The 72,089-nt window shown below is 24.6% G+C and overlaps 6 protein-coding genes across 12 annotated transcripts in view; 5 read left to right on the top strand and 1 right to left on the bottom strand.

The window, feature by feature from the left end:
* LOC126896695 (uncharacterized) overlaps positions 1-2,507 on the bottom strand; it is a 17,213-nt gene extending 14,706 nt beyond the window's left edge. Inside the window, exon 1 of the mRNA XM_050669668.1 lies at positions 2,223-2,507. The gene's annotated coding sequence lies outside the window, so the exon portion shown is untranslated. The remainder of the gene's footprint in view (positions 1-2,222) is intronic.
* LOC126896694 (retinol-binding protein pinta-like) lies at positions 1,248-11,832 on the top strand. 3 transcript variants are annotated; one of them, XM_050669667.1, is made up of 7 exons: positions 1,248-1,381; positions 2,878-3,064; positions 4,748-4,907; positions 7,064-7,316; positions 7,894-8,004; positions 8,098-8,200; positions 11,650-11,832. In XM_050669667.1, the coding sequence occupies exons 2-7, from the start codon at positions 2,932-2,934 to the stop codon at positions 11,802-11,804; spliced, it is 915 nt and encodes a 304-aa protein (XP_050525624.1). In that variant the 5' UTR covers positions 1,248-1,381; positions 2,878-2,931; the 3' UTR covers positions 11,805-11,832. The 3 variants fall into 3 exon arrangements, with proteins under 3 accessions (XP_050525624.1, XP_050525621.1, XP_050525623.1); XM_050669664.1 differs by having other exon boundaries at positions 1,331-1,450; XM_050669666.1 differs by having other exon boundaries at positions 1,376-1,445.
* A 4,658-nt stretch (positions 11,833-16,490) lies between these two features.
* On the top strand, positions 16,491-21,100 carry LOC126896689 (alpha-tocopherol transfer protein-like). Of its 2 annotated transcripts, none has more exons than XM_050669659.1 (7): positions 16,491-16,561; positions 16,968-17,112; positions 17,325-17,484; positions 18,042-18,309; positions 18,592-18,702; positions 18,852-18,954; positions 19,025-21,099. In XM_050669659.1, exons 2-7 carry the CDS (start codon positions 16,977-16,979, stop codon positions 19,174-19,176), a joined length of 930 nt encoding a protein of 309 aa, XP_050525616.1. In that variant the 5' UTR covers positions 16,491-16,561; positions 16,968-16,976; the 3' UTR covers positions 19,177-21,099. The 2 variants fall into 2 exon arrangements, with proteins under 2 accessions (XP_050525616.1, XP_050525615.1); XM_050669658.1 differs by lacking the exon at positions 16,491-16,561 and adding an exon at positions 16,592-16,705 and having other exon boundaries at positions 19,025-21,100.
* A 6,510-nt stretch (positions 21,101-27,610) lies between these two features.
* LOC126896693 (alpha-tocopherol transfer protein-like) lies at positions 27,611-35,768 on the top strand. Its single transcript, XM_050669663.1, has 7 exons — positions 27,611-27,772; positions 32,054-32,214; positions 32,677-32,836; positions 32,900-33,167; positions 34,234-34,344; positions 34,579-34,681; positions 35,225-35,768. Exons 2-7 carry the CDS (start codon positions 32,076-32,078, stop codon positions 35,374-35,376), a joined length of 933 nt encoding a protein of 310 aa, XP_050525620.1. The 5' UTR covers positions 27,611-27,772; positions 32,054-32,075; the 3' UTR covers positions 35,377-35,768.
* Positions 35,769-38,822: 3,054 nt separating this feature from the next.
* Positions 38,823-52,865, top strand: LOC126910585 (endoglucanase A-like). Of its 2 annotated transcripts, none has more exons than XM_050693253.1 (9): positions 38,823-39,175; positions 48,307-48,520; positions 48,795-48,890; positions 48,957-49,139; positions 49,202-49,379; positions 49,455-49,617; positions 49,855-50,019; positions 50,086-50,225; positions 52,178-52,862. In XM_050693253.1, the coding sequence occupies exons 2-9, from the start codon at positions 48,307-48,309 to the stop codon at positions 52,461-52,463; spliced, it is 1,425 nt and encodes a 474-aa protein (XP_050549210.1). In that variant the 5' UTR covers positions 38,823-39,175; the 3' UTR covers positions 52,464-52,862. The 2 variants fall into 2 exon arrangements, with proteins under 2 accessions (XP_050549210.1, XP_050549211.1); XM_050693254.1 differs by lacking the exon at positions 38,823-39,175 and adding an exon at positions 42,929-43,053 and having other exon boundaries at positions 52,178-52,865.
* A 5,560-nt stretch (positions 52,866-58,425) lies between these two features.
* LOC126904589 (glucose dehydrogenase [FAD, quinone]) overlaps positions 58,426-72,089 on the top strand; it is a 16,154-nt gene continuing 2,490 nt past the window's right edge. Inside the window, exons 1-3 of one of the 3 annotated variants that reach the window (XM_050683742.1) lie at positions 58,426-58,591; positions 69,165-69,407; positions 69,533-69,712. In XM_050683742.1, the coding sequence (XP_050539699.1) occupies positions 69,174-69,407; positions 69,533-69,712 (414 nt within the window). In that variant the 5' untranslated portion in view covers positions 58,426-58,591; positions 69,165-69,173. Of the gene's footprint in view, positions 58,592-60,692; positions 60,806-63,787; positions 63,916-69,164; positions 69,408-69,532; positions 69,713-72,089 lie in introns of those variants that run through there. The other 2 variants (XM_050683733.1, XM_050683750.1) reach the window with 2 other exon arrangements.

Here is a 72,089-nt window from a genome sequence, read left to right on the forward strand (position 1 = left end):
ATAATAAAGAAATGAAACAAGTGTTCCGTTTGCGAAATATAATAACACATGATGAAACTATTACTTATACGTTAAGATAGTTTCACACCTGATTGATTCCTAAAACAATGGTTATATATGTAAGTATGTAGTAAAATATTCTATAAATATATTAAACTGTTTTATTTACTTAAGTTTTCATAGTATTGCCTGTGATTGTGTTTTGTTATGCACATTATTAAAAATTAGTTGATCGTTTTCATTTGCGGTATACTATAAGATTTTTTTTTGTTAGAAATTTTAAACTAAAATATATGCTTATACATGTATATGTATATTAAAAAAGCTTGTAAACTAATGTAAACAGTCTTATAAATTTAATCTGCTGAGATTTTTTGATAGTAAAATGTTTTTTTTTCATTACGTCTACTACGTTTCTGTTCAAATGCATTGTTGAAAAACCAATTATAATGGACTTATAAAGGTTATAAACAATTTCATTGGCAATATTTTCTAAATTTTTGGACGACCTCATTGACTGTTCGAATATGTATAAAATGGAATTTGTTGAAAAATAGTAATACTTTCAAATTTGAAACCTAATTCAAAAACGCCTAAACTCAAACGAGTTTTATAAATTAAATATTAAAATTATTATATAGTATCTCAAATTATAACCTCAGACTATGGAAAAAACCCCTTGATAAAATGTTTTATTACTCTTAAAATTATTAAATTTTTAATTTGAAACTGCGTCTGTGTAAATTTTGATAATCTATTTTGGGGGGTACAAATTTCTAAATGTTGACATTGTTATAATAGATAAAATATTTTGGCAACTTTTTTGTAAGTGGGGATTTTTTTTTTGTTGAAATTGATTTAAAATTTTAGCTTTACTTATGGGAATCTATTTTTAATTTTTAATTAGTAATTTAACAATGGGTTCTAGCAGAAACTAGTAGTTATCTGTTTTTTTATTAAATGCAAGGTTACGTTGTGTAGTTGTTTACTAATAAGTAAATATTCATAGATAATTAATGTTCATAAAATTATAATAAAACTGTATACAGTTTTATTAAAGAAAGTTTTTTGTCAAAACAATTTCAAAGATGTTTAATCTTCAACATTTAGATATAAAGTTTAAAAAAAGTTTGATATCATTAAAGATTTTTTTAATATATTTTTCCATTAATAATAAAAACATTTAATAGTTATATTTATTAACATGAATTATTAGTGTTTTCGTAAAAGATCTTACATATATTAATGTAGACGTTTATCTCGATTTTAAAAGTCATAAAACAACCTTAGTATGGTTCAATTTAATCAACTGCCCACAATAGTATTTTATAGAGGGGCATTCTAGTAGAAGCAGAAATATTACCTTAAATATCTTCTTATGGTGAGTCAGTAATATTATTTATGTCATTACAACAATAACCAGAGTGAGCTCTCCTTGATCATAAGTAAGGTTTGTATTTTTAAATTAAACGGATATTTTTATTTTCATGTAATAAAACATACTTTTTTATAATTAAAAAATTCATTTTAGAGATATTTGTTTATTTATAATAAACTATTTTTACATTATTAGTTGATTTTTTAGATACGTGTGTTTCAATATTCAATAGAAATTAACTTACATCGAGTTATTTTGTTTAGTGATTACTTTTATTTTCTAAATCTTAGTTTTGTGAAACAAATTACTTTTAAAATAATTTACTGTCAAAAACTTTTAAAATGGTAAAATTCCAAAAGATTATTGTATAAAAATTCAGATATTTAAATGCTGTTTTTTTAAGATAATTGGTGAAAATAAAAATTTTATTGTTTTATTTTAAATGCTTTAAAAATTGGTGACACAATTTTTTTATTATTTTATTTATATTAATTTTTAATATTGATATAGTTTAATTGAAAGTCTTTTGCTGAATTTAAATTATTAATGATTTTGAATTTATCTGGATTATTAGATGTAGTCAGCAACGTAGTTGTACATTTTCAATAGAGAATAGAAAAATATTAAAAATAATTTAAAGGTTGCTAACTCCATTTGTTAAAGTACGAAATCTTTTTAATCGAAAACATATATATAGTATCTATTAGAAGTTATTTACTTTTTTAATTATTAGAATAATTTTTTTTTTAAGTTACTAGTCACTTTATTAATATTCATTGAGATTAAACTGAGAAAAGTTAAATATCACTAATATTTCAAAACTTTTCAAATAATGAATACTTACCAGTGTTAAAAAACATCTATTATGCAGTCATTTCTAACAATTCATTGTTTACATCTGGTATCAAAACAAGGCTCTATCTTCTTTAATAAAATGACTACACAGCAATAAAATATTTATTAATATATAGCATTATTTTAATAACAATTACTCACAATAACAAAAAATATATATCAAATGTTCAACCTTCAGTTTTATGGTACATATTTTTTGTACGATAATACATAATTAAATATCTAAGAAGATAATCCTCATTATGGTTATAAACGGGAATGATTAAATATAATTGAGTAGGAAAAATGTTCTTATTATAAAATTATACTATTTTGTTGTCGATGGAATAATGTTAAATGTTAATATAAATATACATTGTTAATTAAGGACAAGTTTAAAGAAAAGTTAAAAATAATATCTAAAAAAAAATTAACAATATAATACGATAAAGTTGTCGATATTAATATGAACGCAACTAGGAGGACTAAGCCGCTCAAATTTTTTTTTAGTTGCGCTCAGAGATAATATACTTGGTAAAATTAGGTTTGGTATACTTAATGTTACTTTTATCGAAGTTATTAAAATTATGATTCATAATATAACTTATATTATATATATATATATATGTATTATGTAAAATTAATAAATATAAATACATTTATAGACTGATTGTATTGAACTTACCATTGGTTAAAATAAGATTTTATAACATTCCAAAATGATCGTCCCTCTTAGTAATGAACAGTTAGATGCTATGCGTAATATTTTCCCGAGAACAATATTAGAAATCGATCAAGACTTGGCAATCATTAGACATTGGTTAGATAAACAACCTCACTTGCCGAAAATCAGTAAGTAAAATTAATAATAAAACAGCAGTACAATTGGTTCGTGGCATAGTTAGGACAAGTATAGATGATATCTGGCAGTTGATATCACTCTCATAAATAATACCATTATCAAATATAACGTTTCAATAAAAATCTGTTCAAATTTTTGCTTTTTTAAAATTTTCAATTTAAAACATAATACATGTGAAAGCATATTTTCTATTATTTATCACCAATAAGAAAAATGTATATATATATATATATATATATATATATATTAGGGTGTACCTCAAAAATCGAATAATTTTTTTTTTATGCTACCCCTTAGTTTTTTTAATGGTCAAAAAAATTAGCTGTGCAAAATTTGGGACCGATCCGTTAAGGTTAACCAGTGCCGCCGGACTTATTAAGTTGAGTGGAAGATGCAAATTTAATAGAAATAACTGATCTATGTCTCATAACTTTATTTTTGTGCTTAATTTAGAATTATAAAAGTAAAACTCAAGTAAACTAAATTTTACAATAAATTAAAAAATAATAACTTCAATGTTGTTTTCTTAATAAATAGCCCATAAAAACGTTATTTATTTATTTTCATTTTATTATTAGGAAAACGCTTATTCATTTAAAAAAAGATTCTAAAAGTTTAATTTTTTATGCCAAGTACGATAATTATACTAGATTTATTATATTATGGACAGTTGATTAATTATTAATTACAAATCTAACAAAATTTATTGTATTATTACATTTTGCCGTATCAATGTATCAATTTTGGTTTACTGAATTACTTTAAGATAGTACCAATTATATTATTATTTGTGTTATTTTCGTCCGACTGATATAAATTGTACGGTATAAATGCAGCAGTCAATTTGTGAACACGTTTAATCATATTTTACCTGTTTATTGTTATGTATTAAATAATACGTTTTAGTCACAAATGTACACTATTTTTGTTCTTAAAGATGTCTTTTATAGTATTACGAACTAATATTTATCTTATTGGTAATTATTCCCACGAAATAACTGGTAGTAAATTACCACAAAATTTACAAATGTTGAAAACATTGTTTTTTAATTTATAAGTAGTAAAATTAAGTGATTAAATTAATTAATTAAAATTAAGCCAGGTACTATTCATCATGCTCGATGAATGGCCAAGGTCATTTATAGCCTTAAAATATATATATTTAGAGAAGAATTTAAACTTACTAGCAGAGAAACACGAGGATTGCGCGATGTTTGTTTGTTTTTGGTGCTAATTTATGTTGAATCGCAGTTTACAGCAACATCGGCGGTTGTAGCACCATATAATGATTTGAATTTGTTAAAAAATTGTACAACTATAGATTAATAAGAGTGAAATATACCGAGTTGCGCTTTCTAAATTTGTAAATCACTTATAATACTTAAGTCCATAATCCATGGGACTAGCATTTTTTGATAATAAAATAGATGTTAATATTAAAAGAAAAATGGTCGGTCAACTTAATTCAACTTAATTAATCAGACTACAAAACGTCTGAAATTCTATTAAATTTGCATCTTTGACTCAACTTAATAGGCCCGGGGACATGGGTTAACCTTAACGGATCTGTCCCAAATTTTGCACAGCTCATTTTTTTAACCATTAAAAAAAAATTAATTAAAGAAATTATTCTTAACCTTATAAAATATTTATATATTTTATAAATTATTTAGGTGATGATGTGTTGAAAAAATTTATGTTTAGTTTAAAATATCGTATGGATAAAATAAAGATTGTAATTGATAACTTCTACACAGTGAAAGAATCATATCCTCAATATTACCATCAACTAGATCCTTGCACGGATTCGTTTCGGAAAATAGTTAATGCTGTGTGAGTATATTTTCTCATAAATAATAACATATCTAGGCAATCAAAAGTGTCCTTCGCCTATTGGTCAAATTAAACCATTATTAAAGTAAAAGAATTATTTGGTATGAATCTTTATCGTTATAAACTTTAAAATTAAGCACTTTATATATACACATAAATAAGTTGAAATGAAATGTAATAACTATATTGATTATTATATCAATAATAAATTCAATTTACAAAAAAAGAAAAATAAATGTAAATTTTAATTGTGAAGTGTGTAGATTTCTCTCATATTTAATATAATTATTCTTGAATATTTCATTTTAATATTTACAAATAGAGACGTATTTAGAGTTTTAACCTCGCCTAGGTAAAGTTTTACTGCCACCTCTACAAACCTCCATATTTTAGCTTCGATGCTAAGCTGAGAAGGTATTGGTTTTACTAAGATGTGTTTTTTTTTTTTTGTGTCTGTTATCACTTTTTCTCAGCTCTCACCGAACCGATTTCTTTCAATGATACGTCAAAAGATCACAAATCGTATCTAGTTGAAGACATTACCCTTAAAAATTGAAAAAAATTCCCTCGTTCCCCGTAAATGGGGGAAACCTCCAAAAAAATTACAAATTTAAAAATCGCTAATTTTCGAAATTTTTTCAATTTTTTTTACTTAAAAGTGCCATAACTTTTTCAAAAATGAACATATCAATATAATTGACAGTTAGAGATATGATTTAAACGCATTGGAACGATGTTATAGCTATATGATTAGTGGTATCAGGTTTTTAAGAAGCTAAAATATGTATTTTTTGTTGATGTGTGATTAAATTACTGTCCTTGGTGAATAATAATAATAATAATTTTTTTCCATTATTTACGTATCAATATGTAAAAAATCAATTTAATTAGTAAAAAAAAAAATATGTAATTTAATTAAAGTTGTAAATTGCATCAATAAAATAAGATATTTAAATTTCTCTGTTAAAATTTTTTATTGATTCAATAAAATTTTTCTTATTATTAATATAATTTATGTATAATTACATAAAAGTAAACACATTTAATTTTAATGGATTGTATACATAAATATGAAAATCAGAACTATTATCGAAGTTCATTAAACTAAAAACATAATTTAATACATTAATTAATGAGTATTATTTTATTTAGTTTATAAATTGTTTCGAAATTACTCATAAGTAGGTTTGAAACAAATTGTCGGAAAACGTATGATTGTTTTCCGAAAATTTTAATTAGGTATGTAGATGATACTTTTGTAGTTATAAACAAAGATTTTAATATAGAGGTCTTCATATAACATTTAAATTATTTTTACTTATCAATTAAATTTACATGTGAACAGGAAATAGAGAAAACATTAAAAATCAAGAAGTTGATGAATCTCATGTGACTGATCATTTATTAATACATAATCACTTTATTAAAACTATAAAAGTAATTAAAAATGTAAATAATTACAAAGAATATAATATAAGGGAACAGAAATGTTTAAAAATAATAATAATTTAATTAATTGAAATCTACAGAAAATTCAATAATTCATTTTTGTAAACTGGCAAAATATGACAATCGTAGGTGACACTGATGTTAATGTCACTAATTGTATATAAAACAGTATTGAATACTCCTGACCGAAAAATCTTACGTTTGCAGCGTTAGTATGTGTTTAGTACTAATGATGGTAACATTGTTCCTAAAGTATGTAAACGCGAGTTTTTTGTTTTTTTTATGGCTTTTCGAGTTAAATGTTTTTTAGTTTTAAATTAATATTTTTAGTAAAATTTTTGAATTGAATAATATTAACCACAAGCGATCAACTTTAATGTATAGATTGATATATGTTTATTGTTTTTACTCGTTCAATTTGCATCCATTCTTGAATGAATTAATTAATGATGCAAATAGCAGAGTGCTTTTGCTACTTAGGACCCACGAAAATGTTAATAAAACCCCCAAGATTTTTGAAAAATTACATTTATTGTTATATAAAAATATTTTTAAGTAGGGGAAATTACAATTATGATTATAACTTTATTTTACCAATTACACCTATAGTATTAATGCAATATCCTAATTCAAGATTGAAAAAAATATTTGAATTCCACAAATCAGTTTTGAAAAAAACTTTTTATCGATTTTATTTAAATTTACAGATACATATGTCCTTTACCTAAACTCACGCCAGATTTGAGTAGAGTATACTGCTACCGAATGGCTTCGTTAAACAGTGAACTAGAAGTAGAAAAACAGATAAAACGTCATGAAATGATGTGGAGCTGGTTGTTTAACAAAGACCCACTAACACTAAGAAATGTGTGGATATTTGATACAAGTTACATGACTTCAATGGCACAATGGGGACAGTTTAATTTGGCTTTTTTGAAAAATATCTTAAAAATTTGTATGGTAATTTAATGAAATTTTTAAATAAAACTATTGTATTGAAAGTTGAATTACTTATTAAACAAAAGATCAATTCGTATAATTATTTTATTCTAATTTCTTTATGACAATTTTTTATCATTAAAATTATAAATTAATAAAATATTAAATTTTAGTTTAAAAATGTTGATTTAAATCATTTAAATTAACATTTTATAATTAATAAAAAGAATAAATTTTACAAATTTAAAAATGTTCACTAAAAAATTTAGTTATAAATATTAGATTTCATATTAAGTCTGTGATAGAAATAGCAATGTTTTATTGATCGTATTATTTTTCGGAGCTAAGCCTCTACTAAATTACGATGGCACTATTAAAACTAAATCAATATTAGGCGTATTAATTCAAACAAATATCATTTAGTTTTTAATATAAATAAATATATATATATATACATGTATTATCATAAAAAAAATTGTCAAAAAAACCATAGCAGGCTTTTGTTATTAAAAGTAATTTAATTTTTACTAATTATTTAATAGATGTATTGTAACATTAAAGTTTGAATATTTGCTCACCAATTATCTTGTTTATTTAGGACGCCAAACCAGTTAGAATAAAAAAGATTTATATAATTAATGTTTCCTCTATTGCCGACACTACACTCAATTTAATAAAACATTTTTTCCCTCAAAAATTTAGAGACAGAGTAAGTAGTGTTATATTATTTGTTAATAATAAAATTTAATTTCATGAACTTTTTATTAAAAAATAATTCATAATTAAATTTTATTTATTTTAGTTTGTAATTAGCTCTAATGTTCAGTGTTTACAAGAAGACATTCCATTAGATATGTTACCAAATGAGTGGGGTGGTCAAGCTGGTAGTTTAGAAACTTTAAGCAGTGAGTTAATTTATAGAATTAATATTTGAATCAATACTTATATTAAAATTATGTAAAAAATCGTAGATACTTTAAAAAAAAGTTTTATTATATAAATATTTTCAGTTGTATCCAGGTGTTCAGTTGAATCTAAACGTCCGTGTCCAACTGAACACATGAATATATCTGAAAATAATTTGAATAATACAGCATTCCATGAAAGCTTTAACATATTCATGTAACTGTATAATTATAGTATAATATATCATATAATAACATTAAACATATTTGTGCGCTATTCATTTTATAATTGATAACTAATGTTAGATACATAGTTAAAAATTAAGAAAATATCATAATTATTTGAATTAATGTTGCTATTAGTTTCAATAATTGTTTTATTACATTAAAAACAAATAATTTACACGTAAATAACTATTCGAGTATAGATTATGATCTATTGCTTTTAGAATTTAACTTGAAATTGATTACATTTTATTATTCTTAACTGTACGGCGACGATAAAATTTTACTAACTGCTTTGAATCAAAACAAAATATAGAAGCTATTATTTTCAAGACTAATAGGAATTAGTGTAATGTTTTACTTTTTAATATGTTTATTTTGAAAATATCTATTGTAATTTTATTTTAATAATAAAATATATAACTAAAATATGTCCATTATTTAGCTAACTATTATTTTAAAGAATAATTTAAAATGGTCTAACAGTTATGTATAAATATAAATATTTAGTTAAAATTAAAAAAAAAAAAATTGATTACTGTAATAATATTAAATTATTGGTTATTTTCTGTAATGACATAATAATGTTCTGTCCAACTTAAAATGAATAAATTTTATTTATAACTCTCATAAGTAAAAAGTAAGATCAGGATATTGGAAAATAATTATTAATGTATAACACTGCCGTGCTAAGCGAAAACAGGATAACTCCATTCAACATGATTTTTCAGGAACACAAAAAAACATTTTTAACAGTAAATCAAGATACCCTTTTTTCCCAATGTATGAACATAAGTCAAATATGGTAACTCCATTATTTTTTATGTGATATACCAAGTTTTTGCTTAGTATTTGGATTTACCGTGTTTTCGCTTACAAAACATGAAATATATTGAACTTACCGTATATTTTCTTATTTTATATTTCAATTTTAGATGGGTTTTAATGGAAAATATGCTACTTTTACATCAAAAATCGGTGTAAAACCACTAAATTTACCTATAGAAACAAAAAAAAAATTTTTTTTTAATTTTGGAGTTATCCTGTTTTTGCTTAGCACGGCAGAACAAGTGTTAAATATACAATTAAAAGTTTGTTAAATTTTAAATTTTTTACAATTTTTCTATGGTACAAACGTCTGTCCACGTGTGTAAAGGACGGAAGTAAAAATTATCTTCTTACGTTATTTATTGGTAACAGTACGCAATTTCTTTTCCATGAAAAATAGTAACACTTAAACGCGCCTTTACAGAAATTATTTATATCTTAACAATTAATTATTTTTCTCATTAGAGACAAATCTGTACCTCAAATTTAGACTAACGCAAGTCCGAAAATTATGATTTCAGATTATTACATTTTTGTATGCAAAATTAAAATTTACATTGATCTTAATCAATATAATTTTGTTAAGATGTTATTATCTTTCCATGTTGTATCATTCTTCATCAACATGACATATACAATTACATAATCAAAACGATAATCATCTTAATGTATAACATAATTACAAACTATCGATGTTAGTAGCACCATTAAAATACCACAATTAGTTTTTACAAGAATATTCAAATACATAATAAAGTTTATAACCATATAAATTGTAAGGGATGATCCTAAAAAGTAATTAGTAGCTGATAAATCAAGAAATATATGTAACTTATAGAACTATAATATTTTTTTTAATATTGTTTTTATTTCGAGATTAATTGAGTGACTTTTTATAAACCGATCATTTTATATATAGAATTGTTATATATAAATATATATATATAACATATTATATATTGTTATATTTATATACAGGGTGTAAATCTTTCGAACCATAGTAATGTATGGGCGAGTATCCTGGTAAAGTGTAAAATAGGACCTCGTTTTTTTTTTTTTTTCCAAAATTGGAGAAATTTTGGAATAACCCCCCCGAATTTCTCTAAAATTAAAAATAAATCATACCACAATATTCCCCGCAAAATTCTCATACAAATTGAGTGGTCACTCGATTTTTTGTAACTTTTGCGCCCTCCCCTGAACTTTGGGTTCAAAGTTGGAAAAAAATTTCACATTAGTGTGACCCATCAATTTGTATTGAAATTTCAATGGGAGTCCTGTGATGTAGTTTATTTTTAGTTTAATCGATTAAATAATAAGAAATACCGAAAAACCCACAAATAATGTGATATTTTTTTAATTTCATGAGTTTATTTCGTCTTTTATTATTTATTCAAACCGATTATAATTTTTATCATTGAAACTGTTATAAAATTATAAATTTTTTTCTTTTTAGGTCGGGAAAATAAAACAATTATAATATTGAAATGAATATTTTTAACTTTATTACAATAGGATAATTAGAAATAATTATTTTAATGTAATCAGCCACTACTCTTTTCCGAAATTAATCAATAATGAAAATATGGTACATCACTGAGCTTGTTAATGTTTATTTAAATGTTCGAAAAATACTATTCACTATTGAATAGTCACTAATTAAGTTGCACATAATATTAGATAACCTTTAAAATATATCTTCTTTTTTTATGCAATAAAAATGCATAAATATTACATTATTTGTAGGTTTTTTCGGTTTTTCTTGTTATTTAATCGTTTATACTAAAAATAAACTACATCACAAGACTCCCAGTGAAATTTCAATACAAATTGATGGGTCACACTAATGTGAAATTTTTTTCCAACTTTGAACCCAAAGTTCAGGGGAGGGCGCAAAAATTACAAAAAATCAAGTGACCATTCAATTTGTATGAGAATTTTGCGGGAAATATTGTGGTATGATTTATTTTTAATTTTAGAGAAATTCGGGGGGGTTATTCCAAAATTTCTCCAATTTTGGGAAAAAAAAACAAAAAAAACGAGGTTTTATTTTACACTTTACCAGGATACTCGCCCATATATTACTATGGTTCGAAAGATTTACACCCTGTATATATTGTTCTCATTGTTAATAACAACTGACTTATTTCCATACTTACTAAGCACTCTGTATATATATATATATATATACTATATTTTTATAATAGATTTTATAATAGAATTGTTTTTCGTTAACTAAATTTTTTTAAATTTTATAACAAAAACTCATATTCACAAATTTTAGATTTTTTATCTTCTATTCTAGTACTAAAGTATTTAATTGCTATTTATATACACCAAATTCTACTATATTCATATCTATAGCGTAAAAAATAAATACATAATTTATTTTACAGATGAAATGTATTTAGAAATGGTCAAGTCTAGAGACTGGTATATAGAAATGGAACATGTCAAAGCTGATTCTCGAAAACGTATCATACAAAAGGAAAATGGAGATGAATCAATTTTAGGAGTAGAAGGCAATTTTAAAAAATTAAATGTTGATTAATTTTCTCACTTGAAGTTTTAAAATACTTGTAAGTATAGACATAATAAAAACATGTATATATTACGGTAAAATTGAAAAATGTTCATAATTACTTTAATTAATTAACTTAAATTATTGAAAAAAATGATACATTTAGACGTATAAGTCCAAGGGAGTTTTATAATATTTGCTTTTAATTAAATATTTTCCATTTTACCGTATTCTATAGAACACTATCATTTTATATTCTGGCAGTTTTAATTTTATTCTTTTTTATCAATTTTTTAGAAATAAATAAAAACCAAAGGAATTTAATAAACAAATCAATATAATTGATATGCCAGATGTCACTATTGAAGATATAATCAGCTTTACATCAGTCAAGATTTTGTAATAATTGACTTTTTAAATAACCACAAATTAAAAATAATGTATATATTAGTTTTTGGGAATGTAAAATTAGCTTAACTATTTGTGTAAAAATAAAAATTTTATAAATAAGAATAAACAATATAAGTTTATTAATTTTATTAATTTTAGTTTTAATGCGAAGTGAGAAGATATTATTTTTACCATGATGTAATTTTTTAGTCTGTCCATGAAAATTCTCAGCTCTCATTAGACTGATTTTACACAAGTAATACGTCAAAAGCACTTGATTTTAATCTAGTTGATCATATAAATGCTAAAAATTTAAATCTCTTTAATTATAGAATCAAAAAAAAAAAAAAAAAATACATATCACAGTATTACCATTAAATATAGAGTATCTCTATACTATCTTCAGTTAATTTACTACGTTTTACAGTATTACGTACTGTAAAAAGTAGTATTTTCAAAACATTTTTTCTGCATTTAAAAACTTTTAATTCGAAACTCATTAATTCGGGACAATAAACTTTTTTTGGTATACATTTTATAAAAATCCATTTAATAAATTTAAGCACAAGAAAATTTTGAAAGAGACTACCCATGTATGTAAAACTCGATTTTTGAAAGTTTAACAAAATTTATCCTACACTAAATTAAAGTTCTTGAAAGGTACTCTAATATTATCGAATCCATCTCACGATCGTTCAACTATGAACTATGAAATCAACCTACAAAGTATAAAAACTGGCAATTTTTACAAAAAATTTTTTACAATTTTTGTAGATGTTTCGGGACATACGACAACCAAATCCCAGATCAAATTAAATCTTTTTTAAAAAAATTCATAATGAAAAATAGTAAAATGTTTCCATGGTTTTTTTTATAAGTTATTTGACTTTAAAGCTAAAAATCGCAAATTTTTTTTTTTATTTTCTTATTAGTATATTACAAATACACTGATAATATTTAAAACACATTAAACTTGAGACAATATACTTTCTTTGGGTATGTTTCTTATAAAAACCTAATAAAATATATATGCTTTCAACGTAAAAAAATCGATATTAACCACTGTCAGATATCATCTATAATTGTTCTAACTCTGTTACCTCGCCATTATTCCGCGATTTTACTATGTTTCGAACGCACTGTACAGGTTTTTCTTCTGAATATAAGATTTTAATAAAAATAATTTGTTTAAGTTAAATGAATAAAAAAAAATTGTCAAAAATTAAAAATGTTCGATTGTTTTTCAATGAAAATTTTAAAACATACTTTTATTTAGCATAAACTTTAGTGTAAAATCGTTACTAGAGTGTCACAAAAGTGTTGTTGAACTAGCTGTGGCTTTACTTTTAATATAGCCAATTTCAATTTGAATATAAATTTTTTAAGAATAATTTTCTTTACAAATGACTAGTGTTAGTTAAATTGCTTATGAAAAATTAAAGAAAACCCAGTGCAGGCGGTTGCGGAACAGTTTAAACGAGTATTATTGATATTTGACAGTATTTAAAATTACTTCATTAAAAATTCTTCTAAGAAAATTTGTTAATTTCATAACTTTTATACTTGTACCTTTTGAATTTCTATGATTTAAAGTTTTATTTAAATATTAAATACTTGTTAAATTATTTGCTTAATTCAAAATAACGCAACTTTTTTGCTTTAACGGTTAAATTCGTATAGTAGAATAATCGTTATGATACATTTATTAAAATATTTTAGTGCCCTTAAAATCTTTAATTAGATATAGATTAAAAATTATCAGACCTTTCAAAAAGTTTTAAAATGATAGATAATTTTAGAAAATGCTATTTTTACGATAGTATAATTTCTGGTGCTGATAGATTAAAATTAGGTTTTCTTGACGTGTGAGTCATTGAAATCGATCCAGTGAGAGTTGAAGATTTTCATTGAAAAACACAAAAAGATATACACTATCATAAAGTTATAGCTGGACATATATGAAGCAAAATTTTTTTTAATTTTTAACTAATTATGTGAAATTTAAATATTCAATACATCAAAGAGAATATATTTTTTATTATATTTATGATATATTGTCACAATATTTGCTATGTGGGTATTTGGGTAGTATTCTTAATAAATAACTTATAGTGATTTATTACTAATAAATCGCTATATATAATTGATCTAGATGTAAAAGATATTCGGGGAAAATTATCTAGATAAAATAATTTGTCTTATATATATATATAAATTCCACAAATTAATTATATTTTAAATGTTTTTCCGTCTTACATTTCAAGCTAAATAAATTTCTATTATACTATCGAAATACTGTCAATGTTGTCAAAAGAATATTTTCTCTCGATATACTTCACTAAAGAATTTTTAATCTTTACTACTAATAGAAAAAAGATTTACAAAAAAATCAGCAAATGATATTCACAATTAATTAAATTTATGTAGAAAATCTTTCTTTATCTACAGTGTGATAAATTGTGAAACAATTATTTTATTCAGTAATAATTTTTTCAAATTTATATTTTTATTTTAATATTATTTACTTTTTATATTAATTTTTATTATTTCAATTTCAAGGTAGATATCTACGAAATTTTTTTCTTTACAATAAACTTGATATTATTAAGGTATTTCAAAAAAATAATCAACTTTAAATCTGTACATTTTAATGCAAAAAATCATTACTCAAACAAAAATGATAGAAATATTCCTAATAAATCATATTGTAAATCAAACAAACATCAAAATTAAAGAAACATAACTTCAAGAGTTGAATAATTTTTACCACAAATATTGTTAATAATATAATATAATAACTGCATATTGAAAGTTGCTATTATAACAGGACAAGTTATATTCAAAAATGCTTGAATTAAATAGTAATAAATAGTAATATTGTAACGAAATATCATCAAAGGTAAAAAATGAAGTAAGAGTGAATTTAAAGACAAAATTAGATAAAGTATCAGATGATTAAATTACAGCTTCCGATTCCTCTCTCCTCATAACATGACCATCTAAGTATATTTTCTCTTATCTTATCTACGATTGACGCTACACCTATACTCCCTCTTAAATGTTCGTTCCTTATCTTTTCTTCTCTAGTCACACCATTCATCCATCTAAGAATTCTTATCTCTGCTAAAATTATTTTCTGCTCTACTTTCTTGTCAATCACTCAACACTCTGAACCATTCATCATAGCTGGTATTATAGAACTTACCTTTCAGCTTCATTGGATTTCTTTTATCGCATAACACACCAGACACTTCTCTCCACTTCAATTATACGCACTTAATTCTGTGTATTACATCCTCGTCAATATCACCGATATTTTGTACAACTAATCCAAAATACTTAAAACTTTCCACCTCTCCTATCACGTCCTCGCTTATTGTCACTGATCTCCTCATTTCACCTACTTCTTGTTCTCCTTTTTCAAATTCGTACTCTACATACTATGAATTAAACCTTTTTCTATTTTTTCCTATTAACATTATATCATCAGCGAACAACATGCACCACGGGACTTCTCATTGTATTCTCTAATAATTTGTTCCATCACTATAGAAAATAAGTAAGGACTTAAAGCAGAACTTTGGTGCACTCCTATTCATACCCTAAAATCTTTTGTTACTCCTCCAACTTTTTTTACCATGGTACAAGTGCCATCATATAAATCCTTTATTATATTAATGTACCTTTTCGGGAATCCTTTTCTTATGAATGCCCACTTTAAAACCTTTTCTGGTACTCTATCATACGCTTTCTCCAAATTTATAAATACCATACACAGCTTTTTCTTTTTTTCCTAAACATTTCTATTAGTTACCTCACTTTATTACCTACCTTATTAGTAATGTGTCATTGCTTATTCTCTTATCTATTTTATTTTCCCAAATCTTTACTATGACTCATAAGCTTCATGCCTCTATAGTTCCACACTGTTGTATATCCTCTTTGCCTTTAAATATCGACACTACAATACTATACTTTTATTTTTTTTGGCATTTTCCCTTTTAATAAGATATTAATATGATAATATAATATTTTAAAAATTATAAAATTCTAAGCACTGTTAAGCTTCTCTTTACTTGTAAGTTAATAAAATATATGAATACTTGTTATTTAGTTAACAAAAAACTAATTTTAGTTGACGTTTAGATAACCCTTTATAAACTCATCGAGCTAATATAAAAAGTTTAGATAATTATCTAGAATTTCTTAGCATTGGTTATAGTACGTCCTTAGAATACCATAAAATATTTAAATAATATGTTGTATTAATACATTATATATTCTATTGTAAGCATATTAGCATAAAATTATTACATTAATAATTTTAAAGATTCGTTAACATATAACAACACAGTCGTTAGTTTCATTAGTTATTACTTCACAGTCTCATCAAAAAGGTAAGAGATTTAATTAAGTGATATACATATTTTTGTTTTTAAAAATATTAAAAATTATTTGAAGTGTTTAACTTTTTTTTTTAAACAATTTCTTTAATTTTTCTATTCTGAGTTTATAATTTAATGGCACTCAGTACAAGCCAAGTAATTCCTTTTTTTAGATTTACTTTTTATTTATTTCCATTTTTTGTAGGTAATAGTTATAATCTATATAATTATTTATCTATCTATATATATATATATATATATATATATTACTATTTAAAACTATTTTTAGTTTATTAAATTAATAATAATTGCGTAATAAGATTTTTCTGTATAATAAAAAAAGTAAAATGACTAGTATTCATTAGGTTCATTTATGACCTTGTGTTTATGTATTTTAATTTATTATTTTTATTGACAGCAAAATCAAATGTCGGTTGTTCAAAATAAAATTAAGTTGCAATTGCAAACCAACTCTGAAATAAATAATGTAACTGAAAAACAAGTGTCTGTAGAACATATTAAGGATTGGATTCGCAAACAACCACACTTACCTGACGTAGAAGGTAAAATGTGGTCGAATTGTAATAATAATATACTTTTTGAAAAACTAAAAAAATTCGATTTAATTTAATATAATTTTTAAAATATATCAGATTTTACTATTTTATTAAATAAACAGATTTTACATGATTCAAAAGAGATTAATATAATTGGATAACTTAATGTACAACAAAAACAATGTATATCATAATTTATGATATTAAAATGTTCTTAGATGATGTTTTCCTTATGTCGTTTCTTCGTGGGTGTAAGTATTCTCCTGAAAAAGCTAAAAAAAAACTAGATATGTACTTTACAATGAGAGGAGTAGCACCAGAATTTTTTAATAATCGAGATCCTTTATTATCAGACTTTAAGGATTTTTTCAAAGTTGCGTAAGTATAGAATTATTTTATTATATTATGAATACAATCGTTCTAACTCTTTTATCATAATAAAATATTTTTAAAATTAATACATTAAGATATCATTATTTATTATTTATTCACAGCGTTATTGTAATACAAACTGTATGTGATTTATTTGTATTCTTTGTAGCCTTTTGAAATAAGTATTTTTTATATTTTTTTGTTTTGAAATAATATTAGCCACAATTGATCAATTCTTAGTATATAAAATGTATGTATAAAACATTAAAACAAACAAAATACTATTAAATCATATACAGTATGTGTTTAAGGCTTAAAATTTAATACGTATTAATATGCACTTTTGGTGGCTTTTTAGTTAAGTATTTTAAATATGTTTTAGTTTTAAAAGTAAATTGTACATTTATTTATGTTGATAATTGAAAAANTTTAGTTTTAAAAGTAAATTGTACATTTATTTATGTTGATAATTGAAAAAAATAAAGTTGACCCCCTATAAGGTGTAAGGAATTATTTAATTAAATTTTTATTTTTTAATTAATTTAAATGTTTAATAATTTAAGAAATGTATTAACAATGCCGAGGCTAACACAAGAAGGATATAGGATCGTTATTTTTCATACAAAAAATATGGATGAAATGATATGGGATCCAGCTTTCAGCATGAAATTGCTATTTATGTTAGCAGATATTAGATTGAATGAAGAAAGAAATAATGAAACAGGAGATATTTATATATTTGACGGAGGTTCATTGAAATCAAATTTTTTATCGACTCAATTGCCTAGATATACTCCATCTTTATTAAAGAAATGTGCAACATGTTCAATAGTAAGATTCAACTTACAGTAGTAAACTTGATTTTGAGCGTTGTTTTATTTTTGATCAATAAAATATCAGATTTATTGAATTTTAAAATACTATTTAAACACAATAAAATGAATTTAAATATAATTAAAATAAGTATAAGAAACTAGTAACAAGTTATTGTTCATACAATAGTTTGAAGACATATAGTATAGGATAACATTACATTAATTTATGTGAGAATTTACATAAAAAATGATTTAAGAAAACACATGATATGTAACAAAACCTTTTGATTTTTTTTAGGAAGCGTACCCATTTATAATTAAAGGTGTCCATGTGATTAATATATCTCCTGTAGTTGAAACTACAACAAATTTTTTAAAAATTTTTTTGAAAGAAAAAATTAAAAGAAGAGTGAGTTATACTTCAAACATATTATGTTAAGTTATTTATTTTTTAAGTTAAATATAAAAGTTTAAAATTAAGCTAAAATTAATGCTAAATAATTATTGAATAACTTATAAATTTAATCATCTATAATATTAGAAGTTTATTTTTTATAGATTCATTTGCACTCATCATATAAATCTTTATATAACTATATACCAAAAGAATTTCTTCCTGAAGAATATGGTGGTCAACAAGGAACTATGGCTGAAATTAATAGTGAGTCATATTTTTTGTAATAAAAAAATACTACAAACAAGTAGTGTACTAAGATATCATTCATTTTTAGAATATTGGTATGGAAAATTAGTATCATATAGAGAATGGTTTTTAGAACAAGAAAATATTAAAACTGACGAATCAAGACGTCCGGAAAAGCCAAAAACATATGGAGATTTTTTTGGAATGGACGGTTCATTTAAAAAACTATCTGTTGATTAAATAAAAGTTTGCATATAATTTTTTAGAATTTCTATAAAATAAATGTCATTAAATTATTCGTAATTTATAATTTCGTACGTCTTTAATATTTGATATCAAGTAACAATATAATAAAAAATTATTTGTACGAATATTTGTGGTTCTTAAAAAAACGTTTAATGTAAAAGCCTTGAATTATTAATTTATACTTTCAAATTATAAAACATATGATTGGCAAATATTAATTAACGTCATCAATGCATAAATCTTAAAATTATTATTAAGCCCCAAAATATGTCCTTCGTAATAGTTGGGAAAATGTACCTAGTATAATGTTATTGTTATGTTTTTTAAAATTGTTCACCTTATTTTATTTGATGTCTTCATATATATATATTAATAATTAATTAATTAATCAGGGTCATAAGCACAATTTAATTGTTGTAAAACATGTGAATTTCTATGACTAATTATAATAATAAGTAAAATTCAAATTGTATTGTATAGAAATGCGTCATTGTTCTTAATAAAAAAAATTTAATTTCTCATTCATTATTTGCCTATGAAATTGTATTTTAATATTGTAGTACAATTGTACATCTGTTTATTTTTCAACCACTAGTTTAGCTAACGCTAATTTTTGAAAATTGCTCTAGTATATTAAGGAATTATTACGTACAATGGTTTCCCACTTGCCATCTCTACTAACGGGTCTTATGTTTATATAGTTAACGGAAATTTTTAACCTAGATTAAAACCTTATCCATTGCTATTAACAAAGATTTTTTTCAATAAATTTCTTTTGCTTAAAAAGGTCAAAAATTGGAATTGATTAGTTAGGTTATTTGAACCTAACCTTCAAATTTTACTTCTTATCAACATTTTTTAAATTTGGTTATTTTAAGTCATGGAGATATTTATTGGATATGATTTATATTTCAAATGAATAATCTAAATAAATAAGTGACATTTTTAAAATTAGTCATCTTATTAAGATTTATATTAAAATCTAGGTATGGGAGTGCTTTCTTCTTTTATTAATTTCCTTCTTTTAAAACCACTCAGTGTAATAGGAGTAATTTCATATGCTATCTAGATCCATAGTTACGAACATTTTAGGCTGAGGTTACATTTAGTTTAAACAGCCTAAAGCCTTTTTTTTATCATTTTGAATAATAAGTAAAAAAAATTAATTTTACCAGAGAGCATTTGTTTTCATTTCTGTCAGTGGCAGATCCAGGTGAGAGGCCAAGGGTGCGCGTCCCCTACTTGAACTATTGTCACCAACTGATAAAATAAAAAAAAGGCTTATAATGATTAAATTGATAAAAAATTAACTTTGACGTCTAAAGAATTTTTTGCACCTTTCCTTTAAAAAATTACTAGATTGACCCCTGTCTTTTGAGTAATTGATTAAATATGATCCTGGACATATAGGTAATCGAATACCGTTAAATAAAAATCATATCAATATACTATAATTTACTACTACGTTAAATCAAATAAATTAAATATGATTATAAATATATGTTTTATATTTTTATAAAATGTTAATAAGACTATAAAACAGAGGTATATCATTCTTTTTAAGTTTTATAGTGTACTTACCAACTAGCTCTTTAAAAATTTTGCGTGGGACGCATAATTAAATTTATCATGGAATATATTAAGGAAGAATAATTTCCTACTTATTATGCAGCCCAAAAAAAAAATTTTAAATTAATAAGCTAAAGTTCTAGTATTGAACTGACCACTGCTATTATGCATAAGTTGTTTGAAAGAGTTAATATAATGAACGCATTAAGATTAAAACTTTAAATAATATATATATTTTTTTTAAGTTCTCTTGTCTACAAATTATTTTATGAGTATTAAATAATCATATAATAATATTATTAACTTATATTAGGTGTAGATAAAAATAATCAATTTTAATTGCTGGTACAGTTTTCTTTTGATATATCCTAATTTTATTAAGTTTACAATAAAACAAAATTATGTGTTTACACCGATCTTAATGTATTTATCAATTTATCATGTACTCGTATGTTAGATTAATTGTAAACATTTATTAATATGTATGAATTCTTTGAATAAATAATTTTGTTTCATTTAATTTTTAATATAAATATGTTTATTTTTCACATTTTTTCATTATTATAAAATAAAATGTATGGAAAAAAAAATAACGATAGCACAGTGGGATTGTGGCACAATGTGGACGTGACATAGTTGGGACAAGTATAAATAATATCTGACAGTGATTAAAATCACTATCAAATAAACGATTCGATGCAAATCCATAGATAACGTTTAATTTTAAGAAATTGGTGAATTATTTCAAAAGCAAAATTAACTCCTATCTCATTCATTATTCCTAATTATCAGTTCTATGATTTTGAAGTATAATATATAAATAAATATCTATTATAGCAATTAATATCATAGTAAAACCAATACCTTCTCAGCTTCGCATCGAAGCTAAAAATTATGTCAGATGAAAGAAGTATATAAATAGTATTTATATAAAAAAATATTGATTCATATATTTTTCAAAAATTTATAGTATTATAAAATTAAAAATATAAAAAATTTTTTTTTACAAAAATCGTATTTTTTTTATTAACTTTGATGTTCGTTTTTACCATGAAATCAAAATAAAGTCCGAAATATTTTTTTTTAATATTAAAGTATATTACATAAGCTTTAATTTAAGATATATATAAAAGTGTCAGTATTTCCGGAACACTTTCAAAAATTAAGTTGAAAAAGTTCTACTTTCTATATGCATTTTTATGTTTTGAAGACCCACTGTATATAGGTATAGAGTCCGATTTTAAAAAAAAGTATGTCGAATGAAATAAGTATATATAAAGTATTTATCATTAAATAGTAGAATTGATTCATGTATTTTTTAAAAACTTATAGCAACATAATGTTTAAAAAATGTAAAATATGACATCAAGAATTTTTTCACAAAAATAGCATATTTTTACATACGGTAGTCATTTTTACATTTTTTATGTCCAGAGATAAAATTTTTTATTTTATTTTTGTTAGAGTTTCCGGAACGCATTCAAAATTTAAGTTGAAAAAGTTAATTTTATGTGAAAGAGTTCCATTTTGAAATCCTTCCTGTGGAAGGTGAAGGGTCAGATTTACAAAAAAAATATACCAAATGATAGGTAAATATTTAATGTATCTATAATGAGAAAATTGTTTCTATTCATTTATTTTTAAAAAAGTTATTGCAGTTTTAAGAAAAAAAAATTGAAAAAATATCGAAAATTACCGATTTTTAAAATTGAAATTTTTTGAGGGATTTACTCCCTTTACGGGGATAGAGATAATTTTTTTCAATTTATAAAGGTAGTATCTTCGACTAGATACGATTTGTGATCTTTTGACGTATTGTTCATCACAATCGGTGTAGCTGAGATTAAGTGTTCACATACACAAAAAAATAAAAATAAAAACCTATATCACATATATCTTCTCAGCTTTGCATCGAAGCTAAAAAAACACATCAAAGTAAAATTAATACCTTCTAAGCTTCGCATCGAAGCTAAAACGCATAAAACCAAAAAACAGTTAAATGATAATTACAAAAATCATCTTTCGAAACCTAATCTTAATGATTGTAGGTTGTGGATGTCACTAAAAAATTTTTTTAAACCAATTTTTATCTTAACACTGAAAAATACTTGACTTGAAAATAGACTTGCCAAATACGAAACTAATATAGAAAAATACATTGTTTTTACTTAACATTTTGAAAACTTTTTAAACAGAAGAAACAAACATGGTAAATACATTAGAAACTGATTGTAAATTAATGAATAATATAATTTTGAGTATGATAATTCTTTGCAACTTTAATGTAATACAAAATATAATTCAGAAACTAGAATACAAAAAAAATTCCTGGACATGACATCATCACTAACTAATTTTTTCAAAAAACTTACCTCAATTTCTATGTCATATATTAATTAATTTATTAATTAATTTTAAAATTTTGTAGGATATCTTCAATAAATTCGAGTTATTTTAATATATTGATCAGCAAAATTGGTCCAGCGAGAGCTCACAATTTTTATTGACAGACGAAAAAAAATGTGTCACGGTAGATACTTTTTCAGCTTTGTATCGAAGCTAAAATGATAAATAAATATGTTTCTACTAATATAATGTGTAATTAATGTTATTTAATGAATTAACTTGTTCGGGAATCCTCTGTTACTTAAAAAAGGTAAACATTTTTTTACTCTATAATTATTTTTAAAACCATTATTAACTGTTGTAAAATCCACACACTTTACTTCTTAATAATTCTTGAATAATTTATATGCACATAACAAAAGTCACTATGTTATAAAATTTGTGTTAAATGTCATACTGATAATAAAATAATATTATGTGACATTTTATACATATATGTTTTTGGTTAATAACTATCTAAATATTGATTATCATATAATAACTAATACACATGTTAATAATGAAACAGTCACATTGAACACTACAACATTGAGATTATTAAAAAGAGATAGCGACTATCTAATGTATAAAGAAAATAAAGGCTAAGACTCGTCAGTTCGCTCTCAATATTTCTTGCGGCATTTTTCTCTAGATTTACATTCTCCTCTGCTTACCAAAAATCAAGCTTCTTATCCCAAGCCCATAAATAATAGAACTTGGTGAATCTTTATCTCGATTGACATATGTCTAATGATACTTGCAATTGCTATTTCGATGTTCGTATTATTTCTATCTGATTGCAATTTATTTTATTAGTTTGGATAAATACTACTAATAAATACTACTATAAGTGAGCTAATTTTATTAACCCCCGTCGTAGATTTTAATTATTAGAACAGTATTGATCGTTTTTAAATAATAAGGTTATAAGTAGTTGAAATCATTAAAATAAATTTATAAGTTATTAATTTTATCGTACTGTAAAATAGATAGTGTATACATATTTTTAAAGTCCTAGGAGCGAGATGATTATGCTGTTGCCGGTGCCATTCGAGAAAGAAGTCTCTGGAGCAAGGCCGTGTTAACGCACATGGTACTTGGGGTTACATGATATACATAAACCATATTCTTACAATTTAACATATCAACAAAATTGTCTCATATCGTACATTTTTTAAATTAACTCATTATTTTTGAACCCTCGAACCACGACCCCGATGATATAATTAATTTTATATAGTAATTCACTTGTACTCTACCATATTTACCTATATACCATATTTCACATAAGCATATTATTTTTACATTTTAATATTGCAACAATAACAAAACTTCTGGACAATCCATTCTTATTTATATATATATATATATATTTATTATATTTTGAATTGCTACATAACAAAAACCCATACCTAAACCAAAATTTAAAAAAAATTAAAAACGATACTGTAATCTAAAAAAATCATTTTTTATAAAAAAATCAATAAATAAAAAAATAAAGTCAATAAATAATAAAACAAATTATATTACTAGATAAGAATTTTTTTTATTTTGGAAATATATTTAGCTACTTATTGTGCACATGATTTTTAAACTTGTACACGTATAACTCAATTTTGGGAGAAATTAAAAAAAGAAATACCGGATTCAACAATATTCATTGTTTGTTATAGTCTAATTATTATCATGTTTGTTGTACACACATTTGTGGTGATTTCTACTACATAGCGTTTCATAACTTTTATGATACTAAAAAATAACAATTCTGATATCACTGCGTCATCTCAAGTGTCTGCATGAAGATATAAATCTTTAATAAGCTCACAAGCTGTGACTAATTATGTTTACGTTATTCTTTTTTCATAATTTGTGGTTTTTGGAGTGTAAGTTAAAAAATTTTACTACAACAATTCGCAATAGATCTCGTAATCATTTCGTGACCACATAAATTTATTACGGTATAATTATTTTTATAGCAATAGTACACCAGCGCAACAGGTTTTTTTCCTACAAAGGTATTATGTTTTTATGATTGAGTGGATATGATATGATATCTAGTGGAAAAATAAGAATTTTAGTGTAAAAGTCTTTAGAAAATTAATCAGTTTATAATTTGTGAATAGGATTAATAGTATTTAATATTAAACGATTAACTAAATTCAATGAGCAAAATGTTGAGTTTGATTATCAGTTACTTAAAGGCTAGATTTATGTTGAATCATACGTTAAAAAACTATTTAACTTTAGGCTTTAACTAAGCCAAATCGTTTTTGATAAAGTGAAAAACAAAATTCTGTTTTGCAAACTTAAGTTGAAACTGAACATAAATAAGTGTGTGGTATATTACAATTTAACTATAAAATTCATTACTGGGCTGTATAATTTAATAGACTTTAGATTATAAATAAATATTAAAGATTGTTTAAAATTATTCAATGGTCAATTGATCTCATTTTATGAATTATAAATAAGTATTTTTATTATTATAATAAATGCTTAGACCTTGAATTTACGTTTATGTAGTATACATTAGCATTCAAATGTGTAACTAGGTAAACGTTCGATGTCATTACGTGGGTGGTTTCATTTTTATAAACAAATTTATTTACATGGATTAGTAAGTAAAAATTACTGTGCATTATTTAAGCACAAGGTTGCCATTTGGTAATAATTAAAAAAAATGATACAGAGATCATCGAAGGAACTGAATTAATAGTACAATATAGGATTTACAGTAATGTAATATGATACTCAACTATTTAGATATTGACAGTAAAATGTTAATTATTGAATATTAAATATTTAACTGTCATATAAGATGTTTTTCAAGCCTCAAAGCAGTACTTAAACATTTTTATACATTTCAAAAATTTTGATGCATATGTTGAAATGAAAATGTTTGATAACCTTTAGTTACTTAATTTTTTAGTAACAAAAAATATATACTGATATTTTTATAATAGCATAGATTTGCTGTTTAGCTCCATTCTATAATAAAACAATACATCTATTTATAAAACAAAAGTGTTGAATAATAAGTTTTTCATTAAAGGTGTACGTTTAAGATGTAATATATATATATATATTTATAGTTCAAGAGGAATGGAAAAAATTTAATTTAGGTGCCAAAAATAACAATTTTTATCATCAAATGTCTTTAAACTATGTTCATTTAAATTATTATTTAATTACTATAGTTTAATAGAATTTATATTATGACGTGAAAACCAGTAGTTTAACATAATTGGTTTTTGCTTATTAATAGGTATTTACTATAACCAGTCATTTTTATATTTAATGCAAATAGTTAACTTATCTATTTGTATCAACTAATGACATTAACTAATATGTAGTAAAATTTGAAATTTTTACCAATAAAATATAAAGACAACTTTGGTTGTGTTTTTAATTGATTATATTATATAAAGTTAATTAAAGAATAATCAACACAAAATAATTTCTATTTATCGCGATTTGTTTTTAATTATAAATGTATTTATACTTGAAAATAATTCTGATAATTGCTTTATTTATATTATAATTTTATAAAAACAAATGTTTTTTGTTATAATTAAAGGTTTCGATGCTATAAATGATTAAAATTAGGTGCTCAAATGTATCTTTGAAGCTTTAATTAAGTTTAAAGCCATCCACTTGAAACTAGTAAACAATTATAAAGTACGCCTAATTTAACAGTTTTATAAATAATACTCTAAAGAATGGTGTGTATTTATAAATATGTACAAACGGTTATATTACGTATAGCATTTTTCAATGCCACTTTTTTATTAAATTTAATACTTTTTTTATTTGACGTAATTTTCTGATGAATACATACAAAAAATTAATATTTCATTTGTTATTTAGTATTAACTTAAAACATCTAATGAATTAAATTTACCAATTTTTTTTCACTGTCTCTACTTTGCATCGCATATAAAATTGAAAGTAAAACTGAAATGGTTCATTTTCCAATAATTATATTGTTAAATTTTTTTCTTTATTTTACAGTTTAATTTTTATAATTTTATTTTAATGATAAATATCAATTAACTTAAAAATAATTGCATTTTAATATTTTATTTAACGAGGCATAATTTTAAAAAATCATTAAAGAAATAGTATGCATATGATTTACCCTCATCGTTTCCTTATATGTATTGATAAGTATAAGTCCAAATGAAAGCGTATTTGTGGTTTTTATTAAAATGTATTGTTATCGTGTATTGCTTATCATGTTAGAATGTTTATTAAACAGATCTATGTAGTTCTGTTTTAATGTGGGTCAAATAAAGTAGGTGTCAAGTTTATTGGCATTTAAATCCACCAGTTTTAATTTTGTTAAACACTTGTCAAGTTCTTGTTCCGTTGAATAATTTTTTGTACTAGACATAATTCAATTTTCGTTATTATATTTTGTAATTACCAAATCTTGTACTATTATACAACGAACAAATATCTACGATGACGTTTCTGTAGTCTACTCCTTAGAAAAGTGAAAGGCAGTCGTTCCCTCCTTTTGAACTGTCATCATCACATGCTGTAACGTTAGTCTTAACATCACATGGTGTACCCATAGCAATATCGTCTGCAGTCTAACACAGAAATTCGACCTACTAGTTTAAACGCATCGAAGGTAAATATATTCAATCATTTTATTTTTATATTATTATAATATCACTATATTTTTAAATATTTTACTCGAATAAAAGTTGTTTTTCTATTTTCTTTATCACGATTTAAAACTATATTTACTTATAATTGTTTAATATAAAAAATTATCATTATTGTACAAGTTATATGATAAAATTTACTTTGTCATTGTTTCAATTTTCATTCAATTATTAACAAATTTTTATAATTCACTAATTTAAACGATTAATTGAGTTTTTTTAAACTTTTTATAACAAGCGGATCATTTGAAACTCATTTTAAGTACAATACATGGATTATTTCATAATTTCATTGTGTTCCGTAATAGTGATTTTGTAAGACCAGAATAGTTAAATAGGACACCAGTGATACTTAAATATTACGTGTTACACTTCAAGATCAAGGTCCATAAACTTTTTTTTTATATTGTATATTTTGCTTTACAATGTTCCGTAATCAACTTAGTTTATCTTAATAAAAGTAAATAAATTTAAATAATACAAGTTTATAGTTAAACCCAAGTCAAAAGAAACCATTATAATACTTTAATATAAATACTTTAAAGTATTATTTATAACAATATTTAAAATACGAAAATAAAACAAATTAGTAATTTAAGTTTAAAAATTATACAGACTTATTTATCATAAACTACTCGCAAAATAAATACAAAACTAGAAAAATAATTTTTAATTTCTTTTAGTGACATATATTTCTGAAGTATAATTTATGATACTAATGTAAAAGAATTTTAAAATAATTTCTTACAAAGTACTCTTCCAGTAAGAGATAAGTATTTTATTAAAACATTTTTGCAGGAATAGAGCTATCATTATATTTCTTATGGCCCTGGTTCATTAAATATCTAAATTTTTCATATATTTTTACATAAACTGTTATAGACATGAAGTCGGTAACTCCACTTATTTTTACCTACAAAACAAAGTTTTACATTAAAGTAAAATTACTTGATAATACTCTCTTAAAAATAATTGTGGAACTTTATCATATACGCTTGGAAGTTTCTAACGATAATGTGTAATGGACATTATTAATATTATTGATAAAAATTTTATACTTGTATTTGGCACTCTTAAAATATCACTATCTATGTGTAAAGTTAGGGTGTATATTAAAAATATCATACTTCTGTATGGGAATTTTAAAATCATTTCTTACAATAAAATACTCAAATTGACCCTGATTAAATAGGGTTTAAATGTACTTTTTAATTGTAAAAATATTTTTAACCCACGACCCTCAACCTTAAAAATTACAAGAAAAATGAATTTATTTTGAACTTAACCTGACAGTAGGGAATTTATAAGAAAAATATTAAAACACTATACTGCAAGAAATTATTATGAAATTTTCATGTATCAGTTTATTTTTAATATACACAATACATGAATAAGTGTAATTTTGATATAAAGTATAGAAAAATTTTATACAAGTATGATATTTTTATTATTTATTAAAATTTCTCATTAAATTGTACGCGTTAAAAACTTTCAATACATGTATACGTAAATTATGACATATTTTTAAGAGTATACAATTTAATAGAACTTTTTTGAAGCTTTCCATAAACTATCAAAAGCTGTTTTTATTTTTCTGTATTGTCAAAGTTAGCCGTTATATTTTCAATATAAGTGAATAAATTAGGTTTTATATGGGAATTTTATTTATGTATTACAACATCATGACTTAAAAAACTTAATTTTTCAAGAGAGCATTTTAAAAAGGAAGAATATATTGAATATAAGAAATTTACTAATCTTAAGCAGTTAAATAATTAGCTTTAGGCGTATTTGATTTACTTATATACATTACTCTTTTAGGACGTTTCTAATAACAAACGTACTCAAAAACATTATACTTTGAGATGCAAAGTCGTTAGAATGAGTGAGTAATGTATTTATCAAACCAGGAGATGAAAACAAATAATTAAAAATATTCCTAGCTATATAAAAAAATTAAAATGTCATTAAATTAAAGGACATTTTTAAAGCAAATTATGACGAAAAGATAATAATACACTTAAGTGTTATTCTAAGAAAACATGAGTATAAAAATTAAATATAGACCATGTGATCTAAAATATAACATAAAGGGGGAAATCGGAAAGATGGATACTGGTCTTAAGTAACCATACAAATATTACCTTTATAATAAGGTTATTTTTTTTTATCGCTTTATCAGCCCATTAAGGGCTATAGCAGCCTACCCCAAAGGAGGAGGTTTCTTAACCATTTATAATCCAGGACGGGTAGTTAGTCCGTCACCGGAGAGAGGAATGGCGACTCTAATTACCGAACTGATCTCTTGTTCGCAAATGAGCTCACCGTGACCGAGTTCGAATTGGAGGCAGTGAGCGTCAAGCACCGCCGTATTACTGACTCGGCCACACCGTCCCACTGTAGTAAAATTTGCAAATAATATTTTAATAAATCTTAAAAATGAATTTTTGATTCAATTTACTTTAAATAGGCTTGAAAACGTTTACTTTTTTTCAATAATTATTACGTAGTAATTATTGGAAATTCTATCTTTTAATATTGATTTTTACATAAAAAAATATTTTTTTTAACATTTATAAATACAAATCAAATGTAAAACTATGTTTCAATTTTGAAAATAATTTTTATATTATTTCAAAAAAATAAAGCATATTATTTTGGTTTTTCATGTTTGTTCATTATTTTATTATATAAAACTTATAGAATTTATAACATAATTCATTGTCTTCCATGGATTTTTGAATTAAACGCTTATACGCTATTTGTTAAATATATTGTGATAAATATTTTATAGATAGAAGATATTTTATTTTGAGAACTTTTGATTGGCAAATTCGAAAAACAAATAAACTAAATAAGTGAAGCGTTTCAATTGTTATCTTAATTTTCGTTAAAATTGATGGAATTTCTCATTTTAAAAATTTATTGGATGCATGACTTTGTTCCATACAACAAATATATTTACACATTTTAAGAGTTTTTGGAATAAATATTTTCTGTTATTTCTTGAGACAGATAGTGTAATTTTATAAAATCGATTTCTTTTATTAGCTATACAAAAAAAGTGAATTTTTTTTCTTCTTCTTAAATAATTTTGGAAAATCGAAACATGCAATTTGACTATGGTTTCCAATGTGCAATAATAATAATAATTCATTATTATTTAGAATTTTTATTAAAAAAGAGGTATTTAAAATATATCAAAAATCTACTTTAATTGTTCGTTAAATGAATAAAAGAGAAATGAAGTAACATAAAATCTAAATATTTCCATTATGCTATACATTTAACTTAGCATAACTATTTTAATTTATCATGAACTTTTTAAACTAATTTATGCCTAGTCTTGATTATAACTTAATAATATTCGGCTCTAAAAAAGATATTTAATTTCTAAATATTCTGGAAATATTTATTTGATTCTATATATTTAGTTTAACAATTCTAAAAAATATAAACAACTCTTCTTGTAGTTATTGTTTTGGACGCATGTATTAACCATAAAGGTAGTACTGCTCTAATGACCAGTGAATGATGTTGTTGTTTTATTAAATTTTCAAACATCTAATGTATATCCTTGAATTACCATCAAAATAAATCTTCCATCCTGGATGACGGTTATTAAGTATCTCACGTCCTTCTATTCTTTTTTTTCCGACTAAATATGATTTAATATTTATCACTATCATTTAACTCATTAGCAACGCAGAATCGGACATTGTAAAAACATCAGAGTTCAATTACAATTTATATTTCGCGCAGAAGGATAATCATTATTGTTCGCGTATCTTTGTTAAAATATTTCCAAGGTCGTATAAAAGGAACCTATGTAGCTAGAGATGTGTAAATATCATAAAAGCTCTAAGAGGTTTTAAACATGTTGTATAAATAGTCGACTTGATATTGAAGGTTGACAGATTCTTTGTATGGAACATAACCAATAAAACGCCATGAATGAGTATTGTAGCTATTATGTAATGATTATAGTTAAAATCTCCTTTAATACAAAAACTGTGTGACCAGCGGGTTCCTACACTTTCTCTTCTTGTACATTGAAATTGAGTTGGTATTGATCTCCTCAAATCCAACTAACAACTATATTATATAAAATATATTTTTGCCTCATATATATATTTTTATGTGTGTCATTAAGTACGATTACATTGAGAAATATGCTAGTTTAATACATGAATTGCCTATTACGAATTATACTCATAGCTTATTATTTATACTTTATGTATTAGTTTTAGCTAACAAACAATCAAAATGACTCTTGTTCAGCCATCCACAGAGATGCAGTTGCACATTCGCACGGAGTTGAACGAAAATATAGCTACTCGGGATAAGGATTTAGAACATATTAAAGAATGGCTCAGGTTACAACCTCACTTACCAAAATTCCAAGGTATGTAAATGATTAACTAATAATAATAAATATATTTTTATTTATAACCAAAGTTTGATATCAATTTTTAGAAAGTAGATGATTAATACTATTTTATGTATGACTCATATAGTTTTAGGTGATAGGTTAGTGCTCATTTTGCAGTTATAAAACAATTAGGTAGGTTGTGAATGTAAATCACGATTTTGAAATTTTTAATGACCTAAAATTTTTTTCTTGTCGTGTATTATATTATTTTTTATAATCGTTATTAAATTCACTCAATTTTCTGATTTATTATTTTAGTAATTGTTACATTATTATAAAAAAATGTAATATATAATATTAAGGTCAAATAGGGAAAATATAATCGAATGGGAAAATCACTTAGCTACATTTACGTGGACACATTTTTAAAGAAAAATAAAAATTTTTTATTTATTTAATTCAATTAGAAGTAATTAATAAGTATTTTTATTTTAGATGACGCCCGTATTATGACTTTTCTCAGAGGTTGCAAATTCTCCTTAGAAAAAACTAAAAGAAAGTTAGACATGTACTTTACGATGAGAGCTGCAGTACCCGAATTTTTCAACAACCGTGATCCATTATTACCAGAAATCAAAGAAATTATGAAAATTGTGTAAGTATTGTAAAATTGTAATTTTATTTAACAAAAATATATTTTATTATAAATTTGTTATAGGAATCTTCCACCACTTCCTGGTTTGACTCCAGATGGACGCAGAGTTGTAATTATGAATGGAATTGATATAGCTCAACCAAATTTCAGTGTAGCCGATGGTATGAAAGTAGTACTGATGATTGGTGATATTAGATTAAAAGAAGAGCACACCGGCGTTGCTGGAGATGTGTATATATTTGATGCAAGTGTAGCTACACCCTCAAATTTCGCCAATCATTTTGCCAAATTTACTCCAGCTTTAATAAAAAAATTCCTTATTTGTGTGCAGGTACATAAATTAAATGTTTTAATGAATATTTCCATGGGTATAGTAAATTATATCTAAGGTCAGCAATTTATACACTATGTTAGGTTATTCTGAATTTACTACCATTCAGTACAAATATTTCTTAATTTGGTTGAAATTTTCTAATGTATTGTTCCCGGGTTTATTATTTTTAGGACTATAAGGGGGTTTATTTTCCCTAAAAGTAAAGATATTTCCATGCTATTATATGGTCCTATGGAAAAGTTGGACTAACTTGGGACCCTTCAAAGTGGTTTAAACAAAATTTATAAATTTCTTCTTCTTCTTTCTCGTCTTAATCCCAACTACTTGGGGTAGGCCACCCTTACCCTAAACTTCCACTTGACACGCTCTCCCACATCATCTACGCTCACATCAGCTGTCCTCAAATCGCATTCAATAGCATCCCTCCATCTCTTTTTTGGTCTTCCAAATTTATAAATGTATAATACCATATTATATATAACATGTTTAATATATATTTTGTTATTTGTTAATATTTTAAATTAAATAAACATAATAGTGTCAATCAATAAGGATTATGTAAAACGTTAAGGAAGACGGTTCATGTAATAAACAGAGGTTGGGAAATTTTGAGATAATTACATTTTTACAATATATTTTATCCATTAAAAGTAGTTTTAAAAACATTTTCATTGAGTATTTTCTAACAACAATCACTCAAATAACTTTTTAGTTATTTATGATCTACTTACTTAGTTATACAGATTTTGAAAAACCTTCAAAAGAATTAGCTTTTGATTCTTTATTTTCAGTGTCAGAGACAAATATATAAATCGAAGCGAAAATAAAAAGTTGTATTTAAAAATCTATATTTTTCTGGAAGTCTTTAAGAAATTCAAATTATATAATAATTCAAAAATTTATATATTTTAGAATTATTTGTGAATTTTATGTATAAATAAATATTATTTATTATTTTTTCTAGAAATTATTGTTTCAAAAAATACATGCGTATATATTATAATATTAATATAGTCTTGATTTTTATTTTCAATAGAGTTTGTAATTGATTTTATGATTTTAGGAAGCATATCCTGTTAAACTCAAAGAGGTCCATGTAATCAATGTTTCGCCAATGGTTGACACGATAATAAATTTTGTAAAACCATTCTTGAAAGAGAAAATTAGAAACAGGGTACGCTAAATTATAAAAATAATAATTTTATTATTAAATATTATGGTACTTAGATTATATAGTAGATAAGAATTAATTTTTATTTTAAGATTGTCATTTTTTTTCCTTTAAATTTTGCTTTTGAGTAAAACAAATCATTTCTATTTCAATTCATATGTTAATCTAACTCAAAATTTGTGTAAACTAAAAAATTAGTAAGGTTGATGAATTTAACAAAATTTTATTTTATTTTAGATTCACGTACATTCAAGTATGGAATCTTTGAACAAATTTGTACCCAAAGATATGTTACCAGAAGAATATGGTGGACTTGCTGGACCAATGAGTGAAATAAACAGTTAGTTCAATTTATTATATGATATGATATAATGTGTGATTCTTTCAACATTAATTAAAATTTTACTGCAATATCTCAAAAATAATAATTTAAATATAGAATATGATTTTTTAATATGATACTACCACCAATATTTTTGTTCAAAAGTAACTATTTATAAAAAAATGCACATATCAACACGTAATATTTGTTTTAAAGATTTTAGATATTTTAAACATGATATATTAAATTTTTTTTAATGTCCCAAAACATTTTATTTTGTAAGTAGAATTCTTACCATTCTTGTTTCGAAATAACCCACAGAATTAAGTTTTAAGGGTAATTAAATTGTTATTTTATGATTAAATTAAATTTAAAGTAATTTTTACATAAATAATACCTAAATGTTAGCTTCTATTGTATAAGAATTTTATAATTTTAGAAAGAGGTTAAGGATCTAGTAAGTGGCTAAATAATTCATGAGTGGCATCTTACGGCGTAAATAGAATCAACCTAAGATAGGTCACCAAAATTATTGTGCTATACTTAAATATTTGTTTATAGAGCAATGGTATGAGAAACTAGTAACTTATAAAGATTGGTTTAAAGAACAAGAAAGTGTCAAGGCTGATGAATCAAGACGTCCAGGAAAACCAAAAACCCACGATGACCTCTTCGGAATGGAAGGTTCCTTTAAACAGTTATCTATTGATTAAATGTTTATATTTTGAAACACTATAATGTTTTTATTTAATCAAATTCTTTTTTATACTATTATGTGTATTATATTTTTATACTTTTATTTTATTTTCAAGACTTTCATTGTACAAAAATTAATCATATATTAGTACTTTTTTTTATTATAAATCATCATTAAAGTAAAAATCATGAGCTCAATATCACATCTTTACATTGTTGACCACTTTTTTTTAAATGTTTTAGCCCACTTTACTTTAAGTTTTCCGCACTCAAAATGCACCAAATACATCTATTACACGACTTTTTAAGAATAAAATAATTTACATATTTTTTGAGTAACAATTGAATTAGACATAGATGCAAATTCATTTACATAATAAATATTAAAATCTTATACTCAGAAACACCATCCAAGTTGTTTTTTTTATTAAAATCCTAACTATATTTGTTAATAAGTACTGCAATGATATTATATAACATAAAATTTTAAAATCAACTTTCTATTAAGATTGGTGGTTTGGTTGGAAAAAATAATCAAAAAAACAAACGTTAAATTTTATGATAAGTAATGTATAATTTTTATTAAAAAAAAAAAGCTAAATTTTCGAGATGAACATTTTGTTTATTACTTATAACAGCTAATAATAGATATCAATTAAAAATAATTATTATTTTATAAGAGAGGGACGATGTAGCCGAGTCGGTAACGACACAGTGTTTGACTCACACTGCCTCGGGTTCGAAACTCGGTCACAAGCAGCTTCATTTGTTGGGCTATAGACCAGTTCGGTAATTGGAATCGCCATCCCTCTCTTTGGCGACTGACTAACCACCCAACCCGGTGCATCAATGGTTAAGAAATCTCCTCTTTTGGAAATGGTCGTTATGATTCTTTATGGACTTAAAAAGTTTAAAAAAATTACTTTATAAATAATGTATACATTATTCACCACTTTTTGTTTAGGAAAAATCCGAGTACGAGTGGAAGAGTTTTAATACGGTTCATTGGTCAAGTAAATTAATATAGGACATTCTAACGTGTGCATATTTTGTACATACATACCTTAAAAAGTTGAATATTACAATTAAAGCTATAAAATACAATTTAATTAATAATAGAATACTAATATACTTAGTATAAATGTTTTCAAAAAACTGTATAACTCTTTTATAAATTCAAAATATATTCTACATTTTTTAGTAGATTACCGTAGAAAAATTGCGAATGATGACATCTTGATTATAATGTTCATATATGATTTTTTATGTTTAACACGTTGTTGTTATTAGAAGTTATCTGAAAAATATAAAAAAGGTCTTCTATAAGAATTAACACGTTTTTCAAAATAATACTATATGCTATATCTTGAATTGTAAAATGTTATTTATAAACTAGTCATTCGTTATTTGGTTAATTAAACTATAATATCATTTCATATGTAGACAGTTCCACACTTAAATTTTGAATAATGTATTTTTTATATACTATTAATCAAATTTTCCGTAAAAAAAATGTCTATAATTGCATAAATTTACTAGGTCCTCAAATAATTTTAAAACGACGTGTGAGTAGGCATATAATTTTGGATGGGCATTGCTCATATACTTTTAACCTGAAGCTGCCAATTATTGTGTGTTTTTTTAGAGTATTTAAATGTGTACTAATTTTTTCCACTCCATAAAATGATATGGAATTTTAATATTAGTGAATATAAACTTAACGGTTAACTTTTTTGTTATTTATAGTCAAAATTACTTTGTATAGTTTATTTCACCATTCGTTCTAAGTACCATGCAGTGACTAGTATAATTAATAGTAAAAGGTATTCGAAACTATATATAAGCTGAATAATAATGATTCAAGTTTTCGCAGTATCTATACTTACCAGACATCATTAGTTTATAGTCTTTTTAAGTATTAATCCTCCTTATTTATTATCTAAGAAGCACGTACAGAAGATAAAACAATTAAAATAATGCGAAACAGTAGCTCGTACATTAAGAAGACATGAGTATTTACGCTGTTTATATTTGCAGCAATACACAAGACATCACATTTGTTTTTCAAGTTGGAATAAAAATCGTTGCCATAATTTATCAAAATATGAATCTAAAAAAAATTGAGCCATTATTAATCTCTTTAAGAGATCACTGCTAATAATAAAATTTCTAATTTTTAAGTTATTTGTACTCTTTAATTAAGTTTACTTCTACGTAAACAGATTTTAGTATAATTTTACAGAGAATTTGTGTGCGCTGAGTAAGAATTTTAAGGTTTTTGATGCAAATTAGAGATAATCATTGGTTAAAATTTGATTAAAGTTAATCTAAAGATAGTTTGTTTAAGCTATTCTTAACTATTATTAATGGAGAGTAAATTTGACCAAACCAAATGAATTTTTCTACAAACATTTCCAATGCAGAGAAAAGTGATGATAACGGGTAGTTTCTTTTAAGTGCTTGGAATGCGACTAGTTGGATTAATTATTGGCGCTAAATGGGTGCTCATGTCTACTATTCAGTAATATTTTAGTTTACATTGATTTTTTCGTTGTTTTCCATTCATAGACGTTATTTCAATTGTTTTTAGTACCATAGTTATTGTATAGGCCACTAATTTGCATATTTAAAGGCTCAGGCTAAATACTTAAGGCTGTAGAATAAGTACCAAATTGATAACACAGAATTTAATTTATGCAAATAATGCCCTTGTCACCATTGTCTGGATTTACTCATAAATTATATAAACCACAAAAATGTTTCAATTTTTAGTTTTAAATTCGGCTTAGTGTAGATTTTTATATTTGTAAATTGTTAAAATTATTAGTCAAATTATAATTACTTATTTGAATTCATTCTTTAATAATTTGATTAGTAAAGCGGATAATATATTATTCATTGTAGTTATATATATATATATATATATATATATCTACATTTACATTTATTGTTACAAAATATCCTTCATTTCAAAAGTTAAGCACAAATAAACTTTTGAAAATAGTCAGATAGTATTTGCATAAGGTAGTTTAACATTATCAATATATATATATACATATATAATAGATACTAGTTTATGACATAGACAATAACATTTATTAAAATTTAAAAACTTTTACTATTGATGATTTACCAAAATTAGCCACGCAACACGTGCCATTAAAAAAAAAAAAATTGTAGCCTATAAATTGTTGTATAAAATAACTCATTATCAATCTACTCAAAAATTATTAATTTTGTCTTGACAATGTAACACACCATATAACATTTATTTTTTTGAAATTCAACCATATTTGTATGGTACTAATGACTTATGAAAACTGTACAAAAAAAAAAATCTAAATAACAATGTTCATCTGTCATTATAACGTATGTGCAATATTTTCCAGCGTTAATTTTACCAGTTTTGTTCCAGTTTATAATATACCGAGTGGCTATCACTGGGCGGCGGTGTTTGTTGCACGTTTGACAGTTGGGCCGCTACCGACACCGACTGCGCACTTATACCGGTACATAAAGCCGCGTCATTCGCTATCTTGGTTGATACATGTTTTGTAATCTTAACGTTTCGGTACACTTTTGTTGCCGGTAATTTTTGTTTTTATTTGGGCGACTTTTATAGATTAATAAATAGTCAATTAAACCATGATTTAAAATGACGGACGTGCTGGAGATATATGTGAAAATCACAGAAGTGGAATTATTGTCTGCCACAATTACCGTGTAATATTCAAAATCGCCATTGCCGCCTTTTAAATCAAGGATTACTTTTTAAGTGCTTGGCATTCTCGAGGAATAAAAACAATCGCCGATCAGGTATGAATGAAATCACTCAACTGTGCAATAGACTTTATAGAGCCTTAATATATAGAGTTACATTAAAATGTGAAATAACTAAAAATATTTTCAAATTTTAGCATAAAAATATTAAAACCTAACTAAAACAATAAAAACGTATAAACTTTACACGATGACATATTACAGAAGTATGTCCTATCACCATATTATTTTGTTCATTTTTAAACACTGAAATTGAGTTTCAATATTTAATGTTTGAATTATTTAGTGCAGTTACTAAAAATTAATCAATTATTTTATTTATATGAATTTTATTACATTTTATAAAAATTAATTAGAAGTTTAATATCTAACAGTAACTACGAGCCATAGCAATATTATAAACAATTATTGCTACATGAAGATTATTTGATACCATATAAAATATAATGATACAGATACACACTTATTATTCGAAATATTATTTAGTAAACAATAGATTTTAAACATATTATTTAATATTGTTTAGTAGTATATAATATATAAACAAACTAATACTTTTTTCGTGTTTGTTGTACAATACTTTTAACGATGAAGGAATTCGTTTTTGGTCATTTAAATATAATTAGACACTCGTTATTATAATAACGAATTTTAAATTATTTTTATTACTGTTGACTAAATTTAATTATCATTTATTTATTCACTGATATTTAAGTAGGAGCTGTTTGAAAATTGAAATAATTTAATAATTTTAAAGAAATAAGACAAAACATTGTGGCAAGTAACTAGTTGAACTTGGGTTTACAACGAGTTACATAGTAAATTTATTTTATGAAAACAGAAATGAATATCCATTAAATTTAATCGAAAAAATGGTAAATTTATCTAGCAATTTATTTGATCAGCTTTGCTATTAAGCCAAAAATTATTGTCAACTCTCTAATATTCATTATTCATAAGAAAGTGTAATAGATGTAATTAATAAAATTTAAAAATAGCATATACATCTTATGAAAGTTTACCTTAAAAATCTTTTGGATATTGTTAGCAATTATTAAATACTTTAATTATAAAAACTTCGTATTAAAATAGAGTTCAATAATAGGTGTCATGTTTACACGATATTATATTGCAAAATTAGGGGAAAAATTTAATAATAACTACGAACATTTTATAGCTTAAACAAACCTCTGGATTAAGTATTTAATAATTTTGATATTTCATTAAGTAGTTAATTAAGTAACATATTCAGAAATGTACAAAAGTTTTAGAAACTTTTTAACAGTTTGAAAGGCGTATTTTATTTTATATAAATGTAAATTTCTGTCATCAAATATAAATTAAATAATTACTGATTTAACTTTTTAACATTGTAGTAATAAATTATTATGTTAACTAAACTTTTAACAGATTTATTATCAGCAAGAAAATCATTGAACTTATTCATTCGTAATTTAAGTTGCCAATAGTTTTTAAAAATATATGATTTATATAATCTATTTCATACTTTATCAATTTTTCCGTTTTTTCTTTAATTCTTAAAAAAACTAAAATTAATGAAAACCTTGAATGCTATTAACTGAACAATTTATTAGTATATTTGTACTTAAAAAACTAGTCAATAATAAATAGTGTATGTATATGTGTGTGTGTTGGAGGGTCAAAAGTCAATTGTTGGATAATATACAAAATAATGGTCAGCAGGGCTAAATGATCTAAGTACAGAAAATTTAAAAACAATTTTTATTATATCAAATTAATCTATATATTCACGATAAAACTGTGAAAGAAATTCAACTTTAATTACTATTTATAAATTGTAAAAATGAATAACCAAGGAAGAACTGAATTACTACTTATAGGTAGATAGAATGGTTTTTATTGATTTCCTAAACAGAAACTTTTTTTGTACCTAGATCATTTTGCAAAGCCATGCCTCATATATACATATATATAAATAAACATATGCATTTGTATAAATGTTTAAAATTTTACAAATATTCATTATAATATAAATACAATAGTACTAATGTATTACTAGTAGAGTATCTATGAGCTAGTGTTATAAAAAATGCACCAAAATTATATAAATATATTAGATGATAATCTCATTGTTTTGTTTGGACCAAATTTATTATCAAAATTTATGATAATGTATTTTTTTCTGTTAAAATATATCTTATTTAATTGATTGTAATTTATAAGTTAATTATGTCGAGAATTCCTTTTCTTAAGTCATGACAGCGGGCGCCACATAATTTGATTAATGCAGTTCACAAGAAAAACATATACGCATACTATTCACCTTAAATTGGTTTTCAGAAGACTACTGTACGAAATTAATAATCCAACGCATGCCTAACTCCACAGTAGCAAACTTAAAACTACTGTAATTTTTATAATCGATGAGCTCATTATATTTTTTCAAATGAAAAATTGGCCTGCTGAATGTGAAAAATTATTTTGAGTCACCTTAATGGGATCGTTAAATGTATTACTTAAATTATCTTCAGGCTGTTCGTAGTTTATAAATATAAGATGATTTGGTATTTTTGTACGAATTTTATGGCCACAAGCTGAATGTGTATTTTTTTAAAGTAAAAATAGTCTTAAATTCCTTGTCTCTTAAATTTTTACTGTAAAAAGAATAATTAAGTTCAAACATTTATTGGGTAAACATATTGGAAAAAGGTGAATTTAATCAATTTATTGTTTTGTGATTTTTTATTGGAAATTCTATTATAATCTAAGCGGAACTAAGAGGTTTACACTAGAATAACAGAGTAATTTAGCTATTGTGCGATTTAGTATTTGTTTTAACACTTGAAATTATCTAATGTTTTTTAAAGTGTAATTACCATAGCTAACATTTTTTGCTCCTTTTTCAATCGGCTATGAATGGTACTGGTTTTTAAAAATGTTATCAATAATCATTGGAATGTAGTTATTTTTTTAAACAGTATTTATCTATTTTTCTCCGTTCTCTTTAAATATACTGAAAAAGACTTTTATTTTAACATTAATATTACTATTAACATTACCTGTTTTCATTATTTTTTGAAACTTATATAGCATCATAACTCAAATTTATTTGATATTTTCTTAATAACACTAATTTGAATAATTTTGTTATCTCTACCATTGAAGAATTATTCATAACTTTATGTTTTGATTATACCAATTGTAACATTTTATTTAAAAATTTGCGGAATATTTTATGGTAAATATCGTTTGTTCCTTACTTACTAGTTACAAGAAAAATAATTTGAAATGTACGATTGAAAAGCATATACAAACATTATATTTCATATGAAGCAATATCACAGTCAATAAACAAAAAAATCACTATTTTAAAATTACGTGGTTCTTATGTTTTAATACTTTATATTAGTGATGCAATGTTAACATTTAAAGCTTTATTTAATTTGATAATGGCAATGACTTTATTCAAATGGATTTTTTTCCTGATTAACTCACAAAAACCTTTAAATTACTTTTCAATTTCTTAATACTATATATCAATTCGAATTTTTATTTAATTTTTTGATTTTTCGTTATAAATGTTTGTAAAATAAAAATAGCGTTGTTTGAAACGTCTCGATAAATATTAACAGGTCAATACCATATATGAACAAATTATTTCTTAATTGAAATGCATATAACTACTGTTTCATTTCAATTTCCAATACATTTTTTCTTAACTTGTTAATACACTGACGCATAGAATGATCAACGAATAGAGTGAGCTGTAGCAAATATATAGTAATACTTATTCACATACTTATACAGAGTACGAGTTTGGTTTGGACTCGTCTGTAGGCGTCGGTCTACCGACACCGACTCAAAGCGAAAAGTGTCGACGGGAGACCTCACAATTATATCGATGACTTCTACAATGTACAACTAACATTAAGGTAAAATTATGTTTTAATTTCTCAGTAGTACTAGCAATGTAAATTTGTTATCAAAAATGAGGAAAATAATGAATGCTATGGTTTCCACAAGAGCGTACCATTCAAGTGGTATAATGCTAATTATATTATGCTAATATTAAGTTTTGCAATATTATGACTAATACATGCTGGTACGCGACGTTATAAATATTTTATGAATTAACTACTGTTTTAGCACAAGCGTTCTGCTTCTGCACTTTCACTATAACTTATTACGACGCATGACACCTTGTTTTTATTAAACGTTCACGAATATATCACAGTTTTCAGACAGTCATTTATACCTGAAATGAGAATATTTTCTTGATAGATCATATTAATTGTTTTTCTTTAATCATATTAATTCAAGCAACCATACAAAGTTATAAAAGAAAAGTATATATAATTTGATGTAGTTATTATTTAATAAAACAACTAGTTGCTTGATTGATAATAAAAATAGTATCTAGTGATTACCTTTTCAAGTATATTTTAAACATTTTTGCTGAATTCGGTGGGGGGTTTCTAACATTTTTAATGAATAAAAGAACGTGAAAGTAGTAGTTTACTTATTTCCAAAATATTGTTTAATGTATTTACATTGATTGACTAGGTTGTAATTCACAATAAAAATGTTTGATTATATGTAGTTTATAGATAACGATCGGATGATAATGAATACGCATTTTACACGATCACATTTTTTTTTAAGATGACTAAAATGTATAAAATCCTCTCAATCGTATCATTTTATAATAAGTATAAACTTATATTTAAAAGTTATTTAGTCTTAAAAATTAATTTTAAGGATTTATTCAATGAATGATTATTGTAGTGTGCCAAAAAGTCGAGTCAATTTTATCAAGAAAGATTCTATTTAAACTTCAATATGTCAATTTTTAAAAGACACCATTGAAATTTGTGTAATTGTGGTTACAAAACCATTGTAAAAATTTTCATTAAGGCCCTGATAAATATGCATTTGTGCATTTTATGTAACTTCTTCTTGTAACGTAGAAACAACGTTGTTCGGAATAATTAAAAAAATTTTAAAGTAAGAATAATTCCGGGGTCCATTTATATTCATGGTCATTAAATACGTAAATATATAGATAATATTTATTTTTTTAATATGAGAATGGCCCGTGTCCAAAGAAATTTCATTTTTAATTTCACAAATAGGGAATGGTATATTAAAACATAAACCTCGATAATCTATTGTTATTGATACTAAATGCATTTGTTTTACCATCAACGTTTGAGTACATCCACTGATTATAAAATTATAATTACTCGTAAAAAACGTCGGTTAATTATGCGTTTGCTTGATTTCGATAGTTAATTAATGCCTCTCGGTGATAATAGTAATTACTCATCAAACGATGATCGAACCTGTTTCTCAAGGCCTCGATTCTTTTGTCGTTCAGACATCATAATAATTAGCGGAATTAAATAAATTTTACGTTCACTCCCCTAGTAAACCACCCAGTGCACGTGTTTCTATTATGACACAGTTAGTCTTAGATTATAATGTGTTATAGAAAGCTGTAGTGTCCGTTGAGTTCAATTACAAGAAAATTAAAGATTGGGTGGCAACAACGCAAGTGAAAGTGTAACAGTATCGTTGTAGCCTACTATGTTAAAAGTTAAAATATCATATATGGTAACATTGAAAATGAAATAATTTACATCAGTTTTATTAAAAAGCAAGGTTGGATACAAACATGTTAAAACATTCAGTTAGTTTAACATTTTAAATTGTTAATTTTTTTTTTTATATATTAACTGATAACTCAATGTGGGTTCTTATTCGAGTATTGTTGTGTACTCCGGTTTACTCAATTANAACTGATAACTCAATGTGGGTTCTTATTCGAGTATTGTTGTGTACTCCGATTTACTCAATTAATTAAATTTAAAAAATTAATACTAATTCTTCATTATGGAGCGTTTCTAAACGGTATTTTATTAAACAACACTTTTCTCGGGATAGATTATTTGCATAGGTAATCTCCTTGTAGAAGTTACAGCTGATGAAATCAGTAAAAATAGAACGCTTGTGCGAATTTCAACAAAAGCAAACCAAAGTTTGACATATCGGAATTCTTTACCCCTGTGAGACCATTATAAATATGAATATAAATATAATATAATACAATATTAATATTCAGGGCAAAAATTATTTTTTATTATTCTTTTAAGCCATATTGCGTTTGTTATGACTTATTACTTATTAATTAGCTTTGTTGTTTAAAATATATANTTAATTAGCTTTGTTGTTTAGAATACATACAGATATGTTTATATCTTCAATTTAATGTTGACGTTTCGAACTCGTTGTAGATTTCATCTTCGAAACAATAATTTTAGATCTGATGATGAACTCTGAAACGATTTCGAAATGTCATCACAAATATGAAGACAAGATTTACAGTAGAACTTCGATAAGTCGAATTTTAAAGTAAATGATCTGCTTTTGACTTATTGAGGTTTCAAGNTACAGATATGTTTATATCTTCAATTTAATGTTGACGTTTCGAACTCGTTGTAGATTTCATCTTCGAAACAATAATTTTAGATCCGATGATGAACTCTGAAACGATTTCGAAATGTCATCACAAATATGAAGACAAGATTTGCAGTAGAACTTCGATAAGTCGAATTTTAAAGTAAAAGATCTGCTTTTTATTTATTGAGGTTTCAAGTTATCAAGGTATTTTAAATATTCTAAATAATACAATAATCCATGAAAACTTCAACTCATTCAAGTAGCTTTTTTTTTTTTTTAATAATTTTAGTTAGTTTTTATTAACTGTGGTTGATTTTTTTGTTATACTGAAATAAAATAATTTTAATTAATAAAAAAAATGATGAATTCTACACCCTAGAAGGTATTGAATTTAAAATAACTATACTTAAGACTTCTACTAGGTAACTAAATTATAAAGTTATTATTATTTTTTTAAGCATCTAGTAACTTAACTAATCTTACTATTAAAACTTAGTGAATATTTTCAAAACTAACTTAACTTCACAAGATAGAAAAAATGTCAAATTTGCCCGGCTTTGTTAGAAAGTCCCTATGTTCAAATATTGATTCATAATATTAAGTATATGTTAATGCCTTATTTTTCTATAATAAATGTACAACTACACTAAGAATAAAATGAATTAAACAATGAAATGGTAAGCTCATATAAATACTAAATTTAAAAAATCATTACAAATGGACTCTTATTTCTATAATTTTTAGCTTCGATGCGAAGCTGAGAAGGTATTAATTTTACTATGATGTGTTTTTTTTTGTGTCCGTTACTCACTTTAATGAAAAGTAGTATTTATATACATCTTTCATTCGGCATACTGATTTTTTAATTCGGACCATTTTCCTTAATACAGGGAAGCNTGTGTCCGTTACTCACTTTAATGAAAAGTAGTATTTATATACATCTTTCATTCGGCATACTGATTTTTTAATTCGGACCATTTCCCTTAATACAGGGAAGCTTCAAAACATAAAAATGCATATAGAAAGTAGAACTTTTTCAACTTAATTTTTGAAAGTGTTCCGGAAATACTGACACTTTTATATATATCTTAAATTAAGCTTATGTAATATACTTTAATATTAAAAAAAAAATTTCGGACTTTATTTTGTCTTCACGGTGAAAATTATTACAGTATGCTATTTTTGTGTGAAAATTCTCGATTTTATATTTTACATTTTTAACTTTATAATGCTATAACTTATTGAAAAGTGTATGGATCAATACAATTATTGTATGAGAAATAATATTTATATCCTTCTTTTATGCGACAAACTTTTTTAAAATAACACCATTTCCCTTTATATATTTATATATTATAAATATATATATTTATTCATATATTACACATATAAATCATAAAACTTGTAATCAGGATATAAATAAGAAAATAGGAGATCATGTTGTTTTTGGAATAATCCACCAATTTTTTTAAAATTAAACATTATCCTACAGATTTTCTTCAAAGCGTTTTTTACGATAGTGGTTTTAATCACTGTCAAATATTATTATACTTGACTCAACTATGCCACGATCCTCTAGTGCTGGATTTTTTATAAATTATTCTGTTAAGATTATATTATCCCAGTTAATATTTATTAAAAATGATCTTTATAATTATTATAAATTTACTAATCAATTTTATTGTCTTATATAATTGGTAAGTAACTAGAAATATATATTGCTATTTAATAGTTACTAATAAGTAAAACTGAAATAAACGGTTACAACAAACTTTAATGGATAGTATGTTATTATTTTTATACAGTTAAAACAAGTGATCGTTACAAACAGTGAACATTACAACATTAAAAGATATTAAGGAGGTTTGCAGTCCAAAATTTAAGGCTCTTATATAATAAACTAATTAAAATATTGTTTAAGCTAGATATATCATGATAGATTTCAACTAATAAATTTGTTTTCTTCGTAAATTTAATGTCCTAGAGATATGTTTCCCCTGAACACGTCGTTAAGTCCAAATTTGGCAAAAAATAAAAAAATTGATATATTTACCGCACTGAGGAATTAAATTTATTAAAAATTTCCAATAAATTAGCATGAAATTTTGTAATTTTGAAATAATAAATTTAAATAGAAGTTACTTTACACTACTTGTAGTTATCTACTTAAATAAAAGTATAATAATTTTATTTTAAATTGTGTTTGTTGTTGTCGAAATCTAGTTCCAACAACATTCGTTATAAGTTTTTTATTATTATATTTGAAATTTCTTTTTAAAATTTTGTTTTGTATAAAATACTTAACATATTTTTCTTATCTGAAGAAAATGTCAGTATTTTAATAAAAAATAATAACTAAAATTATTAAATTAATCAAATCATTTATAAATTTTAATCGGCTTTACTGAAATTTCAAAAGTATGATATAACTTTTTTTTTGTATATGTAAATCTATAGAGAGTTCAATAAATAAGAAAAAGGGTTTCTATTGTTATTATTGTTTGAAACAATTGACTTGTTTCCTTACTTACTGAACACTCTGTATAGTCATTTAGTATATCCATTGGTTATCAAGCTGACCTTGTCTGGTTGTGGTTGTTGTGGTTCATTACTTTAATCGAATCACTCTAATTTTTCTATTATTTACGGGTGTTTATACCTGTTGTGCGTAAAATGTGCAGTGATTAAAGCCTATGGGTAAATGATTTTTTACAATTTTTTTTTAGATGAAAATCACGATTTTAACTTTATTGTTCGTGGTGGCCAACTTCACAGTATACTGTTATGATTATGACGAGGTGTTGCGGTTGTCACTCATGTTTTACGAAGCACAGAGATCGGGTCACCTGCCGCCCGACAACCGCATAGCTTGGCGAATAGACTCCGCTACTTCCGACAGAGGGCAAGCCGGCGAGGACTTGTCTGGCGGATATTACGATGGTATGATAACACTATTGATCCGTTTACTAATAAAACATGTGTATTTTAAGAGCAAAATCTACTTATCTTAATCAATGGTATTTCTAAAAAACTTTTCTGTAAATTTGTGTTTTACGATTAAAAGTTTGACACATTTCTGACTCAAAATTCAGGTTCCTTGTAAAATTAAAAAAAAATAAAAAATAATTATAAAATTAAGTTAAGTTTAGAAAAACGACTCCATACAAGGGATTTATGTTATAATAGCGACAAAAATTATTTCAATGTGTTTTAGCTGGAGATTACGTTAAGTTTGGTTTCACTATGGCAAGTACTACAACAATCTTAGCATGGAGTTGCTTGTCTTATAAAGACGCTTATCACGATGCCAGTAAGTTATAATTAATTTTGCTTCTAGATTCTAAAACAGATAAATAATTTTCGTATCACATTTTAGACGAATGGGAACATGTATTGAGCTCAATTCGTTGGGCAGCAGAATACTTCATTAAATGCCACGTTAGCGACTATGAATTTTACGGTCAAGTTGGTGACTTTAATTTAGATCATAGTTTTTGGGGACGTCCCGAAGATATGAATATGTCCAGACCAGCATATAAAATTGATAAGGATCATCCAGGTGATAAAGACATTATTTCAATGATTCCCAATACGCTTAAATTAACTTTTAAATAATTTCAGGATCCGATCTGGCTGGTGAAACGTCAGCTGCTCTATCCGCCGTCTCTATGGTATTTGTTCACATTGATCCAGACTTTTCAGCAGAATGCCTAAAACATGCTAGACAATTATACAAATTTGGCACGCAGTACAGAGGTTTATACAATGATGCCATAAAAGGAGCAGCACAGTATTACGAGTAAGCTTCCATTCCAATTAATAGATACCATTAATTGCATTTGAGTGCCACGCTTGTAATTTTATTTATGCAAAGATCGACAGATTACGGTGATGAATTAACATGGGCTGCGCTATGGCTTTATAAAGCTACTAAAGAATCACAATATTTAGAAGATGCTGAATATCTGTACGTAAAATATCGATTAAAAGGTCGTCCAAATGAGTTTTTCTACAATAAAAAAGTTGCAGGTGTGCAGGTAATATTATTGGATAATTATACCAAGTTATCTATTTTATGCTACGTTTTATATTTTAAGAAGATTAACCGCATAAAGAATATTCCAGTATTTGTACTGGAATATTCTTATTAATTTATAAAGACATTTTATATTAGTAAAGTTTTACATCCTTTATTTATAATATAGAGCCGTTTAAAATTTTTAACGATACAAATAATGGAAAGTAAACAATGTTTTGTTCTTGTATTTATTTAGATGTTATTAGCCGAATCAACAAATCAACAGGAGTATATAGAATCAGTTCAAAACTTCTGCGATTTTAACATTTATAGCCAAAAGAAAACACCTAAAGGACTTTTATACATCGACAAGTCAGGAACTTTATGTCACGCTGCTAATATAGCGTTTCTATGTTTACAAGTATATAGAAATAATTTTAAATCTTAAATTAATTTTTAATATATGTATCATTTTAATGATTTTCAGGCCTCTAATTATGGTATAGGTTCTTTAAATTATATAGAATTCGCAAAGCAACAAATTCATTATATGCTGGGACACAGTGGACGAAGTTATGTCATAGGGTTCGGTAAAGATTATCCAACTCAACCATATCATGCAGCCAGGTAATTATTATCTGATACTCAAAAAAAAGAATTTTTACGAATCGTAGAAAAAAAAATATTTGGTATACATTGTATATTTTTAATTTATCAGCTATTAACTATTTTTTAGCATCATTCTTAAAAATTAAAGGGGATTTACTATACAGAGTATATAGTAAAGTCAATAAGTAAAAAAAAAACAGATCATATGTTACATACAATGAGAACAATAGAAACCCGTTTCTTTACACACTGAACACCTATATAATATATAATAAATAATTTATTAAATTAACTGTAATTTTTTAACTTTATGCTAATTTTAAGGGTGGAGTTTTATAATGAAAAAAAAACTATTAATAAAATAATTAACATATTTTTTGATATATTACATCAAAAATTGACTAAAATTAATAAAAAAAAACCATACGAAGCCCCTCCAAAAAGAAAGATATTGAAATTAATACCACAAAAGTATTTTTATCAGCTTTTTTCTACTCATTAGTCGAAATTTTTATTTTTTTTTATTAATTTTGTCTTGTTCAAAATTCGTTTAGGATTATTATGTGGTGCCAATATGTGTAAAAATTTAGACTGTTGACAAATGACGTCACTGTCTAAGTGTTAACTTGTTTTTTAGCTTCGATGTGAAGCTGAGAAGGTATTAGTTTTACTGTGATGTGTTTTTTTTTACCACTTTTTCTCAGCTCTCACCGAACCAATTTCTTTCAACGGTATGTTAAAAGATCACAAATCGTATATAGTCAAAGACATTACCCTCAAAAATTGAAAAAATTTCACTCGTTCCCCGTAAATGGAGGAAATCTCCAAAAAAATTACAAATTTAAAAATCGCTCATTTTTTTAATATTTTTTACTTACAGCTGCCATAACTTTTATAAATATGACCAAATTAATTAAATTTTTTTTATTTTAAGATGCATGATGTCTTTACTTATCATTTGGTATATTATTTTATAAATCTGACCCTATATACCTGTGGGCAGGTATATAAATAAGAAAACAGGAGATCATGTAGTTTTTGGAATAATCCACCATTTTTTTTAAATTAAACACTATTCTACAGATTTGCATCGAAGCGTTTTTATGTAGTGATTTTAATCACTGTCAGACATTATTATACTTGTCCCAACTATGCCGCATCCCCACTGGGTTTTTTAGTTTGTAGCATACATATTTAGCTAGATTATAAAATAGGAAATGATTTAATTAAAAAAATTCCGGATCAATAACAAATTTTTTGCAGTACTCCGAAAGTTATTAACATTCTTATAATATAATATATTCTTATATTATAAGTGGGTGAGGGAAAGAGTCCTTATACTTTATATCATTTAATGATATATATATATAGTCATGCTCAAACTTTTCCTCAGACTACACTTTAAATCTATAGTTATAGATTTTATAATCTATTTTATTAATTTATAAATTAGAAATGCTTATATTAAGATACGCCTATTAGCTATAAGGTATAAAGATAAATAAAAATAAGAAAATATATTAAATAAGAACAAAAAAATTTGTATTTTAATCTCGATAAAAGAATCTGTCTATACATTGTATATAACAGTATATTTTATTTTATTATTATTCAATATAATGGAGTTTTTAATTTTGCTTTAAAAGTAATCGTCAAACAATTTGCTTTCTACATTGTTTATAAATTGAAATGTAGTAGTTCTGGGATAATAATAATTATTATTAGTGTTCTTTTTTAATAATTATACATTTTCTTGTAATCAAATATGTTGTATAATAGGTGGCTTATAAAATGATTAACCTTGTAAAGTTTCTTTTATTATTTTCTTAATATTATGAAAAAATTGTTAATTATTTTATGAGTAATATTTTAATATTAGAAAAAGTACATATAGACTATTTAAAGAGGTTAAAATAATGATTAAAATAAATAATTAAGAATAATAATTTAGATTTTTAATTTTTTTACAGTTCGTGTCCAGATAGGCCAGCTCCTTGTGATTGGAATGCGTACAGAAGTACTAAGCCAAATCCTCAAATCTTGTATGGAGCTTTAGTTAGCGGTCCTGATGAAAATGATAACTACAAGGATATGAGAGAAGAGTATATTTACAATGAAGTAACACTAGACTACAATGCAGGTTTTCAATCGGCAGTTGCTGGACTGAAACATTTAGAGTTAATGGAAAAAAATCGGCGATTGAAAGCAGCCAATCAAGCTGGTTGGGATGCTGTTCATGTGGTTACACGTACATGACCATTTTATAATAATAATATATAAGCATATTGATAATTATAAATTATACTAATATTTCTTTTTTAATTATACACGATAGTAAAGAACTGATTTTTAACTTGAATACGTATATGCGTTTTTGCAAAATAACAAACAAGTCATTACATTTTATCACACTTTGTTTCCAACTATTATTTTACAAAAATCGAATGTCAATAATCTATTAATTTATCTAAGCTTGTAAGAGGGTACCAATATATATATATATATATATATATATATATATATTGTTTTATAATTGAATTGCAATTACAAATCCATATATCAAATATAGAAGTTTTAAATTCATTTAAAAAAACTCTTTTGTACCTAAGTCGTTTAAGTTTTAAAGCCTTAAATTAAAAAATCAACTAAATTATCAGTAAAACAAATTAAATATATATTAAAAAAAATTAGATTATTTCTCATAATACAAAAATCAATTTATGATAACGATAAAGTGTATTGGTACTGTCGAACTTACAAATTATATATTTTTTTGTAAATATTAGAATATAAAATTATAAATGTCTGTATATATTAGAATTTTATTCCTATAGAAGTTTAATGAAAAGTTTATTATTGTTTAATTTGTATTAATTTGCTCTAAACTCTCGATGTATTAAACATTGTACTATTTTGAAAACTCTTTTTCATTGTTTTAAAAAATTTTAAAACATTATTACTCAAAAAATTATTGCTAATTAATTTAATATTTTGTTATTTCTATATAATATTTTTTTTTTAATAAAAAAATAATATATAATATACATATACATATTTTTATGTATTGGTATATCTGAACAGAAGGTAAAATTATATTCAAAAGAATATTTTATAGCATTATTTTAAATATATCATATCTTATATTTTAAATAAGTACTTAAAATGTGGTAAATTATTAAATAGTATAAAAACTGAAGGTAAAATTGAAAAGTCCATTTAAGTAACCTTGAAAATTTTCACTGCACATAAAATTACTTATGCTTTCTATGATTTTTACCTTAAGTATCATTACTAACGATAAATACTGTTATTACGACTCGTGTGTAATAACATTTAATTATATTACCCCAATTATTAAGTTACTATAGACAATTTTTTTATAAATAAAAATAAATATTGAGATAAAAAATAGGTTATGGTTAGGATGAATTAATAATTAGTAACTTATAATTAATGTAGTATAATATAAAAAAAATATTTTGCAAAAAAAAAAAACTATTCCAAATGTGTGTCGTTGATAGAAAATTAAAACAAAATATTGATTATTTTTTTAATAATTGATAAAAATAATTATTATTTTAGTATAATGTAATTATTTCATTATATTGAACCATAAATGCAATATGTCTACCTATTTAACATCAAGAAATCATCAAAAAGTCCCTTATAAATTGAATAATCGTCAAATTTAATAAGATAAAATGAATTCTATTAAATTAATATATTTCAAATCCAATCTCCTATTAATTAGATAATATGACTCAATAACAAAAGTTTGAATTGACGTATATCCTAAGATACAGTTAATCTTTTACCATAACAAATATTATAAAACCAAATAATGATTTGCTCATGTTTATTTATAAGTAAAGTTCGAATATATATGCATTTGTTAATTTTATTTAAGCTATTTTAAACAGACCCAAGTTTATGTAAATTTGTCGTAAAATGCAAGGTGGTACTGGATATTTTGATAAATCTAATAGCTTTTGATCTACTAAATATTATACGTTACCTCTACTTTTATTATTATTATTAATATACTTTAGGGTTATATATCAACAGAAATAATATTTTTTAAATTTGCAAAGAATGTTAAAAAAAACTTAGAAAGGCTTTATAAATGATTACTTTTGATAAAATTGTCCAAATTAATGTTTATGTATAAAAAAGAATAATTGGGAATTCTTTTAACTTAAATTATTAACATGACGTTTGGTGCTATGTAGTTCTTTGCTAAATATTAACCTTTTTAAGAAAATCACAGACCTTCTAATCTTTGTGCAAAAAATGCATAATTGATCATCTACGGTGTTTAGTAACGATAACACTTCAATTTACGTCAACCTTCGAGGTAATTTTTTTCGTAAGGTTATCATGAAAATATCTTTTACCTTTACAAAATCTTTAAAGTAAAAAAACATTTTTGCTTTTTTTAATCACTTGACTAAATTTTAGACTTATTTGCGATAATTAATTTAAATACACATTATCAAAACATATATTCAATACTCTCACAATATCATGTTTTTGGTCACGCTACGATAAATTTTTAATAACACTGAGAAATGCTTGGTATGACATCATATAGAACAATAATCCAGCAAAACTATTAATATATTTTAAATATTTGTATTATACTATGCATTAATCAAAATAAGTTTGAAATAACTTAATAAATAGAATAATAACAGATAAAAATAAAAATACCACTTCGAAAAATTAAAATTCTATTTTAGTAATGTAAATAGAGAAATGTAAAAATCGGAATCTCTAATTAATGTTGCCAAAAAGTCACAAAAGCTTAATAATATTTTATTTTTAATTTAGTTTAAAGATAATTCAAAACATGTTTTTTAAAAAATGAAAGAACTTTTCATCATCTAAATTTATACATTTTGCTTAAAGAAAAGAAAAGAATTTAGTAATTTTATAAATCTTTAACACATTACAGTAAATAATTTTTGAATTATCCTATGAATAAAACTAAAACTTTTTCCTTGAAATTACAAACGCAATCTTAAAAGAAAATTATAATATTTTAATTAATATACAGGATAAAATTAATTTAATTTACTTCAATACTTAAAGTAATAACCTAAGAAAAAAAAAATTACTAAACTTTAAGTACAATTTAATAAGATATTTTTCGAAAGAAGTAAACATTTATCTTCAACATTTTCTTAATATTATTTGGAAAATATACACATTAATTTGGGACGAATATGATTAAATAAACACGTAGTGATTAAGGTTAATTTTTTTATAGAAAAAATTGTTACCTATATTCTATTTATAGGTGTACCATAACAAAATCTCTGTATTTTATATACAAGGCGTACCATACTAAACCCACATTTTATACATGGAGTGTATCATAACTAGATATCCTGTTTTAGGAGTTTATCAGTGTAAAAAAAATAAAAATAAAAATTTTAACTTTTATAGGCTAAGAAATGTTTAAAGAATAAAAGATAAAAATACAAAATAATTAAGTCCTTATCTAATTATTAATTTAATAGTAAATATTAAACATTTATTAATAATATTTAAAAATTCAGATAACCATTTTTTTATTGTTGTGGTAGAATTTTTAAGTAACAACAACGATGAAACTGAAAAAAAAAGAAAAAATCAATTTCATTTTTAAAGCAGGATATCTTGGTGAACGGAATCTGAGATTTGTGTAAATTGCATTTATTTGATCACTTATTTTTATGATAGCAATTAGATAAGTATAGGTTTAATTGTGAAAAAGAACAGTGGTATCGACGAGAATACAGGACACAAGATTCAGTGCGGTTGATTGAAGTAGAGAGAAGCATCTGGCATGTTATACGATAAAATAATTCCAATGAGGCTGAAAGTTAAGTTCTATAAGACTGTAGTGTGACCAGCTATGATATATGGTTTAGAGTGTTGAGCGGTTGACAAGAGAATAGAGCAGAGAATGAATGTAGCAGAGATGAGAATGCTTAGATAGATGAGTTGAGTCACTAGAAAATATAGAATAAGGAACAAATATATAAGAGGTAGTATAGGTATATTGTATAAGATGAAAGAAAATAGACTTAGATGGTTTGGACATATTATGAGGAGAGAGAAATTGGAAGCTGTAAGAACAATTATGGAAATGAATGCTAAGAGATGCTTTGGATAAAGGTGATCGAGTCCAAGTAATTGAGATTAAGGCGAGGAAAAAGAAGAATAATTACATAATTATAATATATTATTAAGTTGGTTTCTGTTGATTTATTTTTGCGAAAGTTTTGTTATTCTTTTACCAACGTTTTCCTTAATGATTAATGTAACTTGTAAAGTTTTTCTAAAAATTTAGGGAGCATACTTAACTTGGATATAAAACGATAATTTTCAATCATTGATTTATGGCCATTATTCCATAAAAAAGTTATGAAGCTTGATTTTTATTTACTCGGGAAAATATAAGAGTTTAGATATAAATAGAATAAGTAATATATCAGGATAGTTAATAATATCGACGCAAGTGTAAAAATAAAAGCGAGACTGAATCTGGACATGGTATAGGATTATATCCTACATTCAATTATTCATCAAAAATTCCTGTAATTGATACAGTACGATTGGATAAACAACGTTTCTTTCAAATTGTAGAAAACATTATCATCAATGTACTTGGCGTGATAAAGACTGATGAGAAATTTAGAGCGGACAAATAGTTTGGTAGATTACAAATTTCTTATACATAGAATTATTTAATAAAATTTATTATAGGCTGTATCTACATTACTACATTTATAGATAAAATTCTAATCTATTGTGCTTAAGGTATGAGTGATTGATCGGTAATAGCCTTGTTAAAGTCATATTGATCTATATCTAATTTATCACGTGTAAAATTATGCTTGTTGTATTTAAAATTACTATTAATGGAGGATGGTAAATATCAACTGGGATTAAGAAATTGTTTTTGATAGGAAAAACATAGGTATTTAGTATATCAAAGAAAATTAAGTCAAGTAATGATCAAGATGTATTGGTATTTGAACTAAATAATCAAACAAATCCAAGATGACAAGATACAAAAATAATTTTTTCGTTATGATTTATCTTTAATTCAACATTGTTAAATGACAATATATTTACGAGATTAAAAAATCCAACTCCATCACTTTCTAGAATGTAAACTGGTACTTGAAAATTTATCAGTCCTAAAGATAGTATGCCTAGTAAACCCCAATTAAGAACATAAAATTTGTTCATTTAACCATGTTTCACTTATTGCATAAAAATCGTAATTAAAAAATGGAATATTGCATCGTAGCTCAATTAATTCATCCTGGAGACTATACATTTTTATTTTATTCAATTAATACATTTTAACTATTTTATTACAATTTTCACAACTATGATTAATATATATAATTTTATCCCTTTGGTAGGAATTTATTTTTTTTGGGCAAGATATTCTATACATGATGTATCAGTTATTATCCTTAGGTTATCTTCTTTAATCCTTAATTGTTTTATTAAAATCTGTTGACAAAGTGTTCTATTTTCCGTAACTGATACCTACTTTAAAGGGCTGATAAATCGTAGTTAAATTTGAAAACTTTTACAACGTTTGACTAAGAATCTAATTCTAATATAATGGGATGAGGTTTAATACATAACAGAGGTATATCTTTGAGTAAGTCTGATCAGCAGCTAAAGGAAGAATAATTCTTAACCTAATTATTAGGCCTTCATTTTCAGAGTTTAGAAAATTGAATAAAATAATTTTTTTTTTGAACGCCTATCTTTGATGTCGGTAAAAAAATCAAGATTATTGCTCTGAGATAGTTCCATAAAAATAGTTTAAAACTCGGCCAATTTATGTCTCTAGGTAGGGGTCATGCTACCCTAAATTATTTTCAATAAAGTCATTGTCAATTTAAAATAGTTTATAGATTAGAAAAGTATGAACACTGTTCCAAATTGCTGCGTGATCACCCTGGGGCATACCGGAAACTTATTTGCTGGCCATGAGCGCCAGTGGTCGGTGTTACAGGAGTTAAGATCTGACCGAGAAGATGTAGAGAAAGGAGATATATGTACAAAATAAATAGCACAAGCTACACATAACACATTGTCTATGAGCAAAATAAATATTATAGAAAAGATTGAATACGCGCGATAGTAAATAAAAACGGAAATGGTTGCCTATAACAATCTCTCTCCACCAAAACAACTGCATGGCTGTACTTGACGTTGAGTCTCCACCGGCAATCTGCAGTTGTAATCCGCCACCGGTCCGGATGAAATGTACTTTACTGCAGTCGACCGGTAACGCGAAACTGATTGTTTATTTTTGACCACACGTGATCGAATTCATACACTCAACAATTTTAAAAAGATTCATACATGTGAGTATTTTTCATGTATTAATTCTTGAATTTAAATAATACTTAAAAAAATCGGTAATATGAATAAAAATGTCTAAGAGCTATAAAGATTGTTTAAAAATTAATTTGACTAAATTTTGAATTAATTGAGAACTTTTAAGTATTATCATTATTATTAATTTATTTTATTTAAAAAAAATAATATTTTTTGAAAATTTACATAAAAATTTTGATTTGTTTTAAAAATTGTAATGTAACATTTTTGTGTTAGATAAAGTATTCAAAGTGACTTTTTAAGAAGTTATGTGATACATGGTTTTTTTACTTAAAATTAAGTCACTACCATTTTTGTCTTAAAAATAACATTATCAAATAAAAATAATTTTTAATTTAGTTGAATGATTGCCTAGGTTATATCTTACGTCTAAGTTTTGCATAAGCCATATTTTAGGATTTTATTTAAATATCTAAATCACGCTTATTCAAGAATTAACATAAACATTATCTTAGTTAATGTGTTAAGTTATTTTTATATTTTATAATGAAATAAGAAATATTATTTTAGTGTTATATTATATTTTACTACTAATTATTTTGTTATTATTTTAAGCAAACAAGTATCATTTAAAAATACTCATCTCATTGTATAACGGGAAAACAAATTGAAAAAAAAAACATTGAATTAAAATTGTTTAAAGTTAATATTGATCGATATAAAAGTATTTATTTGAGCTTAACAAATGATGAAGTTTATTAGACAAAAAATTTTTAAAAATATCATTATTTAGAGTAAAAAAAAAAGAAATTTTAGGTTATATACAAAAACTAATCTTGAAATTTTAGCATGTAATAGTATTTCTTTAGACAAATAATATATTTATGTTAATATTACAGGAAAATATTTTTAACATTAAAATTTTCAGTAGCTGTTGTTATAAGAGATATTGAATGCATTATATGAAAATATAAACTGCACAATATCAGTGCAAATTATTTCGAATATAGCTACTTAAATATGTAAACATAAATTGATAATATTACATTAAACGTATCATGTCATGTGAAACACATCATTTTATAAGCTTAATAGATATCAAACTATCATAATGAGTATACTATAAATATTTTATGAATATCGATAAAAATTTACCAAAAAATTTATTTTTCTAATTAGTACCTGTAAAATCTATTATAGTTTAAAATAAAAAATACTTATATGAGTATTGAAACAACAAAAATTCATAATCTTGAAGTTCAAAGTTCAAAGCCTTCACATTGAATGTTGATCAAATTAATTAATTACGTATTTTCCTCATTGAATATTTTTTCATACGATTTTTTTTTAATTTTATGATAACACAGAATTCGTATTATTCCCAATAATTAATGTAAATTACGAACGGAGTTTCCCATAAAAATCAATGTCTATCATTAACTAAAGAAAAAAATTTCAACATAAATTGCGTTGAAACTACTAAACCTTCGCAATGATTATATGCTATAAAATATACCATTTAAGAACACAGAAAATATTTTCAAAAGTTCAAGTATTAAAAATGATATTTTATGCGATATCTTAATTGTGTTTCAATAACAGTTTAATATCATATGGTTAAAATTAACGGTGATCTTGCGTAAAATACTCATTTTACGGAGTTTTGTCGAAATTGCTTTTATAGGCTATCTGTTGTACAGGTATAACCTTGTGAGTCATCTATAAACACTTACAAAGTAATGCCTAATTGGTTTTTACTTATAAAATAGTACTTAACGGTTCGTATGGCTATTTTAGTTTAATGACCTGTTCACCACCTTCCTACTTCAAGTCATTGACTTTTCTTCATTTTTGTTGCCAGATTAAATGTTTTTATTTTTATTTTGACCATTATGTTTACACAACTTGTTTCGCAGATTCTCATCATACTTGGCTCGTTTTTATATTTTTGTTGGCATTTTGCATACTTTTATAGTGCTAATATTCTAAATTGTTTGCAAAACCGGATTGTTCAATGTTCGCAAACGATTGTTTTCTTTGTGTAGAATGAAACATACTAGTCTTTGCCTTCGTATTGGTATAAGCTTACGTGGGTGTAATCCGTTTGATATCAGTACAGTTTTGAGGAAGGTCAACGATCCTTTTATAATCATTAAAATCGTTCAAGATTAATGATGTTTGGAATACAACATTGTGAATACATATTGAGTATGGCTAAAATTAAAGAAAATTTCGTCGAAGTATGTATCACATTAACAAAGAAAAATTCAGTTGATTGTTTCATTTTTGTTATTTTTAATATAATTTTAAGTCAATACCGTAAAAAAAATTCAATAACGCAAGAAATGAACTTTGATAATATCTATTTTTATTTTTTTAGCCTTTTTATAGTAATATAAGTAAATAATACTCCATTGCAAGCGGATGACATTAAAAAATTATACTGAAAAAAACTGTTAAGCATTTACATAACTCACCTTTAAGATTAGGACGTAATTATGAAAGTATTCGGCTTAACATTTTTATTACTGATTTTATAATTAAAAAAACTAGTTTTTTTTAGTATATTCATGAATGAATGATATTGTTTATTTGAAAAATTATACTATAAACTGCAAAACATCAAATCAAATTGAGATACACTTGTAGCAATTTAACAATCAATCTTATCAAATTTAACTTTATTTATAAATTCTTGATAAAACCGTTATAATATAAAAAAATTAAATTAATAAAAATATTACCGCTTTGATATAAATTTTATTGAACTATTAAAAAAATAATTATTAATCATAATTGTATAATAACAATATTTATAATTATTTAATAGAATAATTATTAATATGAAAATGTTTTATTAAAAACAATAAAAATTGATTGTTTCAATAATTTTTTATTGGCTTAAAAAATTATTTATGATTTTCAAAATGTATAATTAATTTTTGTAATAAATTCTTTGTCATGACGAAAATAGATGATTCTTTTAGGAATAATTTAGCATTATTGTACTAATAAAATATTTAAAGGTTCAATGGAAACATAGTTTTATTTAATACATTATTTTTTTTTATGTATTTTATTCCATAACTTATATCAAATTCTTTCAAACCAATAACGTGTAATTCCCACAAATATAATAAGACATATAGGTTCCTAATTGACCTTCTATTTTATTTGAAAATCACTAATGTACTAATAGAATCAGTTATAGTTTTAATACTATTATTAAAAGTAATTATTAAGTTCTTAAGTCAATCAAACTAGTTATGTTCGTACTATGTTGAACCTTTTGTTATGGCGTGATTAATTTGTTTTATCATAGTTACAATTTTTACTATTATATTTAAAAAGTGATTAAAATAAATATATTTTTATTTACGAGATAATTTCAATAAACTAAAATTATAGTAAAGTTACGTAAATAATACGATCGTTAAACCGAGACCCTTTAAGGAAGTAATTATGATCTCATTATTTATTATTCTCTAAAGATCATGATTAATCTATAATATATATCTATATCATTATTTGGTCCAATCAGGACATTATCTTCACAAAAAGATCTCTAGTAGTTAAAAAAAAAAAAAGTGATAAAAACTTTTTTTTATATAACATTTATATCTATGCAAACAAATAGTAAAAATGAGTATGTAATTAAGTTTTCACGGCTTATTACTAAGTACAATTACGATCATCATGCTACAATATATTAATATTGCTTTCAAATAGTTATCATTGGATTATTATTTAACTATACATATTTGATTTTATAAAAAATATTGTTCTTAAATCTATATAGAACATGAAAAAATACCAAATTGTTGTATTGTTACATATTGTTGTTTAATACATATTAAAAAATATTTCCAGCATTTAAACTATTGTTCATTGAATTTTATACTAAACTATCCGGATATTGAAATTAAAAACTTAATTAAAACTTACAGTAAAGCAGGATAATTCTTAAATATATTGTGGTAATGATATCATGGTGAGTAATTGTTTTTTCTGGTCTTTCTACGACGTCAGTCACGACCATCGTGCAGATTTTAAGAATCGACTGTTCACTGATGCTAGCTGACTATAAAATTATGAATTTTTGCGACTTTCATTAAATGCTAACTCCTTTTCTCTACTTTTTTGTACACATTTTACAGATGTCTATTGCAATGTTTAGAAAATCAACATTTTATCTGAACTTCGGTAGCGAAATTCTTATTACATTATATTAACAATCTTGAATGAGAACATAAATTCGTTTATATTGTTTGTCACTATGAGGTTATTTGATGAATAATAAAATAGTTTTGACAATAATAGTATTGACAAGTCATCGAATGATATTCTAAAATAAGTTCATTTTTCAATATCTGAAGAAAAACTTAGTTGGCAATTTTAAAATGTAAATTATCAAAATTAAAAAATGCTTAATTGACGAGCTCTAATACATTTCGAAACATATTTATAAAAGTACCTATACCGTTATTTCGCATCATTAAAGTTAATCAGTGGTTATTATTCGTGAGTTTGATTTTTTTTCTATGATACAATTAATAGTAACCTTGGTGGAATCAATGACATGATAAGTGCGAATCGTTGCTTAACGTTTCATAGTTCGTGGCCTGCCTGACCCTGTTTTCTCCCTTAGCCAAATTACTAGACATAATATTTTTTTTTCCGTAGGAGTCAAGTGGTTGACTTTTAACAATAGTTTTATCGAATGTTGTTATTAATAATTGTAGGTTTGACTAAACACGATTATGACGAGCGGACAATTCGTGTACAACTCATTAGTCTCTTTTATTTTTTTTTTGACGCTTTCAGATTTCTCATGGAACTTCTTGCGCAACTAAACAAAAATTGCGAACATAATACAATATTATTTTACCTCATGTTCGAGCTTTAAGATGGTACAGTTATACTTACTATGATTTATAAGGCGTCTGCTTTTAAAAACTACGACGTCCAAACGATTGCAAATTAGATGCATCACGATTATTATGTTGGTTATCATCGATGTTCACTTGAAAGTGCATTGAAGTAATAAAAAATAGGCTATTACATTTAATAACTCCACATTAAAATTGTATATACATAATTAATGTAATACCTTAGACTACTTTCTCTCAAAAGTTAAAAGATATAAAATATTTTTATTTTTTTTCAAGTGCTGCACTAGTACTATCAAATAATAAATATTAAACGAATGGAATTATTAATCACGTAAGATAAACTATTAAAAGGAAAATCAACACATTGAATTGTTATTCTAAAAACTAATGAAGAATTGTGAAACTCTGACATTTGTTCATAAAATTAAAATAAGATGAATCAATAGATATCTTAACAGGTAATATTTATTATATCAAGTCATGTGAGTAGGATTGAGCGTATTTATTGACCTAGTATATATAAAAAAACATAATATTCTGATAATTAAATATTAAACAATAGGCAAATTTAATTTTTATAAATAAATTATATTTATTAGATAATCTCTTATTTTTACATATTTTAAATAATTAATATTCGACATTATTTTCAAAACAATTGTAATTTTACTATATAATACATACAAATTATTGTAGGGAATAATTTTATAGCTAATTTCCATAAACAGCACAATTATTACTACCAATTATCAAAATGATTATTTGTAAGATAATTATCTAATTTATATTTGATAGATTTATTTCATAGTTATTAGATACAGTAACAAATAATAGTTAAAACAGAATTACATTAATTTTTAAACACGATTACAAAAAACTCAGCGAATCACTAAAAATTTTCATTTAATTTTAACTATCGAAGTTCTCATATAATTAATATTTTGGTCAATATAAGAAATATTAACCTAACTACTTCCCTTGTACCTTTTATTTTGAAACTTGTCAATAGTATTTATTTTCATTAAAGGCATACTTGCAAATATAAATAAATATACGACATATACACTTGAAACAAGAACGACTTAACATTATATTATACATATGTATTTCAGTGTTTTATTGAGTAACAATTTAAATTATAGTTATATGAATTATATAAGTGTTATACATTTGAAAGTTTATAGCAAAATAAAAAAAATATTTATCTATTTATTTTTAAATTTTAACTAAACATTAAATCTAAGTAATTTATAAATTATTTTATAATAAGGTCAATTCAATTTACATATAAATGCAATTAAAATGTTAATATCTATACTAATGTTATCAAATCGATTAAATTAAAAAATAGACAAATTTTGATTGAAACATATTACATTCGATTCAAAAAAAAAAGTATTCTCATTATAATATATTTTCAGTGCGTTAATTTTTATTGCTATAACATTGTTATAAACAATACTATTCACTTCTTACATACATCATCGTTATCAAAAAACTATTGGGAAAATATTATTTGTTTAGTAAATATTATAAAATAAATTGTAGTATTTTTAAATTGTGATTAAATTTAATTAAATTCAAATTTCATACATATTTTATACAAACATACGTTTTGTTTTCATGTACACACAATCATATAACACTTAAGGAAAAAATTTCAAGATTATAACTTCAGAACTCTAACAGTTCATATTTTATTTTAATTATGAACAATTACTTTAAGACATTAACCGTTTTTACCTTACACGAGTTCTATGATGTCATGGGAAATATATAAATTGAGGTAATTAGTTCGGAAAGTAATAATTTATGAAAAGTTAAAAATAAGTATTAGTCACACTCAAAATGGAAATTATTGCCGATCGAAATAATCCAGTACAATTTACTACGATTTTAAAAAACAATTTTATTTACATAGAAATATAAATACAAATTTCCTCGATTGCTTTTAAACTAATATTTTAAATGAAAAATAACTGTGAACGTACTAAAATTTGTCAATTCTTTAATCAATTGTAATTATGAATGTCACATTAATTATCAAGTTAGAGTCATTAAAGAATATTGAAGGGTTATACGGTTTTCAGATTTGTTAATATTACTGTGACAATAGCTCAACGGTTTATTAGGTTATCGTTTTCTTGGTTAACTTCCACTATAGCAAAAACTTTTCAATGATTGCGATATTTCATTAATTCAGAATGAACGGTAAAAATCTTACCGTTCAACATGATTTATTTAGATACGTACACAACCTTGAATAAATATTTCCTCTAACAAAAGTAACATAATTTATTTTGTGGCTTGTGTGAACTAAACAAATAGATAAAAGTGAAGAAAAAACTTGTTTAATTATTTTAAAACTAATGATAAATTTTAAGTAACAAAAGCCAGACTTTTAATAAAAAAAACAGCGTAAAATTGACCTCGAGTTATTAAGATAGTGCCAGACAATTACACAGAATTCATGACGAAAATTTGATGAAACTTCCTGGAAAACGTTCCGCCATTATGGTTTCGTTTCCCGAATCCATCTGCATCCTAATTACTTCAGAATTAATTTTAATTGAAACATGATTTGTGTTATGAATTATAATGATTGGCATGTGTAAAGCATTTTAGACTGTTATTAAGTTAATTCCAATGAATAGAAAAATAATAAAAAAAAGTTTTTTACAATAATTGTTATAATATATTTTCGTTAAAAATCATTATTTAGATGACTTAATGCGTATCAGCCACAAAAATTATATCAACTGATACTAAAATTAAGCAAAACATTAAATTGTTTCGAAATTGCCATTGCGGTCACGCAATATGCATTTAAAAGTATTATTGTTATACTTTTTGGTATATCGATGTCATTTCATTTACATCAAATGAGGTCAATACCGACTATGGTATTTGTTACTTAACAGAAATATCCCATTTGCTATAATTTTTAAGATGTATGCACCACTGAGCAAGTATTTATTCAAACTGTGTAATCGCTTACCACTGCACTGAACTATAATGTCCGAGTACAGGAAACGTAAATGAAACGAGTGCACTTTAAGATACATTAGTGATTTTTGAGTAAGATGTGCCGTCCACGGTCCAATGAAAATGTCGGCAGACCCAAAATCAAGAAGAACTAAGACAATGAGAAGTTTAATGAAGAAGGTCGTCGTAATGATCATAAGAGGACGATATGTCGAAAGAGCGACAACCCAAATCGCAGGAGGAGAGAGCAACTAATCAAAACATAAGATTGAACTATTAATCGTACTTATGTAAAATGTGAACACGATAAAAAAACGTAACCAACACAAAAGGAACGACTCGCTGTGGATCTGTCTCGGTTTTATTCAATGTAATTCTGGTCACGTCTGCGAACTTTTCGTATCGTTGTGATGGTCACCACGTAAATCCTACAGAAAAACGTGTGACAACTAGACGTATAACCTCAACAAAAACATTAAGTATGCAATTATAATTTCAAGCACCAGACGTACGTACGCTTGTACACGAGTTTCTGTTTGGGCTACCGACGTGAAACGACTAGTTGGAATGGATTCTGTCACGAAATGTAGACACTATAATATTTAGTTTAAATATGCAGCGGCGACTGTTGATTACAGTGATGCAAATCAATTCCGAAATCCACAGCCACGTGTGTGTTGTATAATAAGTGTGAACGAGAAATTATCGTGCAGCACATATCCGCTCCGTTAAACCACATTATTCAACAGGCAAGCCATCTAGATTCGTCGGTGAATAAAAAAATCAGTCTCCGTTAACATGCGAAAGTAAACACAAAAATCGTGTGTGTTAAACTGAATTTTACATTAAAAAGCCGCACACTGAAATGGTTAAATTAATGGTTGTGACAATGGCTAAGTATTAACAGAATATTTTAATGTGTGACTAGTGTATTAATCATCAGTCGTATAGATTTCACGATCTGTTTAACTCTAATTCGGCGAATTGACAAAAGTCCAGTTAAGAATCGAAATCAAATAAAGTTTACCGATGACTGCAGAGTTAAAAACTTCTAGAAAGTAAATGTGGTTGTTTCGAGAGAAAAATCATATTATGATTACTTTTCACTGATCGTGTAATAGCTCAACAATGTAATTAATTTGACATCTAAATTAATGTGTTATATTCTACGGTTTCTGTATTCAGGTTGCGTAATAGACAAATCTGTATTTTATATTCATCAAAAGAAATGGAAAAAGGTAATTTATTATGACAATTACCCATTTAGTGAGCATTGCGTTAAATTATTCTTTAAAACTAGGCTTTTTAAAAAAGTCATTGTAACAATAAAAATACGCGCACATGGGTTGGGTTTAGATTTGAATGCAATTAGAAATTTTATTCGGTTATTTCCAACTCATCATTAGCCAGAACCCATTTGTAGTTATTGGCTTGAAATCTTTTGATATGTTCTAAATGTTGTTAAAGTATTGAAGGGGTAAAGGGAAGTTGATTTTTCCTAAAACTAAAAATATTTCTACTTTTACTACTCATTAGATATATGTATATAATGTTACATGTAATATTATAGATAATAAAATTATAATATAATATTCGTATAATAAATCTGCACAAACGTGGGTTCTTTAAAAGTAGCTCAAACAACATTTATAAATGCATAAAAATGCGGACTATAGTTATATTGTATTAAAAATATTTACTCTAACAATTATTATTGTACTGCCAAGCGAAAAGATATACGATGTGTATCTTTTCAGATTTTGAGATAATTGCTGACCATAACGGGTTGTATTTCGCTTTAAACGCGTGTGAGGTGGCAAAATAATTTTATTGCAGACCACACACAATGATAATTATAATTAACAATTATGAACGCTGTGGACTTACGCAAACGATTATTTCATATATAAATGTAAAATTGGTACTGTTTTAATGTCAATAATCAATTTAGGGCTATTCAAGAAACAACCGAGAAATAATTCTAAAATTAACGATAAATGGTTTACTATCATTTATTATATAATGGTCGTCCTTTAACTTAAATGCTGGTATTTAGTTTAAGTAATTATAGAAAACGTCTAATTGTCGGGTTTGATCTAAATTGAAACTTTGCATTTCACTTAAGCTAATGACGGAAAAAAAGAAAGTTTTTCTCATAGAGAATATTGAAAATATTTTTTCAAGATCAATCATAAATCTTTAGTTGTATAATTACCAACCTTTAAATACAAAATATTTTAAATAATATACAATCTATCAGCTAATTTATATTATATAAGTATTAAAATGATAATTTCAGTAATATTATGAACTTTTTCTTTATGGCATACAACCATAATGATCAGAATTTGAAATAAGGTTTTTATTTGATCTTGTACAAGCTTTATATGATTTGACTAAACTAAAATTAAATTTACAAGATACATATCGTCATATATTTGTTTCTACTGAGTTATTTGCTTGTCTGTTGTATGTGTTAGTTTAGTAAACATTAAACTCAAAATTTGAAACGAAATATTTACCTCAACAATAATAATTATTATGAATCATAATAATCTACCGTAATTTATGATGTAACATTAAGATTCATACAATCTAACTTTTTTTATAGATTGATATAACATTTTTTTATGTTTCAGCTCAAATTAAATTTCAAAATTTTGATTTTCAATTTATTTAACTTTCTACTTGAAAAATTAATGAAAATATATTTTTCTTACAGAGCCAAATAATGAGTTCCTGTAACTGTGCGGTGACCCAACCGGGACCGACCATTGCCAGCACATGTGGCGGATCACAATTTATGTTATTTATGGGCTTACTAGAAGTTTTCATCAGATCACAATGTGATATCGAAGATCCTTGTGGACGACCTGTATCAAGATCCGTACCAGATAGAGAATATGATTTCATTGTAGTTGGTGCGGGAGCGGGTGGAAGTGTCGTGGCTAGCAGGCTCAGTGAAGTACGATTATCATTTTAAATAATATTATTTCTACGAGACACACAAATACTGTTTTAAATGTAGTTAATTTAAAACAATAAAGCTACAAAAATTAATTTTTTTTCATTGAAAATTTTCGTTTTTAGGTCCCTAATTGGAAAGTATTAATCATAGAAGCAGGAGGTAATGAGCCTACCGGTACTCAGGTGCCTTCAATGTTCTTTAATTTCATAGGTTCTTCGATAGATTGGAACTATAAGACAGAACCTGAGGAGATGGCTTGTTTAGGCGAAAAAGAAAAGCGATGTGGTTGGCCAAGAGGAAAAGTATGTTTTTTCGATATCAATATAGAATTACATTACATTGTAGGACACAGAAATATAACTTTATGTATACTTACATATTTTTATATAGGTGTGCATGCATAAGCACAATCATACGCAGCATAAATAACTTATTAAATTGTTTTCAACATAATCAAATTTAGGTATAATCTCATTTTACAGTATTAATTTAACACTTGTAAAAACTAGTAAGTAATAATAAGTACAATACAAATTAGAAATGTATTAAATTGAGTAATTTTTTATAACACTAATAATAAAACAATTTTATTAGTAATAACATTCTTTTTTTAAAATTTTAAGTAATAAATTTAACAAGTAAATATAAATTTATAATCTAACTTCGTTGTACTATTTTCTTTTATGTGTAAAAAAACGACTTTTTTATGAAAAAAGTTTATAATTTTAGTCACGATAATATTATATTAATTTAAGATGAATTCAGGTCATTTTCACTATTAGCTAAGATTTTTTGTCTGGGTTTTATAGCATATGACCTTAAAACAGTGATTTATTTTGTATTTATTAACGTTGTTTTTAAGTCGATGTTCGAATAAGTTTCGTGACTAATATTTTTATTAACTAGTATATCATTTGAATTTATACTAATTTGTCTTTATAACTAATGTACTAATCAACATACTATTTTTTCGATGATATGACAATCAGATAATTATCATTAAACATTTTAATTACATAACGGTATAGCTTAACGTTATGGACACAAATAACGATTCACTCTACTAATAAAAAATCATTATAGTTATTTTTCCATAATAATGTGGATAACAATTATTATAATACTACAGCACCTATTTGTAACATTCAGTTATTTCTTAACTTGCGTCAACATAAAAAATTAACGATTTTATTAAACAATTAAAAACTAAAAAATATACAATTTAAATACAAAACAACAAAATTCAATGTAGTTTTTTAAATTATATCATTTGTATTGGTTCAATCAATTTTGCAATTTTTCAGAAACAATTTACGTTTTTCTAAATTACTAGTGCAATAATAGATTTATGAAAAATTTTCTGGGTATCTTTTCTATTGAAAATATAAAATTAAGTAATTTTTATCCAACAATCTTTTACTCTAACTATTAAAATACTTGAAATAAACGCGAAAAAACGTATAACGTTCTTCTTGACCAAACTTCAACGCCAATGCGTTAAGGGAAGGAGTTGGTTGATCGAGTCCGGTTTTCAGAGAATAATTTTTTTTGTACTAAATAAAAAAATGGAGAGATACTGTTAATTACCTTTTAAAGTCAAGATTTTTTAAGCGCCCTATTGCATATAACTGTTATTATTTCAAAAAACTAAATGAACAACAAAAACTAATTTTGTCGTAGTTGTAAAATAACTAGTGAAAATCAGTTTACATAGTTATTTATTTATTTATTCTATTTTTTGCGAATAAATTGTTGAACTAATGAAAGAATGAAAACTTCATTTTATGTACAATAGGATATTAACAATTTAAATTAAATATTAATTTCACTACCGTATTAAAATTATATCTATATTTTCATTATACGTCTTTATTAAATTTATATAGATATTGTATATTTTGTTCAAATGCAGTATCATAAGATACCATAGTATTTACAATAACCACTTGTTAACGTTTACGAGAGAAAATTACTTTTAGACAGTCTGTTAGAATAGATTTTTAAATCGGTGCTCATATATGTCTGCATATGATAAGTAAATAAAGTTATATTGTTCAGCGGACAACAGCCGCGAGCTCTATTCCTTATTATGGCATATACATATAATTTATATCACCAATGTTATTACTAATATCATTCAACATATAAATCTTAACAATAGACGGATGAATTAATACTACAATGTATACTGTATAATAATAAATATTTATCATATTCATGTTGTGGTTGGGTAACGACTAACCGCTGGGCGAACTAGAACGTTTATCTGTGACCAATATAGTTTTCTCCGAGTATACGGTACTTCATGAAAACTGAAGAACAATATCCAATATTTCTAAATTTACTAACAATTCTTACAGGCGAACCGAAATTAATTAAAATTAAAAAGAAATACATCTATATAATCATTATTCAAAACACATAATGTGAAATACTACCTTAAGAAATCGAATACCAACCATGTAGATTTATAAAATATATTATCACCAATTCAATCGGGTCAATGAACATTTAATGAGATTGATATATTTTTTAAATATTAGATTAATGATTTATTTAATAAACATTAAACTGATGGGCCATTTTTTTTATGATATGAAAAAAAAAATTTTAATGCCTAGCGTTAAAGTCTTCTAAAAGAATTTATAATTGAGTCAGTTTTTTACTCGGTTAAACATT

This window comes from Daktulosphaira vitifoliae, unplaced genomic scaffold, assembly GCF_025091365.1.
Source record: "Daktulosphaira vitifoliae isolate Bord-2020 unplaced genomic scaffold, ASM2509136v1 Scaffold_1, whole genome shotgun sequence".
Classification (NCBI taxonomy): Eukaryota; Metazoa; Arthropoda; class Insecta; order Hemiptera; family Phylloxeridae; genus Daktulosphaira; species Daktulosphaira vitifoliae.

Coding starts and splice junctions, on each gene's coding strand:
- LOC126896694 (XM_050669667.1), top strand. CDS start 2,932: ATGATCGTCCCTCTTAGTAATGAACAGTTAGATGCTATGCGTAATATT. Junction 3,065..4,747: donor ACCTCACTTGCCGAAAATCA/GTAAGTAAAATT, acceptor TAAATTATTTAG/GTGATGATGTGTTGAAAAAA. Junction 7,317..7,893: donor ATATCTTAAAAATTTGTATG/GTAATTTAATGA, acceptor TTGTTTATTTAG/GACGCCAAACCAGTTAGAAT.
- LOC126896689 (XM_050669658.1), top strand. CDS start 16,685: ATGGCACTCAGTACAAGCCAA. Junction 16,706..16,967: donor TGGCACTCAGTACAAGCCAA/GTAATTCCTTTT, acceptor TTTTATTGACAG/CAAAATCAAATGTCGGTTGT. Junction 17,113..17,324: donor ACACTTACCTGACGTAGAAG/GTAAAATGTGGT, acceptor AAATGTTCTTAG/ATGATGTTTTCCTTATGTCG.
- LOC126896693 (XM_050669663.1), top strand. CDS start 32,076: ATGACTCTTGTTCAGCCATCCACAGAGATGCAGTTGCACATTCGCACG. Junction 32,215..32,676: donor TCACTTACCAAAATTCCAAG/GTATGTAAATGA, acceptor TTTTTATTTTAG/ATGACGCCCGTATTATGACT. Junction 32,837..32,899: donor AAAGAAATTATGAAAATTGT/GTAAGTATTGTA, acceptor AATTTGTTATAG/GAATCTTCCACCACTTCCTG.
- LOC126910585 (XM_050693253.1), top strand. CDS start 48,307: ATGAAAATCACGATTTTAACTTTATTGTTCGTGGTGGCCAACTTCACA. Junction 49,140..49,201: donor AATTGATAAGGATCATCCAG/GTGATAAAGACA, acceptor AAATAATTTCAG/GATCCGATCTGGCTGGTGAA. Junction 49,618..49,854: donor AAAAAGTTGCAGGTGTGCAG/GTAATATTATTG, acceptor GTATTTATTTAG/ATGTTATTAGCCGAATCAAC.